The 72089-nt window shown below is 34.1% G+C and overlaps 3 protein-coding genes, 3 non-coding genes and 1 pseudogene across 6 annotated transcripts; 3 read left to right on the top strand and 4 right to left on the bottom strand.

The window, feature by feature from the left end:
- The first annotated feature begins 16813 nt into the window (after positions 1-16813).
- Positions 16814-17871, top strand: LOC120122044 (thioredoxin-like 1-2, chloroplastic). Its single transcript, XM_039141295.1, has 3 exons — positions 16814-16992; positions 17273-17437; positions 17524-17871. Exons 1-3 carry the CDS (start codon positions 16840-16842, stop codon positions 17779-17781), a joined length of 576 nt encoding a protein of 191 aa, XP_038997226.1. The 5' UTR covers positions 16814-16839; the 3' UTR covers positions 17782-17871.
- A 13782-nt stretch (positions 17872-31653) lies between these two features.
- On the bottom strand, positions 31654-31749 carry LOC120122287. Its single transcript, XR_005516064.1, has one exon. It is a non-coding gene; the product is annotated as a small nucleolar RNA R44/J54/Z268 family (small nucleolar RNA).
- A 97-nt stretch (positions 31750-31846) lies between these two features.
- LOC120122288 lies at positions 31847-31939 on the bottom strand. The gene has a single exon (XR_005516065.1). It is a non-coding gene; the product is annotated as a small nucleolar RNA R44/J54/Z268 family (small nucleolar RNA).
- A 148-nt stretch (positions 31940-32087) lies between these two features.
- On the bottom strand, positions 32088-32160 carry LOC120122294. Its single transcript, XR_005516069.1, has one exon. It is a non-coding gene; the product is annotated as a small nucleolar RNA Z267 (small nucleolar RNA).
- A 7078-nt stretch (positions 32161-39238) lies between these two features.
- LOC120121946 lies at positions 39239-43859 on the top strand (annotated as a pseudogene).
- Positions 43860-44100: 241 nt separating this feature from the next.
- Positions 44101-44667, bottom strand: LOC120122258 (probable calcium-binding protein CML47). Its single transcript, XM_039141433.1, has one exon. The coding sequence runs from the start codon at positions 44665-44667 to the stop codon at positions 44101-44103; it is 567 nt and encodes a 188-aa protein (XP_038997364.1).
- A 1958-nt stretch (positions 44668-46625) lies between these two features.
- On the top strand, positions 46626-49382 carry LOC120122211. The gene is made up of 3 exons (XM_039141408.1): positions 46626-47044; positions 48998-49036; positions 49116-49382. The coding sequence occupies exons 1-3, from the start codon at positions 46664-46666 to the stop codon at positions 49143-49145; spliced, it is 450 nt and encodes a 149-aa protein (XP_038997339.1). The 5' UTR covers positions 46626-46663; the 3' UTR covers positions 49146-49382.
- Positions 49383-72089: the final 22707 nt, after the last annotated feature.

Below are 72089 nucleotides of genomic sequence, written 5' to 3'. Positions count from 1 at the left end.
ATGAAGAAAATATATATATATATATATAAAAAAAAATAAAAAAGGTAAAGTGTTTTTTTTTAAAATAATAATAATAAGAGCAAATAAACTAAAAACATAATGAAAATAAATAAATAGTATAAATAAAATATAAAAATATAAAAATATAAAAATGTATGTATAATAAAATAAAGAAAAAATAACCTCAGTGACCAAAAGTGCCTTATAATATACGATTTTAACCAACATTTTTTGGATTTGCCAAAATGACCAACTAAATCGCAATGCGATCGATAATTCGCAACGCGATCTCCAGAATCACACATCAGTTCCCAGAATCGCAACGCGATTTTGAAGAATCGCAATGCGATAGTACAAATTCGCATTACGATTTTCCATAATCGCAACGCGAATATGAAAATCGCAACGCGAATATGAAAATCGCAACGCGAACATATAAATCGCAACGCGATTCTGACTATCGCAACGAGTATCCGTAAAATCGCAACGCGTATCCGTAAATCGCAACGACAATACGTAAAATCGCAACACGATTATGTAAATCGCAATGCGAATACGTAAATCGCAATGCGTATCTGTAAATCGCAACGACAATACGTAAATCGTAATGCGTATCCGTAAATCGCAACGACAATACGTAAAATCGTAACGCGTATCCGTAAATCGCAACGCGATTTTTAAAGTGCCATTATAATCGCTACGCGTATTTTATTTTCAAATTCCAAACACGAATATTAATTATCGAAACACTGAACCGTCCACAGTATATCCCGTAATCGCAACTCATAACCTAAAACCTAAAAAATCACAACTCAATCCCATCTCCATCTCTCACTCTCTACGGCGAAATCTGTCCCCATCTCCGAAGATTTCCGTCCCCATCTCCGGCGAAATCCCTCACAACCATTCACGGTCAGAAATCCCTCATAATCATTCAGAAATGGAAAATCAACCTCCGAGGGTTAGTTTTTTTAATTATTTTTATTTTGAAATTTTTGCATTATTTTAGGTTTTCATATTGAAATTGATGATAAGTTTACTGGTAATTTCAATAATTAGATTAACCATTTCACTTAGATTTCTTATTAAATTCATTTGATTGCTGCCAATATTGCTAAACTGTTTAGTCTTTAACCCTGTGAAGTTAGTATTTGTCTTTGTTTTGTCTTTTGGTTGAAGTAATGCAATCCATTAAAGTTTCAATTTGTAGAAGAAGAATAGTTTTTAAACTTAAAATCGCAACACAAAAATAACTATCGCAACGAGAGAAAAGAAAATCGCAACGAGATAATCGCAACGCGAAACCAAAATTGCATTGCGAATTTCATTTCGCGTTGCGATTTTAATTTCGTGTTGCGATTCTCTCATTGCGATTTTCATTTCGCGTTGCGATTTTCATTTCAACCAAAAGACAAAACAGTGTTGCAAATTTTAGTTTCAAGAATAAACTACTACTCTTTATGTTTATTGTTTTTTGTATATCTTCACAGTGTAGTTTTTGGTATATCTAACTTGGTATGTTTATTTTTTTTGTAGAAATTTTTTTCGGCTTCATTGACATTAAGGAATAAAGTTAGCCTAGCCACTACAATTGCTTCGAAGGTTTCACCTGCACAAAGAAAATTGTTTGAGGAAACCTGCTTCAGGCTATGGCTGAGAGTACAGCATCTGGGTGGAGATGCTAATTTGACCCATTTGTGGCTTCAGACCATGACTAGCGATCTACTCGACAGTATACAACGTGGTGAGGAAGAGATATGGTTTCATTTTCCACCGGCGTATACTTGTTTTGGGCGGAAGGAGTTCTGCTTAATCATTGGTCTACGATCCGGACACGATGATGTAGGCCGGTATACTCGTCATATCACCCGCCCATCATGGTTATCCCGGGTTTTTCCTGATAAGTCAAGAGAGAAGCCGAACTTACACGTCGAAGACCTGAAGAAATTGTTTAATAAGAAAGATGGTTTTACTCGGATGAATGACGTCGATGTTGTCGAGTATGCTTCTAGTACTTTGTATGTCGGCTTTTAGGCAGAGAGGCCAGACAACCTATTCTCCTCAGGAGCTATATTATTGGTAGAGGACCTAAATGCATGGAATCTATTTCCGTGGGGTTCGTATATATGGAAAGCTACCTGGACTAAGTTGTCGACTGCCTTTGATGACCGCAAAAGTTTGCGTGGTGATGGGTCGAAATACACTTTGTCAGGCTTGTTTGGGCCTTTAAGGTAAGAATTTATATAATGTTTTCAAAATTATAATTAATTATTTAACAATTACTAATGTTTGTTATTATATTGTTGTAGATTTGGATATTCGAGGCTTTCCCCAGCATGCAGACATGCATTAAAAACTTCAAATGATTTTCCTAGGGCTATTTCCTGGAAGAGGAAACGTCTATTGGATTGGGAAGACTTAATACAATGTGACAATAAATAATGTAAGTTAACACAAAATATCATATAAACAAGTTATTAATAGTAGACGTTTAACTTTGTTTGAGTTTTTATATTTTTAGGAGGCCAACACTTCATTACAGAGACTGACACCCACGGAGGCTGAGCTTGCCACTGATTGGTGGCAAGCTAGTCAGCATTTTTTTGATGGCACGAATGATGAGCAGCCTCCACTTCCTCCACTTGGAGAGCCATCACCTCACCCAGAGCCATCATCGATCGACCCGACTATACACCTCTACAACGAGAGCCATCACCTATCCCGTCACATCATCGAGCCTCTTCTCCACCATCACCTCATGATAGGCGACCGGCAAAGATGCCACGACTTCTATCTCCCTGTTCTCCACCTCCACCTCCACGGGATGAGTCAAGGGAGTTACGTGATGAGGTCAATGCCTTGCGTGAGGAGATCGGTACTCTACCCGATAACGATGGTGCATGGCGTGTGGAGGTGTCTACTTTACGTGGTAAGGTTGCCGCTCTACGTGAGATGGTAGTATTGTGCAGAATAGGGTTCATACTCTACGCAACAAGGTAAGTTTAAGATTTTCCATATTTAACTTGATGACAAATTTACTCATAATTTCACTTAGATTAACCATTTCACTTTGATTGCTTAGTAAATTTATTCGGTTGCTGCCAATACTGCTAAACTGTTTATTCTTTAACACTGTGAAGTTAGTATTTGTCTTTGTTTTCACTGTTTAAATATCATGTCTGTTTATTTACTGATTTTTGTATTAATTATTTAGCGGCCCGATAAGGTGGATGCTTTACGTCGGGTTTTTCTTGTACGACGGAGTTCACGCATCAGACGGCGTGCACGTGCTATTAAGTCTCCGTACACCCCAATAGTGCGAAGAAACCTCAAGAAGAAGCCCGACTCGCCTGTCATCCCTCAAGAGTCCACTCCTATCGTTGAAGAGGCCCCTATCATTCCTCGAGAGTCCCCTCCCACCGTTCAAGAGGCCACTGTCATCGTTGAAGAGGTCCCTCCCACCATTCAAGAGCCCGATTCACATGGCGTCATATGTAAGATTCTTGAGAAACCCTCTGACGTGCCGGACATGATGGATGAGAGTTGGCTCTCGTATGAGTTACCGGCCAGTACCATTCTGGTATCTGAAGTGGAGAGGAGACAACTACCGGACACAATTCTGGATAATACCCTTTGGGCTAAGACCGCAGTTGATTTTTATCTACATGAGCGGAGCCAGTGGTGTTTCACTGACATATGCAAGCTCAACGATGATATCTATTTATTGCTTGATCGGTCTTGGTGGGCCGTATTATTAGGGGTCGAAGACAATGGCTATTTCGATGGAGGGGTAAGTCTTATATTTTTCTTATATTTCAATTTGATTATTTTTTTTTTAAATTTATGTAAGTTACTAATATATGTCTTTTTTTGTAAAACAGCATATCGATGCGTGGGTGTCACGTCTTCTAATAATTAGGAAACTTAAGAAAAATAAAAGAAATACACGATATACAATTATGCCGACGTCTTTTAACGCCGTTCACTTGAAGAATCAACGAGAATCATTTGCGTTGGGCAATGGACAAGCTAAACTTATCCTGCATGGGGAGGTCGATAAGGTTAGTATTTATTTTAGATTGAGTTTAAAGGTATTCATAAATAAGTGCACAAATAAATGAATTATTACTTATGATTGCAGGTGTTTATCCCTGTTTTGGAAAGTAAACATTGGCTTCTCGTCGAGCTTCAGCTCCCATCCCTTAAGGTAATAGTATATGACAGCATGATAAATTACATATCATTGGCTAATTTAAGAGATATTATTAAGGGATGGAGCTCTCATTTGGCTAAATTCTTGGATACGATAAATTATTGGACTTGTTCTGGAAACAAGAAGCCAAAGAAGCTCAATATTACAGTTAGCAGAGACGAGACCGCACCACAACAAACGAAGGAAGCCAGAGGGGATTGTGGTCCTCTCGTATGCATGTGCTTGGAGCGTTTGACGACAGGAAGTACATATTTTCTACCTCTCACCGATAGAGATAGAGGTGCAGTAGGCTTGTGGTTTCGGCATTTTATGGCTAGAGCGATATAATGCGAGACGCTGCCTACCTGCATCCGCATTATGAAAGTGTCCATAAACAATTGGTAAGTTTATAGGCTTTTAGTTTGAAAATGTTTGGTTAAGTACCTAGAATTCAATAATTTGTTGTTTGTAGGTTTTAGATGTGTAGAAAGTGTTGTTTGAGCAAATGTTTGGTTTCTGCAGGTTAATCTGAGAAGTGAGCTGCGTGAAAATGATGTATGGCTGTAAAAGTTGATTCAATAGTAGATGAGGAAATAAGAATTATTGCTTAGTTTTTGATTGTTTAATTGATTTGTAAAAGTTGATTTGTTTAATTGATGTGAACATAATTCTTATTTGTGCTTGTTTAATTGATTGAAATGTAATGGTTGATTTTGTTGATTTCAATCTGCATTATGTTGAAGGCAAAAATGACTATCGCAATGCGAAATGAAAATCGCAACTAGAGAATCGCAATACGAAATGAAAATCGCAACGCGAAACTAAAATCTCAACGCGAAACTAAATTCGCGTTGCGATTTTCATTTCGCTTTGCGATTCCCTCGTTGCGATTTTCATTTCGTATTGCGATTCTCTCGTTGCGATTTTCATTTCGCATTGCGATAGTCATTTCCGCGTTGCAATTTTCACGTTGTGATTTTAGTTTCGCGTTGCGATAGACATTAAGATGATTGCGAACGTCATTTCCGTGTTGCGATAGTCAAATGAATGCCTAATAAGTGATAACAACTGAACAGATCATATCAATTTTCAAACTCAAGTTACTAATACATGCCTAACTGAAAATGTTAAAAGTTCACACATAAAATCCACATAATACAACGTTTGCATTTAAAAATCACCTAAGTTAACAGTCCCAAAATGTGAAGCCGGTTGTGATTGGGATTTTAAAGATGATTGCCTTTTGCTTGACACCATATGAGCTTTGGATTTTGATGAGGATCCATATTTTGGTAGAGGAAAAGATGATTGTGATGGCACTGGTGATCCACATGTCAACCTTGTATGACCACTTTCCTTGCACCGACTACACATCGATCTCTTCTTCTCTTCACCCTTAGACGGTATACGATCGTGACTTTTTGGTCGGCCAGGTAGCCTTCTGTCCATGGCTGGTGGCAAAACTGTTTGTAAGTCATCTGGTATGTCCTACTCAGAAGGATGTGGAATAGGGTAGACAATCTCGCCATAAGTCTGTCGATATACTTCTGTAGTGTAGCAATCCATAGCATATGCGCTTGAATCATCTTGGTTTAGATGAAGAGAAACTTTTATAACATGGCCACACGGATAACCAGATGTTTGCCATTTCATACAACTACACGTCTTTGCATTTAGATCGACAAGCCCATTTAAGTTATTATCCAGTACTTCAAACAAAGTGTTTGAACATGGTTCAACTCTCCATGACGTTGACTTCACAACACGTTTCGTTATCTTTATTTTTGTCCATGGTGTAACACGATGTTCTAATGTTCCTGTAAATTTAAATAAATAATACTTAGTAAAATATATGATAAGTTACGAATTTAAAGAAATAATACCTGCATGGTTTCTTTTCTTGTAGTACCACTGTTGAATAGAGGCTCGAAAAAACTCCATTAACATAGTAATGGGTAATTTCCGGGAATGACGACTTAGAGCGTTGATTGATTATGCACTATTAGACGTCATGAAACCATATCTTGCTCCAAGTTGATGTACTCTTGACCATCTTTCAAACCCAACATCTTCTAGTGTTTGAGCACACTGAGGCAAAACACGTCTTAAACAGTTTATATGCTTATTAAAATCCACTTCCATATAAGCTTTTACAGCCTTCCAGTATGTCCATTTGTGATTTTTTATACCAGTAGACATTGATTTTAGATTTCTATACAAATGAACACCACAAAGTCCATGAAAAGCATCTGGGAAACACCTTCTAACAGCATTGTCAATTGAGTTTGCCCTATCGGGTATGATTGTCAGATTTCTAATAGGACCTATGCAATCCCTAAGATGCCCCATAAACCATGTCCATGAATCAGAGGTTTCAGATTTGCCAACCCCGTAAGCTATTGACAGTATCCCATTGTTAGCATCCATGGCTACTGCTAATAAGTTTACTCCAAGGTATCGACCTTTTAAATGTGCTCCGTCAACTATAATAACTGGGCGCATGAAATTAATAAACGAACGAATCTACAAAATCATATACACAAGAAATATAATCATTTAAATGTGAAATGCATGTAACTAACAAAAATGAGTCAACAAAATTATATTTATTTACTAACCGCAGCACCAATGGCGATAAACAGCAACTCAAAGCGTCCATCTCTATCTGTTTTGATATAAGTTACCGACCCAGGATTTTTCAGCTTTAAATTGTGACAATAAGCCGGCAGTTGGGCAAACGATGCTTCTGGCGACCCCCTCAACAATTCCAAGGCATAACATTTGGCTCTCCAAGCTTGAGAATATGAGATACTAATCTTGAACCGAGCATTCATGTCAGTCATAATTTCATGTCCCCGATATACCCTACCATTCAAAAACATTAACTCAGCCAGAAAACCACCCAACACCTTTTGTTGCCTGTCTATGGTGAGGAAAAACTTGGGTTCTTGAACATGTATGTTTATCAATAAAAGTCCTAACTTGAAACATTTCGCAATCTTTTATCCTCTTTGCAATCATACGCCACATACAGTTTTTGTCAATCATACACCTTATTTCGAAACGATCTTTGCTTGATTTGTTAACTTTTAGTTGATAGCCATCTTCCACATATTTCGTATACAAAGCTATCTTCAAGTCTTCCTTTGTATCAAAACAATCATCTTTCTTGATACGAATAATTTTTGTGTAACAATCAACTGCTATCTTTACCAACTCTTCTTCCGGTATCTGAAGTAATTCTGGCATATTCCAGTTATACTACCGTGGCATTTTCTTCGGGGACTTTTCTTTGGGGATTTCTTCTTCTTCTTTTTCTTCTTCAGTGTTTTATGAATTATAGAATGGATGTTCAACATGTTCATTTACAGTCGTAACTTCCTCCTCATTATCATCAACAACATCTTCCTCGGCAACGGTTGTTTCATCATCAAAATTTGGGTATTGACCAATATCAAAATCATTACACGCAGGGTCTGTTTCTTCTTCTGAAAAATCATCAAAATCCGAGTATTGACCAAGATCAAAGTCCAGGTATTGACCAAGATCAAATTTCGAATACTGACTAGCACTCACAATTTTTTCTGTTGGCTCATCATCGTCTAACTGGTCAATACGAAAACCGTAATTTGGTGCTGAAAGTTGATTGGGATTTGGATTAGGGAAAGGTTGTGGGTTTTGAGATTGTGTTTGGTATTGGAAATGTGGTGAAACAATATTTTCTTGGTGATGAAATTGTGGTGGAACCATTAAATTTTGAGCACTATAAACTGGGGTTGAAAAACTTAGTTGATTACTACCCGCTACTGACCCAACTTCACTACTTCTAGGTTCAACAACATACAATGTAACATCATCACTTGAAACACTAATGTAAGCAATGAATCGTTCAACATCTTCATTGTCGGTTAACAAATAAACTTTACCATTTCTCTGATAAGATAGCCTAAATCCACTTAGGGGCTCTAAATTCAATTTATTTACAACACTTAACATTAGAGTTTCATAAGTTAACTTTTTTAATGATAGTTTTAGTTGAAGATTCATGGGTAAAGTCATATATTGTAAAACACCATGAACATTCTCCCATGACCCTCCAAAACACAAATCTATCCAAACATGATCAACATTAGATGATTTCATTATTGTAAATTAATTTACTAAACAAACGAGCTGCGAAACTAAAACCTGTTGTCGGATGGGGAAGGATGTCGTTGGATATAGGAATGGATGTCGCCGGAGAGAGTGATAGATGGAGATGAAATGAGTTGCGATTTAGGGATTTAGGTTATGAGTTTTGTTGCTGCTGCGTAGTTATATACCCAAAACATTTGTGTTGCGAAATTAAAACCTGTTGCGAATTCAGAAATCGAGTTGCGAATTTGAAATTCAGTATTGCGATAGTCAGAATCTCATTGCGATTTACGTAATCGCGTTGCGATTTAGCGTATTGTCATTGCGATTTACGGATACGCGTTGCGATTTTACGGATACTCGTTGCGATAGTCAGAATCGTGTTATGATTTATATGTTCGCGTTGCGATTTTCATATTCGCGTTGCGATTATGGAAAATCGCAATGCGAATTTGTACTATCGCATTGCGATTCTGGGAACTGATTTGCGATTCTGGAGATCGCGTTGCGAATTATCGATCGCATTGCGATTTAGTTGGTCATTTTGGCAAATCCAAAAAAAAATTGGTTAAAATCGTATATTATAAGGCATTTTTGGTCACTGAGGTTATTTTCTCTAAAATAAAATACTAAATAGTAACAATAATAATAAATAAATGAAAAATAAATATACATATAATATTAACTAAAAAATAGTAATCATGGAAATATAAAATAAAATGAAGTAAGAATATATATATATATATAACGTTAGGAAAATATAGTAAAAAAACATAGTAAATAAGTAAACATAGATAAAAAATAATAATATTATATATATATATATAATAATAGAAAAATAATATAATATAACACAAAGAAAAATGAAAAAAATTATAATAAATAAATAAATAAAATATAATTATATATATATACATATAAATAATAAGGGTTAAATTAAAATAAAAAATGAATTAGAGGTCAAAATTAAAAGTCAATCGAAGAAAAAAACGACAAAACACGTGGATCCACACGACCCGTTTATAAAAATCCGAATAGTTTTTCAAAAACACAAGCCTCAGGTACTAGATCTACAAAAATAGATCTCGAAAACGCCCCCATTCATCGGCCAAAAACACTTCTCTCAGTTTTCTTTCGAATCAAAACACAACAAGGGTAAGGAAAAATAACATGCGAAGGTATGAACTTTACTTTTTAAAATATAAATGCTTCGAAAAATGGCTACGAGTTGCTTGTAATTTTTTGCTTGGTATTTCGTATATCCTCTTCCGAATGTGTTACAATAGTGAGTTACAATGGCTATTTATAGTGCTTGTGGATCCTATCTTTAGGAGTTTAAATCATAGTAGAACTCTATCCCTATTTTTAGGAGTTTGAATCCTAGTAAAATTCTATCCTATTTTTAGAAGTTTGAATCCTAGTAGGACGAAAAGGTGTGTTGACACCATGCATATGTATTCATGAAAATATCCATATGTATTCATGAAAATATCCATCACTGCATATGCAATCCTTTTGGCATGGACCCAAAGCATGGGTTTTGGAAATCTTTTTATCCATTGTGGAGCATGGACAACTATATCTCCTTTCACTTATCCAAAAAAAAAAAACTATATCTCCTTTCACAAACAAAACCTTACCCTGTTCTGTCTCTCTTTTCTTCAATCATTTCCATTGAATATATAATATATATGTATGTCAGTTTCGATCTCATCCCCATATGAAGATTAGGAGTGCCTATCTAATGATTAAAACAAGATCAGCTTCAAAGTTCAAAATTATGCGTGCTCTAAGAGTTCGGGTTTTACATCATTTTTATTTTACTAAAGAGATTATAAATTTGTTGTGTGTTTATCTATATTAATAATATATATTTAATTAAGTTGACGTCATGAATTAAAAAAAATAACTCAGTTAAGAAAAACTAAAAACCTGATTTATTTGTTTTTTCAAATTTTATATTCCTCTCAAGTACAATTGTTATAATCACATCTTACTTACTTATGAGGTTTAATACCAAAATAAGTGTCTAAACTATATCACTTTTCTCAAATAGGTGTCTAAACTATTTTTTGACTCATTCAAGTGTCAAACGTTTCAAACGTTACTTATTTAGGAGCCCGGGCCGTCAACGATATTAATTTTCCTCGTTAAGTGACACGTGTCACAATCTGGTGATTTTGAATATCATGATATTTATTTTAAAAAAACTAATTTTTCTTATATTATAAAACAACCCCAAAATCCAAATCCTAACCTTAATCTGCCACCACTGCCCTTTCCTGGCACAACTAACGCCACCGACGTAGTCCCTACGATCCTTCTACTCATACGTTCTCTTAGTTTTCGTCGATTGGTCGTCGGAATCGTGTGGGATCGTGATTTTCATCGTAGGGTTCGCAAGGGTATGAAACGTTGATTCATCATCGATCGACCATCGATCCGTCACGATTTCATGGGGGATTGACCGCCGGGGGGGAGGGGAGGTCAGCTTCATCGACAGTAAAAGGTGGAGGCAGACGTGGGTTTAGGGGTTAAAATGAAGATTTTTAAAGTTTTGGGTTTATTTAAAAATTAGTGTTTTCTTTTTAAAATATATATAATTTTAATTTTAATTTTTTTAAATTATCAAGTTGTGCAGAGAAATTAATACCGTTGACGGCCCGAACACCTAAATGGTTAACGTTTGTAACTTTAGATATCGGGATTAGTCAAAAAATAGTTTAGACACATATTTGGAAAAAGATGTATAGTTTAGACACTTATTTTGATATTAAGTATATAAAATAATATTATTTGTGTGTTAAATAATTGTTATTATCTTAGAGGAAAAATACATAGTTAAAAGATCATGTAAGTCTTGGAGTATTTACTATGACTTACCTCTTAAATTCGTGTAATTGATTGATTCAAGGTTTGACAATGATAGAAATTTAATTGTCAGGGCCGGCTCTAAGAGGAGTAAGCTGAGTAACCGCTCAGGGAATCTAATTTTTTTTTATTTATAATTAGAGTCTCTAACTTTTTATATTTATAATTAGGGCTTCTAATTTTTATAACTTCATAAAATTTAAATTTTTGACCTTCTTTTTCATTTCTCTTATTAATTCATCCAAATTTGAATTAAATTTAACCATTTTTTTCTATTTATAATTAGGGCCCTAATTTTTATAAGTTAATAAAATGTTTAGTTTTTGACCCTCTTTTTTCGTTTCTCTTATTTATTCATTCAATTTTGAATTAAATTTAATCATGTTTTTTTCTTTTTCAAATCTTACTCTTCAATTTATCAAATATTCTTTAATTTTTAGTCTTCTTCATTCTCTCAATCTAACAATAAAATAATATACAATTCTTTTTATTTATTTATTATTCAAAATCAAGCTATGTGTCATACATGCATTCAATTTTTTATATTTAATCTCTTTTAGTTGTATTTAAGGTGTTTTCTTAATAAAATAATATATTTTCACAAAATTTAATTATTTTCTATGATTTATGTATGTAATATTGAATTATTTGTTTAAAGTAAATATTTTACGACCTACATAATCTTCGAAACGCTCTCCAGAATTCATTACATGATAAATAGACAAAATCTTAAACATTTCAGGATAGTGTTATCCTAAAAATAAGGTACTTAATTGTTAAAATTTTGATCGATAGTACAATAAAAAAATCCCTCAACAAAATATTTACTGATTTCAAGTATAACATGAACTTAATATAAAAGAAAATTAAAACAAATAAAATGCAAAATGTAATAGAAATACAAAGATATATTAAAAGGTGAAAGAAATTTTTTTCATAATAGGGTAAACTATCCATTTAGTATCTAAATTATCTGTTTTGGTAATTTTTGTACTTAAACTCAAAATTTTCAAAATTATACCTAATATTTAATTTTTGTTTCATTTTAATACTCACTGTTAAAAACTTAACGCGTTTAGTACATAAACTATCAATTTTGGTCCGTTTTAGTATCTAAACTTTCAATCTTTTCAAAAATTAATGTTAAATTTTGAAAATAGTACTAAAATGAAACAAAACAAAAGTTTAGATATGATTTTGAAGAAATTAAAAGTTTAGGTATTAAAATGGACCAAAACTTATAATTTAAGTACTGAACACTAATTTAGCCTATATTTTATCTGATCGAGTAAAGCATTCAATACCCTAAATACCCTCAAAATCTCAACTTATTTTAAACCTTAAATGTGAGCTAACCAGTGATTCATTAATTGAATTCAATCAATCTCGGATTTTTTTTTATAATTAAAAATAAATCTGACAAATTAATAGATGCAGTTAATATCCAACAAATTTGCTTCTTTATATACTTTAATGGAAGGATAATTATGTCATACGGTAAGAAAATTTTTCACACAAGTTTTAATTTATTATTATATACTTTTATTTATTTATTTAAATATTAATTTAAAATCCATGATTAATATCATTTATAGAAAAATAAAACAATAAATACCATTATAACAAATATCTCGTATAAATATAACATGTTTTCGGTGGCATAAACACAATATTTTAGAGGCTGTGATAAACTTGATTTCATCATTTAAAATTCACACAAAATTCTCCTCCCAAAAGTCTACACCTTCTCCGCCTCCGAGCTTCTTTTGAGACTTCCTGTGAGGCGGTGGCCGCCTCCTTCGCGAGGCGGTGGCCGCCTCCACCATTTCCGCTTTCGCTACTTCATGCTCTCCTGTGACCGCTTCTCTCAAGATCGCAAAAGTCTAACTCAGTGACGTTGAATCCTTCGTTCCCTAATTTGCTTATTGATTGTTGGGGTGTTCTATTTTACCTTGAGGAGATCGATTCTTTCTCTTCCAGTAGTGATTTCTTCCTGTTTCTAAGTGATTGCTGGTTAGTGCTTGGAATTTGGTTTGCCTATGATATCTGTTTCAAAGTTTCTACTCTGTTTCGGGAGTCAGTTTGTTGATAGTTTTTACTGCTTGCAAGCTGTTCGTGTAAATGTCATAGTGAGCCATCCTTTGCTATTTCGAATAATCAGTTTGTGCGAGTTGTTTATGGTCTTCCATTGGCAGCTGCTGTGTTGTTTGAGGATATTCTTCTATCTCTATTCGTTGGGTAGATTTGTGGCAGATTATGGGTAGATTCGGCGAGTTTCTGTGTGTGTATTTTTATGATGAGAAGTCGAGTTGGCTATAGGGTTGGGTTCGTATATGATGTTGGTTCTGTGAGTGGTGTTCTCTAAGTTTTTAACGTCTCCAATATTGCTTGAGTTTAGTGAGAGTCTGTTAGGGGTTGTGAAAGGGTCAAGACTCTGGTCTGGAGGTTATTTCGTGGTTTTAAGAGGAGCTGGAGCAGTTTTTTATTAGTTTTAGTGTTAGGTTATTAGTAGGATGATTTTATTGTTTTTCTGTATACTTGGTTCAAGTCTTTTCGGTTCCTAGCTGTTTCCGGGAATCTTCTTTTCCCGTCTTCTGTTTGGTTGGTGGTGGCTATCCAGTGTTTGTGCTTAGGTGGGTGGTTGTATCTTTTGTGTTGGTGTCTGCTGTGTATGAACGTGTTGTGTGCTAGGAGGAAGCGAAAGTTTGTGTGTAGCTAACAGAAGGGGAGTGTTGTTTGAGGTAGTTCTGCAGGGAGATCACTGCAGTTTCGAAAGGAGCTTGAAATGTTGTGGAGGCATTGTTTTGTGTGGGTGAGGCAGTGGGCGATGTTTTCTCTGCTTCGAAAGGCGGTAAATCAAAGATCAGGTGGTGGAGCTCTCGGGTTTGCATTGGTTAAGGAAATTAGGAGGTTGTCGGAGATGGTGCTCTGACATGTTGGTAATCGCGTGCTGGTCTTCTCGTGGAAATAAGAAGTTTGTCGGGTGTTGACAAGCTCCTATTCGAGCTTCAAGTCTAAGTCTAATTTTTATTTGATTATGGTCAGCTTGTGCTTAGGGAGTAGGTGATGGTCCTTGTTCCGAAGAGGTATGGGCAGCTGCGCATGGTTCTGATTGCCAGTAGAGTGGCTCTTTTCATTAGTTGGAGGTTGTTAGAAGGTCGCTAGTGGGGTCTGAGGTGGAATGTGTGTTGCTTTCGATGATTAGTGCATGTGGGAGAGCAGCAGATCAGTGATACACCGACAGTTCGTTATGGGGTATCTGTGCTTGGTTCTGTTGGCCAGAGAAGTGGAACCTTTAATGTTGTGGAGTTGGCTAGTGGGGTTCACGTGGGCTCAGAGTTGGGATTTTGTGATGCTATAGAAGATCTGGATTTGCAGAGAAGGTGGGGTGCCGCTAATGTCGATATGGGTGTTGTGTGTGTTTTGTTGTAGTTTGGGGAATGCATTGCTGGATGTAGTGTGTGTTTTGTTGTGGTTTGGGGTTTGTATTGCTGGATGTAGTGTTTCTCTTGTGTTCGATCCTTTGTATCTCTTGGTTCACTCTTTTTCCTCTATTTAGGGTTAGGAAGGTTTTTTAACGAGTGATTTGAGATGGTGTATTTTGCATTTGTTTATAATACAAAGTATCATCTTTTCAAAAAAAAATATAACATGTTTTCGATTTAAATTGATTTAGATTCCAGTAAAATAGTTATTTAATTGATGCTTTTAATTTTAATACAAGTATTTAAATTGTTTTCCAGACAACATATTTTTTATTGTTATTTAATTTTAGTTCGATGAATCCATGTCATGAACAACTACGATATAAACAGTCAGACATTATTATTATTATTATTATTTAGGGTTCTATCCAATAGAGTCATGCATGTGCTTGAGAGATGCTATGACTCGTTGAAGTTTTAGTAGCCTACAAAGATCATATAAAATATTTACAGAACTTATTAAAATATTAAAATAATTAAAGTTGTCTATTTTTCCTTCAAATATAAACAAGGGTAAATTATGTATTTGGTCACCCAACTATCATTTAGTTTTTTTGGTCATACTACTATTCTTTCTTCAAAATCATAAATAATATTAAGTTTTGGTTCTGTTTTGATCACCATCGTTAAGAAATTAATGGTCATATGGTGTGGCATTTTTCTTTTTCTTTTTTAATACTAATATGTCACTATCTTATGATGACACGTCAACATCACCGTTAATTTTTAACAATGGATGACCAAAAGAAAACCAAAATATAATATTAGATATGATTTTTAAAGTTAATAGTTTAATAATCAAAATAGAAACTAAGTAATATATAAATGACTAAAATAATTTACCCAATAAATAATATATATATAAAAATATAATCACAAAATTATTAGTTATAAATTATAATCAAATTTAACATAATTTATTTTCTCAGTAGTTCTAATTAAAGACCCCAAAATATTAAAGTTGCCTATTTTATTGTAATTTTTTCAAGTGGCTTTTTTTTGGAATATTTGAATGACCTTATCCAAAATTTGAACTGCACTCCTAACATCTTTCATTAATTTCTTGGGTAAAGAACAAATTTAGTAACTGAACTTTACACTCTCATATTTCATTTATCATATTTTAATTTTTTCAATAATATATTGGTTTTTTTTTTCACCCACTCATTCCCCTCACTAGCGACATTAGCATGTGACTTATTTATTTTACTTTTAATAGGGAAATTACAAATGTAACCATTGAACTTTACTTTCTATCTTAATTCACTCATTATACTTTTAGTTATTTTTAGTTTAATCATTTAATTTCATGCATCAAATTTTTTTATCACTCCTTTATTAACAACAAAAAAGTCACATCATAACGGCGTTAGTGAGAAAAATGACTGAGTGGCAAAAAAAACTTAATAAATCAAATTCAATGGAAAAAAATAAAATATAGTGAATGAAATAAGAAAGAAATTAAAACCAGTTATCAAATTTATAATTCACTCTAATTTTTTTAAACAAAATCATTTCATTATCCTCAAAAATTCAAAATTAATTGATAATCAGACAATAATGAAAGTTGGTGGTATCTCTCCAAAAATATTTTCTTTATACTTTTTTCCCAATCTAAAATTACAGATTGGATAACCTTAAATCCAAATCATCCTGACCCCACTTTCCTGTCTTTCATTAATAGTCCTCCTTGTTCTTATTTTTTAACTTTGAAGCTCTCTCTCTCTCTCTCTCTCTCTCTCTCTCTCTCTCTCTCTCTCTCTCTCTCTCTCTCCAACCATCCATCTTTCAGTTAAAAAAGAACACGTCTTTTGTTCAAAATCTTCACTTTTTATTGATTTGAAAATCTGGGTAATGGCCTGTTCATTGAAGTGTGGTTCATATTTTTCTGGGTTTACAAGTTCCAAGGCTTCAACATCAAAAAAGTCCCCTCCTTTAAGCTTTGATTTTTTGGGGAAGCCACTAGTTTTCCCAGATCAAAAGAAACGCTCAAGAAACTGCAGCACCAAAAGGGAAAACAAATTCTCTGTTCGAGTATGTCAAAATTCTTGCCCTTTTCATTTGGATTTCAAAGGTTTTTATTTTTCGTTTCATCATTAGAACTGAAGTTTAAGCAATTGATTTTTCCTGGCTGAAACAGCTTGTGTGAGTCGAAGTATGAGATGGTGGGAAAAGAATCTTAAACCCAACATGGTAAAGATCCACTCTGCTGAAGAACTTGTTTGTTCTTTACAAAATGCTGGTGATCGATTGGTCATTATTGTCTTCTATTCACCTGGTTGTGGTGGCTGCAAAGCCCTCCATCCTAAGGTATATTTCGCCATTACAATATGTATGTATGTATGATGTATGTATGTATGTATGTATGTATGTATGAGCCAAACGTGAAGCTTTGGAACTAAAAAGTGTTCTTTATTTCAAGTTACTTGTTTGTAAGATTTGTTGATGTGGGCTATTGTTGAAAGGTTATTTGTAGGACCGATTTGTTTATAAATGTGAGCTTCAATGAAACCGCGAAGAACATGAAATTTTGTTGCAATTTCTTCATTTTTGAGTCACTTTGGTTGATTGTTGCCTTATTTTGTAACAGATCTGTCAACTGGCCAAACAGAATCCGGACTCGATTTTCCTCGAAGTTAACTACGATGAACTGAAGAACATGTGCCACTGTCTCAATATCCATGTCTTGCCGTTTTTTAGGTTCTATAGAGGTTCTGAAGGCCGACTCTGCAGCTTTAGCTGCACTTTTGCTACCGTAAGTTTTCGGTCGACTGGGATAATTAATTTCTTCGATAATAATGTTAACATATAGATGATGTTCGATTCGGATTGGATATGCAGATCAAGAAATTGAAAAACACATTGGCGAAGCATGGATCGAATCGATGCAGCCTCGGACCTACGAAAGGTTTGGATGAGTCAGAGCTAATGAAGTTAGCCTCAGCAGGCGAATTATCATTAAGCAGTTTACGATTACCTTCCTTGAAGGAAGAAACAATGGAGGATTTGGTGATGATGAGAAGCATGGAACTCTCTGGTTTCTTTGACAAAGCCGATATCAATCGGGCACATGTCGAAAAAGAGGGAGCTCTGCTATAGGCTTCGAGTTCGACACTTGGTCCGAGTAATATTGTTATTGGAAGTGGACAGAGCCAGTTTTTGATGTAGGAAGTTGTTTTTGTAAATAATTGTCATTAGCTGGTTTTCATCATTAGCAGGCTCCTGGGTTTTTTTTTAGTTGAACTGCAAATGCAATTGACAAGCCCGGCCCAACACATGTGCCACATGGGCGACGGCCCGGGACAACATGTTGGGGGGCAGTTTGTTGGGGGCAGTTTTTTAGGGTTTAATTTATATGTTGCACAGTTTTACTCACCTAATTCTTAAACCAGTTGATTTGATTGCAACTGCGTTTTCATGGGTTATGTTTTTTTCCGTTGATGAATGATTATTTGATTAGAGCTAAGATTGAAACGATTTTAATTCACTTTTGCACTTTTTACTTTGTTTTTATTCAGATGTTTTTTTTTGTTTGACTTTTTTAAAGATCATTACTAGTTTAGTTTGAACTGGAATAGATCATTACTAGTTTAGTTGGAACTGAAACTGGAACAGATCACAGATCACAAAATAATGATTGGATTGTATATGAACTATGGATGGAAAGATGCTCTCTTTTTTTCTTTTCGTATTGAGGTGGTTTAAGAGAACAAAATTCTCTCTTTCACTTTTCCCCTGTTTGTAATCTTATAATATTCATTTGTTGGAGAACAAAGTTTAGTTTGGTTTAAGAGAACCAATGAAAATTGGTCAATCGTTTCACATTCATTTCTCAACATGCTTGTCATTTGCTGCCACTAATAAGGACCATGGTTCAACCATTGACCATTGATGTTTGTTACTGCTACAATAAGACTGGAGAACTTTGCAAAATTTGGAATACCAAGTTTATCTTGCAAGCAAATACATTGTTAAGTTTTAGATTTGTATGTGTATCAGTTTGGCTTGATTACAAAGTTCTAAGTCTTGCTTAAGTTTGATCCTATAGTTTTAGCTTTTATTGCATCACTGGGACAATGCTTTTTTATAGTCAAATAAATGTGGCTAAATATTTTCGTTCAAGATATTTTTTAGAGTGATTACTTCTGATTATTTTGATTTCATAATTAATTTTCCAGATCAGTTGATTGTGACAAAGAACAAGTGAGAAAGAAAAAGTCAACAACATAAACTTCAGTCACCGATCAGGTTGTATCTTTCCTTATATATCTTTTTTATTGTTTATTTGCTACTATATTTGTTTTATTGATTACTTTTAAATATGTGATTTTAATTAATGATATAATAAAAGAAAATGGATTGGAAAATTTTCTATGTGCTGGGGTTGTTGAGGCCGAGCTGTACCATTATTTATTGTGTTGTTTCTTGAAGACGAGAGAAGTATAACAAGTATTAGGGTTCCAATCATTGCCCACACATTGATTATTTTTGTTAGGCTTAATATAAAAATAAAAATGTGTAAATTTTATCTCGAAAAATGTTTTAGTGTCTAAAATTTTTTCGCTAAAAATAAGTGTCTAACGTTTTCTTCATTGTATTTTTAGGTGTTTACCGTTATATTTTTATTTTTTATAAATAAAAATATTTTAAAAAAAGAAAAAAAAACTTAATTTAATTATAAAAAACCTAAAGTTTAGTAAAATTATAAATAACCCCCAAAACCTTAAAATCTATAATTTCAAACTTATTTCCAGTCATCACCGTTTATCTTCGGCCACCATCTCCGATCGACGATGGCTTACACCGCCACTAGCAGCAACTTTAGCTCCACCTCTCAAGCAAACCCCAACCATCAGATCATCGTCGTCGCTCATCGGTCGTCGCTCATCGTTCGTCACAAATCGTAGAAAAATTGTTCGAAGACATAACATCGATATCTGCCACCGTTGAATGGTGATTGTCACCGTCGGTTCCATGAGCATTACCTATAACACCCTAATCCAATTCAACCCGAAAATCATTGAATTATGATGTCACACAAAACCGCATAAGTGGCTAACCATTTTTTGAAAACGTTTCATCAAATAATATCCATAAAATCTGAATACCATATAAATACAAACCTTAAGTATTTGAAATACGGGGGAGCTCTCGACTAAGTCTCTAAAATATATTAGAAATCAAAATACAAAGTTTACGACTCAAATACAAATAAAGGTCTATGACAGTACATGCCCACTAAAATACTCGAGACATACTCTAAAAGCGATCAAGTTTGGAAAGCTCTGACGTACTCCTCAATCCGACACCTAAGGACCTACGCACGGAAACACATTTTATACATTGAGCTCACAAGCTCAGTGCCATATAAATAACAATGATATAATACATGCATCCAACATATAAGCATGATACAGTATAGTCAAGAGCAAACAATAAGTATCATGGTGTAGTTCGGGGTCACTTAGCATCACGAAACTCACACCCCTCTTTACTTACAACAACACTTAAGGAATATCTAAGTCATATAGCATCAGTGTCTCATTAACACTTGGTTCAAATTCGAGTCACGAACCATTAGCACTTGCCCGGCTAGTCTACTCCTCTACATTACCCGGGACATGTCCGGGTCACATATCATCGACACAATATCCAACTAGCATTTTAAGTGCTTAAGCACTATATTGGATATATCCAGATAATCCTTACCCATTCAACTAGTGTCATTAAGTAACTTGGGTGTCCTCGTCTTTTCCCGAGCATCAAACAAAGGTATAAGTCTTATGGAATCTTACCTCATTAAGACTTTACGTTATCACACAATTATTCGGGTTTCACTTGTATTCTTATAGAATATTATACCCTTTTAAAGAGCCCCTCGAATTCTCTCTCTCGAATCCCCCACCAAAATTGTCTAAGGTTACACATGGGTATCGATACTCCCTCGGGTATCGATACTACCCCATTGGTATTAGTACTCCCTTGAGTATCGGTACCAAAATAGCATACTAGAATCGATTTGAAACCCTGAGTATCGATACTAATCCCTATGGTATCGATACCCTCTCATAATTATTCAAATTTTCAGCATGCCACGAAGAATAATATTGGTACTTTCCTTACAGTATCGATACCCTTAACCCAAAACATGTGTTTTCACTCATGAAAACACTCCTAAGGTACCCCAAACATCTTCATTTAGTGTTTAAGGTTTATTTAGTATGCAAGGAATATGAAAGGTCGTCACTTTAAGCTTTAACAACAACAAATCCCGTTTTTCATGCTCCCACCCAAGTGCATACAAAGGCTCAACCACACAACATGCATCGAAACTCTATATTTTGAGCTACAAGCAGTAGAGAAAAGTTAAAAGTGTGTTACCTTTCACCTAAGAGCTACAAAAATGACCTCAAGCTCAACCAAGAGTCTCATTTCCTTTGCCTTGGCCCTTAGAGCTTTCACCCACTTCCCTCACTAGAACAAGCAAATATAAGGGAGTTATTAACTCTCTGAAAAGCTTAAAACGTTAGAAGTAATGTTTCTAAGGTTTAGAAATGGTCTAGAGTTCTTCCTAAGCTCTAGAACATAAACATTCCTTAAACCCAACCTTGGCCACCATGTCCAAACCTCAAGGTTAAGATCTCATTTTAAAGCTCTAGATAAGGTGATTACCAAACTTATCTTCTTAATTTTGGACTAAGAGTGTAACCTAACAAAGTTTCCACCTTCAAATTTCTTGTTGGCAAAGAAGAGAAGAAGAAGACAAGGGAAAAATGGTGAAGAAAAGAGAATGGAAGATTTCTTCCTATTTGGTGCTTATTTATTTGTCGTGACCTCACTAATTAATTAAGAGGATTCAACCTTTTGAATAAGCTAGGGGAAAACAACACTCCTAGTCTTTCTCCTTTGGTTTACACTTTAAAAATGCCCCTTTTAAGCCTTGTTGGGCTCAAGCCCAAACCAAAATAACTAGGCGTTGACCCAAAATTAACCTATTTAAATCTATTCGGGCTTCACCTGAAACTACTAACCCTAGAATTAGGGCGTTACATCTTCATCCATATTCGATCTAAACCCAATATCCCTCCGATCATAAATCGTTGTCATTTGTTGTAGGGAAGCATTCGAAAGTTTCGACAGAAAACCAAAGCACTGTCCTACTATTTTGCTTGATTTCGACCATCGTTGGCGACCATACGTTCTGTAACACCCCAATTTAGGAGTAAATTATAAGTTTTTGAAACTATTAATCAGTTTTAGAAAATTGTTGGAATTAGAGGACCAAACTCATAATTTACCCATTTTTCTTTAAGTAAGAATTATAAACCCCTCCCCCATTTATTTTCCCAGAATACTTCCCCATTTTCTCTCCCCGTCAACTCCTTTGAGCTCCAATTTCTCCACCGTCCGGCCACCATTCGTCGATCCAAAACCACCATCGTGTTCGTTGTCAATCGATGAATAAAACCCTCAAACTTGTCATCGTGAATCATTGTCGTTCGCCGTAAAATTCAACTCAAAGTTTTGAAGTTTTTAAACTCCACCGCCATGAAAATCGTCGATTCGTCATCGATCGTTGCTCCGTTTTTGACACCTCCCGCACCATCGTGTTCCTTGCATCATTTCGAGTCCACCGATTTATTTCTTGTCTCCTCCATTGCCGACGCATTAGTGAGTGAGGAAGCTAAAGTTTTTAACGTTTTAAAATCGAGCTCTCCGCCGTTCAAAATTGTAAACCGAGCTTGGTAAGTATCTCAAAATCCCTTAAAATAATTTTAGAAACTTTTGTGGGCTTTTTCTGACCCTCTACGTCCCTGCACACGCCCCTATGCCCCACCCCTGAGAGTTAATGCTTGGTGGACTGTTTGAATTAGGCCTGTCCAACCTGCTTAACCCGACTGAGTCAATCCGCACTGAGTTAACTCGACTGAGTCAACTCACTAGGTCAACTCGTTGACTTTGACCGAGTCAACTTGTTGATCGTTGACTTTGACCGAGTTAACCCATTGATTGTTGACTTTGACCAAAAATTCAAAATTTTTGAAAAGTCGTATTTTATGTTTTTCGACGTCATGAGTCTGATTCTGAAGTCTGTTTCGCCAAATTTGAACCCGATAAGCTATTTTTCACTAATTTACCAACCAATTCGATCTGTTTTTCTGAATTAAGCTATGTTTCTGATGAAATTTCTGTTGTTATGTATTTGAGAAATTATTGGACGTTGATTTCAAGATTGAGGGCATTCAAATGGAGTTTAAATGGTCGATCAATATGACATGAAAATCAAGGTAATACATTATTACCTTTTCATGCTTTATTGAACATGTTGGTATTGGTAAATGCATGAATGGAAATGTTTGGTCTCATCTGTGTAGTTAATTAATTTCTACACTCGATCCGAATTCGGTAAAAATTCGGTAACTGAATATGGCTCAGATGATTAATATAAGAAACTAGAAGACCGTTAGAATTAAAGTACAAGTTATGTGATTAAGTGATAAAGCAATCAGCCTCTGGATATGTAAATTATAATTTATATCATTAAAGGTTAAATGCCTAAGGTACTTGGATGAGAAATTAAGAGAATACTTCAGTTAGGTAAAATTACAAAAAATACCCTTATGTTTTAAAAAGACAATAATTAACCTTGGAAGTTGGATAAGAACTTTGTAAAGACATATTTGACTTGATGAAACTACTGATGTGCATAGAAAATGCTAGTTTTGTTTAGAAAAATTGGATAACCTATTTCTAAACCCAAGATGGCTGGTACAAGATACTAGAAGTTTGAGTTAAATAATAAGATCGGACGAAAAGAAATGATTGTAATACATTGGATTTATAAAATGACCAAAATACCCCTACAATGGAAATGACCCAAGAATATCACCAAGCCCAGGAATGAATGGATATCCTCAAGCTTTGAAATGATTGAAATAACATCGAGCACCAAAATAACCAAAATACCCTTATGGACTAGACTAAGTAATGTCTTGGATTAATTCAGGAATCTAAATAAACATGGGTGTTGTATTACCCTTAAAAGTTATGGAACTCAACTTGAGTGAGTTGGCCAACGCTAATGCTATGTCAGTACTTGAATAGCATAGATACCACTTGAATCCTTGTTTGTCTCCTCAAGTTTGAATCGATGATAATTATGGAAGTACTCAACTCAACTCTAGAACGCATTCAGTACTAAGAAATGTATATTCGTTAGACAAATCTGCACGTATACCAAAATAAACTGAACGGAAGTATAATATGTATCTAAAATTTAGAAACGTCGAATTACTTTAGAAAACTCTGAAGTAAATGGGATAAACTTGATTGCTAAATGAACTAAGTAACCTTAATGATTGAGGATTAAATAATTGATTTGGATGAGTCTGGGAAAGCTAATGAACTTAAATGATGTACTGTCTTTATTGGTTATGAACCATAAATCAAGTACGTCGGCATTTCCTGATATAGTTGAAACATGGAAATGAAATAAATACCATTAGAATATATGTTTGCCTCCTTAAGATCCATTTAGAGATGACTCAGAAGATGATTTATGTAATACCCCAAAAATTTAGACAATGACTAAAATGAAAATTTTGAAAGTTTGATGGTCAAAGTAGAAAATTGGGAAAACGTTTAGAGAATTAAGTGATAAGTTCCTAAAAAGAATTTTATTCCATAAATAGATGGTTTACTCTTGAGAGTGAGGTTTTATAGAAATCATATTTTTGGATTTGGAATTTTAGTAAAGAAAAATTAGAAAAGGTTAAGTCGATAAGGAATTGGTAATTCAGATCGAATTGGAGTTTTACAAAAATTTGAAGGATGTTATAAAATGGTTGGAAATATTATTTTAATATTTTGGATCAGAGAAATTTGGTTTGGAAATGTGCAATTTTTCAGATTTAATTGAAACAGTGGAATTTAGTGACTAAAACGTAATTTTTGAAAATACAAGGGGAATTTCAGAAATAAAAGTTAAATTAATACATATTTGACTTTGTAATATGATATGGATCAGGTGGTTTGGTTTTATGGTGAATAGGAAGATCCATTAAGGGCAAAAAATGGAATTTCTTATTGAATGGAATAAAAAATGCCATTATAATATATATTGCCATGTGATAGATTTATTTATCATTAAATATCAATCATGGATGATCATTTCCAGCTTCTTCTTCCTTCAAGGGCCGGCACTTTCAAGCAAGAAAGGTAAACATTTTTAGTTTGAATTTTGAAGCTATTTCTTGAGAATTAGACTCAGTGTAGTTAGGAAAAATATTCTACGTTCAATTCTCTACATTTTGACATGAATATTACTAGGGTTCATGTTCGAGTTCATCTTGAGTTGATGAAGGGGATGTTGATTCTTGTGTTTTATGGGTTTTGAAGAGTTAAGTGATCTTAAGGAATTGGTTATAAGAATTGATGAAGAAACTAGGGATGAGGTTAAAGAAAATAGTTTATATTTTGAATTTTTCAGTGGGTTTGGAAATTTACCAGAAATTATATAAAAATAATTTGGAGGTTATTTTTATATATTATGTTCATATATTGATATAGTTCTGTTTAAAATAAACGGGGATCAATTTCAAGGTGTATACAAAGATATATGAATTTGTTTTAAATAAGGAAATGTCAGAAAAATCAGACAGCAGATTCTGCAAAACAGATTCTGTTGGTCAGCTTTGAAAATTCACCATAAATTTTACACAATGAATTAGAAGGATTTCTTTATATGGATAGATTCATATTCGAGTCTAGTTTTCAAAGAAAGAAACGAAATTGAATTCCAGTGTGTATATCAATACAGAATATTGATTCTTTAAAGGTAGTGCGAGTTGTCTGAATATGGAAAATTGATGGGTTGTTGTGTAAGTGTTGTATAATTGATATACTATGCTGGAAAATGTTGTTTTGGAAGTTTGAAAAGATTTGTGATTTAAATACAACAATTTCATAGTTGGGGTACTTAAATGTAATTATGCTTTTGTCAAAGCATTTGAATGGTAATAATTTCAATGCTGGAATTATTGGTATTAAGAATTTAAGTGGTAAAATGGTGAATGACCATTTTGTGTAAATTGGAAAAGTTGGTTCCAATGTTAAAAGGAATTATTAAGTATTGAGTATTTTGATAGATAATGAGTTTAAGTATGATTATGGAATTTATTTTGGAAATGTATTTATGTTAGTACAATACTAACATATATATGTATATGAATCTATATTTTGTACAGATCGTGATTTACTCGGTGTTCAAAACGATTCAAGTATAAAAGAAAAGAGTTATTGTGGACAATAGTGAGGCTCATATTTTGGAAAATTATAAAGTGTCAAGGTGAGTGCAATACATGCATGACATTATACATGAATGTTTTATACATCATCAGGAAGACTTGCGATAAGTCGACCTTGTTTATGTTGACATTATATTTATGTCATTTATCATATATTTGATCTATTCTAAATATGTCAAAGGTTGAAAATATAATGCATTGATTATGGAAATTGTGATATTTTACCATGAATATTATTTCGGGTATGAACTTCCCAATGTTAAATTATGATAATATACTTTGCCATGTATGGATCAAATAAAATAGATTGTATGCCCAAGTTAGTTATTGAGGGACAGGGTTTATTTGGCATGCCATAGAGTCCAGCAACAGGTTGTATATTCGGGAATACACTAAAGGATACCTAGTGTATATGGTGGGCATAACCTTATGTGTCATATTCGGGACTGTACTTAAGGATACCTAGTACAAATGGTGGACACGACCTTATGTGTCATACTCGGGATTGCATTACGGTGCATATATTTGACTCGTGTACCAGGGTCCTCAGGGTTGTATATTGGGCTATTGTCTATGGTATATGGTTATGGAATAATGGCAAGTGTATTGGTAAAATAAGCTTACGAGCTTATGGTATTAAATGGTAAGTATATTGGTAAAAATAAGCTTACGAACTTATGGTATTAAATGGTAAGTATATTGGTAAAAATAAGCTTACGAGCTTATGGTATTAAATGGTAAGTATATTGGTAAAAATATGCTTACAAGCTTATTGAATTAAATGGTAAGTACATTGGTAAAATAAGCTTACGAGCTTATGGGATAAATGGAAATTATATTGATAAGAAACTTTATGTTATTTTATCATGGAAAAAATATTGAATATGTTGGTAACATGATTTTATGGCATTTTGAAATTTACATTGAAAATCATGCATGAATTGTATTGCAATGTTTATTGTTTAGTTGCCTCACTAAGTTTATACTTAGCATGTGATGATTTTCACGCGTAGGTAAAAAGCCAGTAGTGGAATAAAGAGTTCAAAGGGACATTAAGCATCGAAGAGTATATTTCAATATCAGTAAGGCATCCTATGATGGAATTTTAATTAGATAGTGGCATGTAATTAATAATGTTCAATTTATTTTGTTTAACAAATTTGGAAACAAAATGGTAACCTTATATTGAGGAAAGGTTAAGTTTTTATGAGTTTTATGTAATTTTCGGAAATTACTGTAGCAGTTATTGTAGCAGTGCATCGATACACATTTTTGATTCGAAAATTGGTGCATCGATACACTATTCACGTTACTGTAGCAGTGCATCGGTACACTGTTCACTGTTCAAGGGTATTGTTCACTGTTATTGTTCATTATTCACTATTTATAAAAAAAATCTTTTGTTTTAAATTTGTTATAATGAAACACAATTTATATGATATGATATTTTTATAATATCATTTACCATTTAAAGAAAATAAATTTTAAATCATTATTGAAATTGGAAATGGTTTTAGAAATTCGGGTGACATCTATAATTTGTATAGGTATAATTATACGGGTTATGAGTGTTACATTTATTTTCATCAGAGCTACAGGTTTAGCCGATTCTAGGACTAAATCGAGTTTGTTTTGAGTTAAAAAGTGTATACATGCCACTAGGATGTCAAAAGTTATTGATAGTTGTATATATACTGTGATGGTGCTTATTGAGAGTAAAGTTACTCTTTAATAATGTATGATGATTCTGACTATGTTCAGATGTTGGAATTAAAGACAAAGGTAAGAAATTTGAAAATGTTGAAAGAAAAATCGAGATTGAAATCGACCAAAATGGGACCCGATATGACTTATGTAAAATACCTTAGAAGAGTGGATGTTATAAAGGATTTTTCTCCAATTTGTGGAAGAAATGCTCAGTTTTTAATGAAGATTCTGAATTACAAGAATCGATTAAAAAGTTTGAACGACTTTCAAGAAAATTCGAATCGGATGAGGATCCAGAGTAGATTTCTGAATCTAGTGATGATTCTAAGGTTTCTCCAGGTAAGCTTAAATAAGTGAGAAATATTCAAGCTAAGCATTAAATTGTTTAAATCATTGTTGATTGAGTAAGAGGAAATAAATAAGCGGTAATGAGTTATCCACTAAAAGTTTACAGAAAATTGAGTTATTAGTGAATCAAATGATTATGAGTTAGATCGAGAATAGATATCAAATCCATAAAACTGAATAGAGTTACCTTACGAAGGTAAATTTGCGAAAATGGATTGTCTAACATTCCATGTGCAATGAAAATATTGTTTAGATTGAGATGGATTCTCAAGAACTTGAAAAGTGTCAAGTTCGTAATGATAAAAAAGAAGAAGTAAAATTGTTTACTAGTGTGATTTTAGCATTAATTGATATGAAGTTATTGCTACAAATTTATCAAGTTTTCTTATTGAACGATGGGAACATTGAGACTTTCATTTGAGATTGAAAATGTTTCAACTGTTCGAAAATATTATCTTTGGATCTGGAAAAGTTACACAAATTTCCTTAAGAATGAAATAAGAAATTCCAAAGTAGAAATATTCAATTCTACTTGATATCGAGTGATATTATAGCGGAAGACCCATAAGTCACGGTCGTAATACAAGTGTTAGAAGGACAAATAATAATTGTCCGATAAAGATTCAGGAGCTTATGTTAATGGTGAATCTTATGGGATTATCATTAACGAGTTTTAGATCATTTTGATCATGGGTTGGTTGTCTCTGCATTAAGGATGGGTTAATGGTCGCAAGAAGCGATTAATTTAGAAAAATGCGGAGAAATTAAAAATTATAATGATTGACGAAAAGTGAAATCAACAATAAGTGATATCAGCAATGGTTGCGATTAAGAGGATGTAAAAAGGATGCATATTTTTTAGCTAAAGTGATAGATACTTAAGTATCTGAAGTAAGATCATATGATATTTCCATAACTTGGAAATTTCCATATGTCTTTTTAGATTTATTATTTGGGTTACCTCCAGATTGAGAGGTGGAATTCAATATTAACGGTTAACAAGGCATTAATCTTGTATCTAAGGGTGATTGAGTTAAGAGAATAAAGAACCAATTGCAAGAGCTGCTAAATTGAGGATACATTAGACCGGGTATTTTACCTTGGGGTAAACCGGTGTTATTTATAAAAAAATGGATATATGCGATTATGCATAGATTATCGATAGTTAATCAGAGTAACTATCAAGAACAAGTATCATCTTCTGAGGATTGATGACTTGTTTGATTTTCTTAAGGAAGATGTTTCAAGGATAGTTTTCATGGGATAAATAGAAATTATATTGATAATAAACTTTATGTTATTTTATCATGGAAAAAATATTGAATATGCTGGTAACATGATTTTATGGCATTTTGAAATTGACATTGAAAATCATGCATGAATTGTATTGCACTGTTTATTGTTTTAATTGCCTCACTAAGTTTATACTTAGCGTGTGATAATTTTCACGTGTAGGTAAAAAGCCAGTAGTGGAATAAAGAGTTCAAAGGACATCAAGCATCGAGGAGTATATTTCAATATCAGTAAGACATCCTATGATGGAATTTGAATTAGATAGTGGCATGTAATTAATAATGTTCAATTTATTTTGTTGAACAAATTTGGAAATAAAATGGTAACCTTATAGTGAGGAAATGTTAAGTTTTTATGAGTTTTATGTAATTTTCGGAAATTACTGTAGCAGTTATTGTAGCAGTGCATTGATACACATTTTTTATTCGAAAGTTGGTGCATCGATACACTGTTCACATTACTGTAGTAGTGCATCGGTACATTATTCACTGATCAATGGTACTGTTCACTGTTATTGTTCACTATTCACTATTCATAAAAAAATCTTTTTTTTAGATTTGTTATAATGAAACACAATTTATATGATAAGATATTTTTATAATATCATTTACCATTTTAAGAAAATAAATTTTAAATCATTATTGAAATTGGAAATGATTTTATAAATTCGGGTCACATTTATAATTTGTATAGGTATAATTATACGTGTTATGGGTGTTACAATTTATGGACAAGAATTGTTGGTATTAAAGAGTGAATACCTGGAAGGGCAACGAATTGACCAGTCGACAAGCATTAGTTCTGGGAGCTATTTATCTCGAGTTGTTCGATAATCGATCAATCGACATAGATTGAATATGTTCTGAATCTTCGTTTCTTCCTTATCAGCTCAAATCACATTCTAAATAACTGATGATTCTGCCAGTTAATGAACTATCCCAATAGTGATTCTAATTTCCGGAATACTATCAGTATACTAAAGATTCGTGTTTCTCTTCCCTGTAAGATTATCCAGTATCTCTGAATAAATGTTTTATCTGATTTCTGACCTGAATTCTGTTCTAATACCTTACATGAATTCTGTTCTGATATCTGAATTGAATTATGTTTTGATTTTTAATATATCCGTTTATTGACGGAAAATGTTTTATTTGGGGTATTATTAGAGGAAGTATACTTACAGGCTCCTCGGCTTTGTGCTTAGGGCCTTACTGGACTTGACGGTGGGTGTATGGTTTTGGGGAACCTACACATTTGGACGTGTTTGGTTGGAGGGATTTCTATGGTTTTTAAAATGTTTTATTTGAGGGTATTATTGGAGGAAGTATACTTGCAGGCTTCTCGGCTTTCAGCTCAGGGCCTTGCTGGACGTGACGGTGGGTGTATGGTTCTGGGGAACCTACAGATTTGGACGTGTTCGGTTGGGGAAATTTCTATGGTTTTTAAATTATTTTATTTGGGGGCATTGTTGGAGGAAGCATACATGAAGGCTCCTCGGCTTTGTGCTCAGGGCCTTACTGGACTTGACGGTGGATGTATGGTTCTGGGGAACTTACACATTTGGACTTGTCGGTTGGAGGGATTATTATGTTTTTTAAATATGTTTTAAAAAGATATGTATCTTTTCACTGGTTTTGCGGTAACACATTAGATAACCTATTATAATCTCTTGAACCTAGTCATCCGAAATATTTCTCTCTAAACTGAAAGCTTACTATTTGTTACTACCTGAGATATCAGTAGGACCTCAGCTTAGCCTAAAAATTTGTAGATGTCTAAACCAATAAGGAAATATATGTCTATCTGTATCTGCATGTTCTTCAGCATCATCTGGTAGTATTGTATTACTGAGCTTCCCAAAACTCATTGTATTACTTACCTTTTCAGGTTATAAGAATCGTATCAGTGCATCTATCGACATCAATATGAGAGTTCTTCCGGCGTTGCTTGCAGAGTATGATACATGTGATTAAGGGTCATGTAGGTTGTATTTTGTTTTATATACGAGTTTGAAAATTTGTTTTATTTCTGAATATTGGTAAAGTTTACTTTTGTATTTATAAATGATTCTATGAGTTTACATGTTTTAATAAAAAAATTAAATTTTTCACTATTTTTACGGTAGATCGCTTCGGTGACCCTAATATGACCCCTAGATTAGATCTTGTTAAAAGCATCGGTCTAAGGGGTTACACATTCCACTGCATATCCTATTGAGTTCCTTGAGTCATTTCAATCAAAACCCGTCGTAAGTCGCTTGGGTAAGCATTATTATAGTTTAAGTGTGTCCTATTGTAGTAACAATTATTGAATATATTATGCATCAGAGAGATTCCCATTTAAGACTTGAGTCATCAGTCACCCAAACAGGGGTGTTCAGATATCCCTGTCTATCTTTATCATCACTTGCACAAATCTACGTTGCAATAAACCAATTTGTAACACAATTTAACCACCCAATTATTACAATCTTCAGAAAAGAAAAACTTGAAATTGTATTGTTATAAATCAATGCATCAGAGAGATTCCCATTTAAGACAGTCATCAATCACCCAAACGAGGGTGTGCAGATGTCCCTGTCTATCTTTATCATCACTTGCATCCACCATTCAATAGTATTATAAAATAAAAAACCCATTTTTGTAATAAGTTTGAACAAGCTTTAAAACCTCAGTTTCATGCTAATTACAAGTAAAACATTCGGGCAAATAAAAAAAATGTAATGCGAAGAAATTGGGGAGGAAGCATTCTCTTGTGCCTCAGATTTGGTTTATTTCAAAGAGAGAATCTCTCGAAGTATATTTAACACCATCGTAGGCAGAAGAAAGGAAAAAACATGAATAAATCCAAATGGAAGTTAGGGTTTCATATGATTTACGGGAAGAGAAAGCCCCGGCGTATGAAGTCGATCAGCGGATTTAGGGTTCATGGTGGGTGTAATATTTATGGTTATATGGGGGGTGTAATATTTATGGTTATATGGGGGGTGTAATATTTATGGTTATATGGGGGGTGTCTATATACATGTGAGAGGAGGGAGCGTTTCGTTTTAGGGTTTTAGGGTAAGGAGTGATACATAATGAACCAGCCCATATATTTTGAACATAGGTTTCAGCCCATTGACTCGGAAATGTTTCATTTTTCTTCTTCTTATAAGCCACTGGAAATTAAAAATTGTTCATGGATCAAATTATTTGCTTTAGAGAAAGTTTAAATAAGAATGTTACAGTTAAAATGAGTTTTTTTTTTAAATTATCTGGTAAAAAGGCAGTATGTCTATTTATTATCATATGCCCTACTTAGAGTATAAAATTTAAAACCTAAGGGTGCGTTTGGTTCACGGAATGTAAGATTATCAGTGGGAATAAAAGATTACCAAGGAATAGGATTACCGGGAATGTTGTATTTTGTGTTTGGTTGGTTTAGCAGGAATGTAAGATTACCGTGTTTGGTTAAAGGAATAAAAGATTATTGGAATGTATATTTGACCAAATTGTCCTTATTATATATTTGTATAATATTACAAATTGTAAAATATTTATATATTTTCTTTAAAAAATTAAATTCATAATATTTATATAAATTTTTTTACAAAATTAAAAATATAAAAAAAGTTTAATGAAAGGGTAAATTTTTTTTAATCCCTGAACTTCATATAAAATTTTAATTATAGAATTTTTTTTGTAAATCTAAAATAATTTAAGGATAAATTTGTAATTTAACCTTCGTAGAATTTTTATTATTTAATGATAGAAGAAGGACATTTTTGAAAAAAATAAAATTTTAAGGGTATTTTAGTCCAAAACGCCGGTAATATTACAATACCTAAGAGAAGGGATATAATGACATTCCCGATAATATACCTTTAGATCTTTAAATTTTAGGGTTGTAGAATTTAGTATCTTATGATTTGAGATTTGAATAAACAAACTGCATAAAATAAATGTTGTACGACACATATATCAAATAATAATTCTTAAAAAACTATAATACAATTATATATAGGGATAGACATGGGTCGGGTTTCGGCCAACCCGGCCCGACCCAAAAATTTTATATCTTTCACCCAATCCGACCCAAAAAATTTATACCCTCCACTTGACCCGATATTTTGAGATAAAATCCGAACCCGATCCGAGCCTACCCGAAATAATAATAAAATATTATTTTTATTCAATAGAAAGAGTTATTTAATTGAAAAAATAATACATATAGGGGTATTATTCTAATTATTCCTAAATATATAAAGTAAATTATATATTTTTTGGGTCGGATCGGGTCGGCTATTTTTCACTCTAAACCCGAATCCGACCTGACCTGTACATCACCTGTAAAAAACATGACCCGACCCAAACCCAATTAAAAAAACCCGACTAGATCATCAGAACCCGCCATGTTCGGGTCACATGCCCATTCCTAATTATATACCAATCCGATCCAAACTTAAATATATTTAACCCAAAGAGAGACACAAAGTCAAAGGGACAGACTTTAACCCAAGTAAATTAAAATTTAGGGTAAACTACATGGGTGACCATTCAATTATGGTCAAAAATCATTTTGACCACCGATGTTTCAATTTGATCAAACAAACCATCCAACTATTTAAATGCTTCAATCAAGCCACTTGTCATTAACAGTTAACAGAACAGGTGACATGGCAGTTAAAAATATTTTGTCTAATTACATGATTGGTCCATGTTACTTATATATATTTCAATTCGGTCCTCATTTTCATAAATTAAAATAATAACGTGTTGTTATTCGATTGGATGACCAAATTTATTTTAACTGCTAACGGAAGGTGGCTTGATTAAAGCATTTAAATAGTTGGATGGTATGTTTGATCAAATTGAAACATCGTTGGTTAAAATAATTTTTGACCATAATTGAGTGGTCACCCTTGTAGTTTACCCTAAAATTTATAGATATACTGCTAAAATTCACTTTTAATAGAATAATAACATTGACTAATATTTATTCAACAATCTCTATAGCATGTGATGAAAAGTTCTAAGTTGACACTTCTACTTTATTTTAGGTTGTGGGCTCGATACCTATTAGTAGTAAAATTATCTTTCCCCCATCCCCTAAGTAGGAATTGTTCAAAAATGGCAAAAAGGCATCAGAGTCCCCTACACTTTAAAAAAACCAATGAGGCATGCGTATTATTTTTCTTTCAACGTGGCCCTACAACTTAGAAAACGAACTCAATGTGGTTCCTTGACCAACGTTTTTCGTCGTTGATTGTTACGATGCTGACGTGACAGTTCACGATGCTGACGTGACAGTCCAATGTGACTGATGATGTGGCTGATGAGTTAAATTGTTTTTTTTTGTTCTAGGGTCAAATTGATTTTTTTTTTTGAAAAGTTAAAGGGCTTATTTATTTTTTTTGAAATAAAAGTTATTTTAAATTTTAAATATAAAATTATTTGAATATTTAAATATTTAAAAAATTAACTACTAAAACAAAAATTAAATTACTAAAAATTAAAATATTCATATTGAAAATACTAAAACTATTATAAAAAATTAATTTTTTAAATATATATCATAGATTATAAAATATAACTTATAAATTATTAAAAATTAAAAAAAAATATTTTTAAAAAATACATTATACATAATATATAGGCATATCATCAACATTTATATAAAGTATTTTTACTAGATTAATCGATATTTCAAAAATTTAAATTAGTTGAGACATACAAAATTTTGGATTAGTCGAAATTTACTATGTTTTATAATTATCTTTTATGTCAAAATTTATTATATAATTATCTTTTAAATTAGTCGAGTCTTACAAAAAGATAATTATAAAATATAATAAGTTTAGACTAATTCAAAAATTATAAGTCTCAACTAATTTAAATTTTGTAATTCTCGATTAATTTATAAGAATACTTTGTATAAGTGTTGATGATATGTTTATAGGGTAAAATACACGCTTACTCATTGAATTTTAGACATTGAACTTTTTTGGTCACTCGACCGTTTACTTAGTAACGAGGTGCTCATGTGGCTTATTTTAATAATAAAACACGACACATGTTTACTCACTGAACTTTATTCTCTCTCCTATTTCACTCACTGTACTTTTAATTTTTTTTAATTTTAATTTAACGGTGTTAGAAATTTAACAGTTGAGTGACCAAAAAAGTTCAATGTCTAAAGCTCAGTGAGCAAATTGAAAAAATTGAAAGTGCAGCGAAAAGAGTAAAGTTCTGTGAGTAAGCGTGTAATTTACCCATGTCTATATTTTACAAGTATATATATATATATATATGTTATGTATAATATTTTTTTAATATACATATACATACATATATATATATATATATTAACAATTTATAAATAATTAGTTTATAAAATATTGTATATATATATATATATATATATATATATAATTTTTTATAATAGTTTTAATATTTGTAATATGTATATTCATTTTTTTAATAATTTAAGTTTTTAGTATTTTTATATTTAATTTTTTTAATATTTGAATAGTTTTATATTTATAATTTAAAATAAATTTTATTTTAAAAAAAATCAAATAATCTCTTGAACTTAAAAAAATAATTTGACCCCCGAACAAAATCAAAAAAATCAATTTAGCTTATCTGCCATGTTATTCACCACGTCATCAGCCACTGTAGACTGCCATATCAATATTGTAGAATGACACATCAACACTGTGAACTACCATCATATCAGCATCGTAGCGATAAATGATGAAAAACGTTGGTCAAAAGACCACATTAAATTTATTTTCTGAGTTAGAATGTCATATTAAGAGAAAAATAATACTAGAGTCACATTATTTTTTTAAATACACGAGCCTATGATTTTTTTGCCTAAAATTTGACTCATATTTCATTAAATTAAGAGTAATTAAACCTTTCATATTTTGTTAGTTCTTAAAACAGGTAAAAAATTAAATAATTCCTTTTTATATAAGTTAGCTAATTTTATTAGAAAGATAAAATATTCAAAATTACAATGAATGTCTACGATCATAAACGTAAAGTAATCATATAACTAAGATATTTTCTTATAACCATAAACACATAAACTAGCTACTTAAGATCACGCAATGATCATACAAGGAAAAGTTTAAAAACCTAACCAAAGAACTTGAACAAAATATAGATACAAACAGATCTGAATGCATTAGCAAATGAGCCACAAAATAGGATAAAACTATTAAAAGACCACCGAAAAATCGTAAATCAGAATCGAGCAAAGTGAACAAAATAGTCACGAACACAAATGGCTTATCCAAATTCAATTCGAGGGTCTAAAGCAGGGAAAATTAACATGATAAAAAATAAGTGTCATCTTAATCAGTCGTGACGATGTCAAATTCAACCATGAGAAAAAAAATATAAACTAAAATAACAACCAAACGACCGAAAACGTAACATAAAAACAAAAAAAATGACATCTTAATCAATTAAACTATTTTATTCTTTTACATAATTATCATGATATCTTGTCAAGATATTCATCAATATACATTTGATTATTAGTAATGTTGTTTATATTTTATTTTATTATGGATTCATTGAATAATCCTAGTAAAAAATGTTGTGGTTTTTTAAATTAGATTTAATTAGGCTTAATATAAAAATAAGTACCTAAAATCTATCTCAAAAAATAATTTAGTGTCTAGTATTTTCTTAGTTATAATTTTAGGTGCTCATCCTTATTTTTTATTTTTAATAATATAAAAATATTTTTTTAATGAAAAAAGAAAAAAAATTAAAAAACTTATTTTATTTATAAAACCCCCAAACTTTTAATGAAATTATAAAAAAAACTTTGAAAAACTAAAATCTCTCATTTCAACCCCATTACCAACCATCGCCGGTCATCTCTGACCACCATCGTCATCGTCGAACGGTCACCCACCTGTTGCCGCCCACCCATCAATCAACTGGCGCCCTTATTGTCACCCAAATCTCTAAAGTCCCCAATATCCAAATGCCTTTAAAATCATAATCTCCAAGATTAACGTCGGAGGAGCAACGATGAAGATGGGTTTTGAGCGAAATTGGACGGTGTTTCGAATGGTAGTGGCGGTGTCACTTATGGATGTCGGGATCAACGAAAAACAACGATGATGGCTTAAAATCAGACGAACATTTGAATGCTTCTCCGTAAACGATGACATCTTACGACGAAAGATCAACAGGTGTTTGATCGGGAGTCGACACCAGTGCTAGTGAAGGTGGCAGTGACGATGACGAATGGCCGATCGACAACCATGGAAGGGAGAAAGGGAAAGAGAGAAGGGGAAAGAAAAAGAGGGGGTTGAGCATGCGGGGATTTGATTTTTTTTTGTAAATTGTTTTTTTTAATTTTAAAAATAAATTTTTAAAATTATCAGAACTCGACACGTGTCACTTAACGAGCAAATTTAATTACGTTATAGTCTTAACACCTAAATGTGTTCCGATGAAAACATTATGCATCCAATTTTATCAAAAAATTCTTTATGAATTAAAACGTTTTTCGAGATAAAATTCATACACTTATTTTTTCATTAAGCCATAATTATATTTATAAAATATATATTATTAATGACTAAAAAATATTCTAGATAACATATTATCTTAATAATTACCTATACTATTTTAAAAACTATTTTATTTTATTATAATAGGTAATACTTTTCGTTACAACATGAAATTGAGAAAATTGTTATAAATAATATCTACACATATATTTTTTTACCTTAATGTATACATATATTTGAGTTTGTAAGGTCAAGTTTAAATCTTACTACCGTCATTTTTGTTGAATAATCTGTAAATTTCTATGTAAATCTTAATTGAGTTTTAGATATATCCGAACCAGTACTAGAGAGCCACCAATGACTTAAACTTTAATGTACTAAAAATACATATATTTAAAATATAGTGTTTTTTTATATATTTGGATTAAACATTCCTTCACCTAGAAGTGCACAAAAAATCCGAATATCCGATTTTGCGTAAAAAATATCCGAAACCAGATTTGGAAAAAATCGGTTTTTTTTAAACCGGATCAGATATTTTAAAACCGGATAGGATAACCGATTTGGGAAAAAAATGGACGACCAGTTTTTTTACCGGATTAAAAAACAGCTTGAAAAAAATCAGATAAAAAACTGGTTTTTTATTCGAAAAATCCGGTATGGGGTTTAAAAACTAGCTGTTAATATAATCGGTTTGGGAAAAAATTGGACGACCAATTTTTTTACCGGATTAAAAACCGTTTTTTTTTTAAATTGATTTTTTTCAAACCGAAACCGGTTACACCATCCGGCCCTCCAAACCAATTAGGATCCAAATCGATTTTTTTTAAATCCGATTTTTTAGCTAGGTGAAAAAACTAGATCGATTTTTATTCGATCCGAATCGAATTTAAATCTTTTTAGTTTAAAAGTAATTTTATAATTTTTTTTTCAAAAGTTTCGTGCACCAACTCACATTCATCATATATCTAATTTTAATTTTAATAGTTGAGTTTCTTAGTGTAAATTTTTTATATACATAAAAATTTGAATTTGAGAGCTATTTAATTGATGTTAAGTTGCTTACCACTTCAAGTAACTTGTTATAATTTTAAATATTTTATTAAAAACATTTGTAAACAATTTATTTTATATAACTTATTTATTCTAAATTTAAAATTTTTAATATTTAATTCCTTAAACTTTAAATTTTAAAAAACTTTAAAATTAAAAATATATAATTATATTTTTCGATTAAAAATATATATAATTATATAAATTAAAGTTTCTATGGTACTATATAAAATAACTTTCCTTCAATAATTTTCTTAAATGTTTGTTGAATAAAAAACACATGATCCGGTCCAATCTATGCAATCTTCTGGTTTAGATTTTCATGAACATTTGGTGGAACATTTCACCCTCTATTTGGCTGGCTCTATCCACCGTCTCTAAGCTCTCCCCTTCTTCGTGAAGTTACGAAATTTCAGTGTTTTGAACCACCGAAATCATAGCCTGACCCCTCCTCCTCTCTAAATTGAAGTTCTGGTTTCATTTCTCTTTCGTTTTCATTCATTTCTTTCTTTTATTTTTTTTCAGCCTCACTGTTTGATTTATTTATTTTTAATCTCAATGAATTCACCAAAACAATTGTTGTTCTCCTATTACTTAATGCTTTTCTCTCCCGGCTATACTCCATTTCTGTTAATTGGGTTTTTTTAGGGGACAAAGATAAAATTTTTGTTTTCTCTCCATTGGGAGTTAACAGATTTTCTCTCTTTTTTAATTTTCTTAATTTGTAATTTTATTGGTATTTCCCTTCCGGGTTTCTGAAATATTAATCACATTCAACTTAAAAACTTTTTTTCCTACAATAAGATATGCTCTGTTTCTGTGGAAAAGGGAACGTGATGATAGGTGTCAACAAATCCTTTTTCTTTTTTATGTTTAACATTTTTCTATTAAATTTTCTTCCAATTTTTCAATTTTGGGTATCTGCGTTTGAAATTCTATTGAAGATCACATGGTTGTCTGATGTTGATGCCCGGGACGTGAGCTCCACTTGTACAGCTTTGTTTTGCTTAATTAGAGTGGGTAAATGTGGAGATTTTTGTGACTTAGAATGAAAATATGGTTTAAGAAAGTGATCCATGATTTTTCTTTCGAATTTGCAGGATGGGAAGGGTTAAACTAAAAATTAAAAGGTTAGAGAGCTATAGCAACAGGCAAGTTACTTATTCGAAACGAAGAACTGGAATCTTGAAGAAAGCCAAGGAATTATCGATATTATGCGACAGTCATATCATCCTTCTCATGTTTTCTCTGACCGGGAAGCCTACGTTATTCAATGGAGAGCGCAGGTATTGGAAGGATTGAATCATCGTTTGGCTTAAGTTTATGTTTTACTAGAGATTAATGAATCATTGCTTCTTTAGTTCTTTGGAACATTTAAACTCCTATTTGTTTGCAAATGATAGCCACATTTGACCTTCCTATATATTTTTGTGTTCATTTGAGAGAGAAATCAATATTACATCGATACAATGTATAACAATAGCAGAAGTAGTAGAGAATATATACTGATAATTTGTGTATGTTTTATATGAACTACAGATAAAGATACAGATTTGTGTGCAAGTTCTCATTGCAGCATTCTTATTCTTAGACAATTTTGATGATTAGCTGGATTAATTAGTAATCATGGTGGACTAGGATTTTAATAATTTATACTTTTTGCCACTTTTGATCTCTGGATTTGTGCTGTATTTTGATTTTTTATCATTTAAAAGCATAAATATATTTCTTAGAATATATTTTACTGTTATTCTTTGTTTTCCTAATAACAATTTTTCATGCACGTTACAAGCAATATCCGAAGTAGCCATAGGTATATCATTGTCTAAATAATTATATATATATGCATTTAGTTATGGTTATATAACGGAAGATGACATGCTTGTAGAAGAAAATTATGTAACGTAATCAGCCCATTTTTTGTGCTTGTTTGCTCTTTTTTCAGCTCCATCGAAGAGGTTATTGCAAAGTTTGCACAATTAACTCCACAAGAAAGGGCAAAAAGGTGTGCATTATGAATTTTGACCTGTATAGTAATCTGTGGTATTCAAATGGCATTTTAGCTACCTGGTTTTTCTCGGTCCATGACAGGAAACTGGAGAGCCTTGAAGTAAGACTCCTTGCTACACACATTCTTCAATATATTCTGCTTCAAGTGAAGAGTATAGCCTTATTACTCTTCTATCATTCTAATTTTTTGTTCTTGTTATTTTGAATATAGGCACTGAAGAAAACCTTCAAGAAATTGGACCATGATTTAAACATACAAGACTTTCTAGGTGCAACGTATGTATTGTTTTTTCATTTTCTTCCAGGTAATATGTTTATTTTTAAGTAAGAGATTAGGGGGAGTTTAATCTCTCTCTCTCTTTTTTTTTTAACTTTGCAGCAGTCAATCTGTTGAGGTATGAAGTTTGCTTGCAACCTTTGTCCCATTTGATCTTAGGTTTTCTTCTAATTCTTATTTTTGTTAGGCTTCATGGATATTGCTATTTTCAGGAAATGACTAATGAAGTGTCAATGTTGCAAGCTCGGCTTAACGAAGTACATAAGAGACTGAGGTGCACCTTTGGAGCTTTTGGTTGTTAAAGTATTGCTTTTTCTTTTTGTTCTTGCTTATAAAATATTTGCATGTGATAAGAAGAAGACTCGCCATTTATCGTATTATAGTAAATTATATTCTTAAACTCTAATCTACTGCAATATATGCTAGCTTTGTCTATTAGAACATCCTCTAATTGATCTTTAGACCCTAATTAACTACTTTTTCTGAGTTTAGTGTTTTAGTTTAATGTTTTCCTGAGGATAGAAAATACATTATGCATTTTGAGGCCATTATGGAAGTTTCGGCATTTGCTACATTAGCATTTTACGTGGCAAGTTTATGGCCAATTTGATTGGAATTAAGATATGGTGGGTTTAAGGGTGGAAGGAACTTGATTCATAGGTTTAATGTTGCTATATATTATCATATTGAGATATTATAATTTAAGGGATTGGCTTGTTGATAAATGCTAGATCATCCAGAATAATATAAGCTTACATTTTTAAAAAAATTATAACGTAACTGTATGAAAAGGAAAAGTACCACTGGTGGTCAACTTATTAAGTTGTTAGTTTCTGATGTAACTCAAACTCTGTTAATAGCTCGCCTCTAACCTTTGGACGCTAGCAATTTAAGTTGTTGTTTTGCGTTCTCTCTCTTTATTTTGGTTGTGTTCATGATTATTTGTTTTATGGATTAATTTTTGGAGTAATTTTAGGAATTCTTATCGTATCATGTGATGGTTTCAGCTACTGGAGTAATCCAGATAAAATTGACAACATAGAACATCTTAGGCAGATGGAAGATTCACTTAGAGAATCCATTGAGCGTATACGGATACACAAGGTATGTTGTTTTCTTTCGTAGTCAAGACAAAAAGAGAAATGCATACAGACATGCATATATATATATATATATATATATATATATTTGTTATGTATATGTTCCACATATAGAGCATAATCAAGTATCAACACATTGTATGTATTTGCTTGGTTCAAGTGATAATGTTGTTTAACTTTGTTGTTCCGACTCTCCGTTTTTCTTTAAGTATCCATGTATAGAACTCGTGTCCGGCACATACATATGGAGATATGACCTCCAAGGATCCTCCAAATACATGGAAACACTTAGAAAATCTGACCCTAGCTGCATTTGAAACATACTCATATCCAACAATCACACAAGTTTGAGTCACATAGGTTTAACTACAATAAAGTTTAGCCTTCCCAGATCCTGATGAAAACTGCTTGATTATTTTGCCTCTTTGTATTGATAAAGTTACCAATTTAATAGAATCCAGTCTGGGCCATAATTATGTACAAATTACTTACACATGCTACTATCTTGGCAGGAAAACTATGGAAAGCACCATCTTCTACCACTAGAATCTACTACCAGGTAGCAAAATATTTACTCTCTTCCATGTCTCTTTCGTTTGGGGGTAATATCTTGTAACTTGTTTGGCTTACAGTTTCAGAATGCGATGCCTTTGCTGTGATGATGGGCGGGGTGCAAGAAGGCGAACCTGTTACACGGCTTCCAAACAATGACAATCAGCAAATGTTATTGCAAAATGATCCCAACTTTCTCCCTAATCTGTAAGACCTTTATGGATATTTTCCTTCAAATTCAATTCCTATTAGTCTGCTTTGACATTCAATTTGAATAAAAAATTTCTCTCAAAGCCAACCAGCTGACTTAATCTCAAAATGAATTTTTTGTGTTCCTTTAATCCAGAGATACGGGGTGCCCTGCAGATGGCTCCCTTGCCAGTTATTCTGGTTTCTTTGCCTCTGGTAAACAAACCGATGTCGGCAGCTCAGTACAAGTTAATGATAATACAGTACAGGAAAGTAATGGCCTGAATTAGGGAGTGACGCGTACTTAAATTCCCAACTCAGTAAGAAATTCTTGTACCTGCAATATAGTTCTGTAAACTTGCAAGAGGATGAGAAGTTGAAGCCTGAGATGACAAGGAACTTACAAGGAAATCCAGGAGTTTACCAAGTTATTACCGACTTCGAAGCCCCGAGACCAATGTCTAACAGTGGTCATCAATCTTGGATATCTTCTTCTGGCCCTTGTGGCATTGCCATTTTTTATGGGAATTCTTACCATCGGGTGTGGAAACATCATTTCTCTTGCTCTACTTACATCCTACTAAGTCAGTGGATTCGTTATATTTGTATAGTCGAACTTGTTTTATTTACTTTGATATAGTTTAAAGTCGTTGATTTGGATCGTTGTTTATCGCAGCAAACAAAACCTACTTTCATGAATCAAACGCCTCCATCGGGACATTGCCATAATTTGTAGATGAAGTGACTCACAGATATGCACCCGAATCCGAACATTTCCTGTTTATGACCTTTTCTTCTGATAGAACTGATGCAACAATAGAGGTTTTATGATGGAATCTGATAAACTCCTCTCATTGTAAAATTTAAAATTAGAATCTCTGATTACGTTTAAAAAAAATTCATATTTTAAAAATTATATAAAAAAAGTAAATAAAAATCAAATATACAATGGAAAATTATTTTTCTTATAACAAACAAGTCTTAAGTTGTAGGTAATTTTAAGTTGAAGTAATACATACACACACGAGGAGGGTAAGGAAAAAGGAAAAGAAAGGAAGCTTAATTTGGAGAGCAGAAACTTGTCTCCAACGCTTTTAAAAATTCATTGAAATCAATTTGACCATCCAAATCATCATCAAACCCTTTAATCATCCTTTCGCAGTCATCTTCCGAAGCCTCCTTGATGAATCCTAACGAAGACAATGCATTCCTCAACTCCTTTGCATCGATGAATCCATCCTTGTTTTCATCTAACACATCGAAAGCTTCTTTCGCTTCCATCAAACTCTGTTCTTCTTCCTCGAACAGCCACTCTATTTGAGCCATTCCCTCGTTCTCGATCACCGTTTTCAATTCCGAAAACGACAGGTTTATATGATCTTCGCCGGCTGCATTAGCATTACAAGTTCTCTCGCAGTTTCTGCAGATTTTCTTTGTTGTTGCAGAGGGAGAGGCGCGGATACAAGAAATGATTACTGGGATAAATTTGAATATACTGATGATGAAACGAATGCTCGAATAGAAATCATGCAGTATGATTGCGAAGTTGAGAAAGATAAGAGACACAACGAGTCCCCATAGCGGAACCATCCCGTTCGATGACGACGACGATGGTGATTTCTGCATTTTGTTCTATGAAGTTGAAGAAGGTGGCAACAAGAAATCGATGTGCAATGTATTAAAATTTACAGAGAAATGGATGGAGTTGGAGTGTGGATGCTACACCACTTTGATATATATATATATATATATATATATATATATATATTTGAAGAGTCCACGAGGAAAAGCCCAGGAAAAACAATGCGTTCATATGCATTCACGTCCACTATATTAATATTTTAAATAAAATTATGACACGACACAACATAAAAATATGTTATGAACACTTTAATTATACTTTCCTTAAGGCCAAAGGGTGGAATTTTGCAACTTCTTACCACTTTCTTGGTTTTTGAGAATAAATGTATATGGAACATGTAGTTGTTCTTACAAGTTCATGGAAATTTCTATGAAGAATCACTTCACTACTTTTCTTCACCTTGCAAATAAGTCCATGTAAATGTATAAAAAAGCTATATTTTTACCAACGGAGTTAGTTCAAGTACTAAACAGCTTGTTATCGCTCAAGTAAGTTTTGAGTTCGAGTCCTTGTGTTTTGTCCGAATTAATAAAGGTGAAGCCTTAAAAACCGGGAATTATACAAAAAAAAACTATATTTTTGACCGCTCGATTTAAAGCTAACGATTAACTTGAAATCCAAGTTTATTAGAAGAAAAAGGTGAAAATTAGTTGAAAAAAATTGATATTTTGTCTAAACTTTTTTATATATAAATAGAACCCACTAGTATTATTAAAAAAAATTCCAAAATTACAATGATAGTTTACAACCATAAGTGTAAACTAAACACATAACTAAGACCAGTGATGAATGCATGATTTTATATTAGGAGGGACGAACATGAACTTATAAAATTTCAGGGGCTAAAACATATTTTCAATAGAAAATCATAGAACAAAACTAAAATATATGGTAATTTTAAATTTTCAGGAGGACAACTGCCCCCACCTGCCCCTCGGTCCATCACTGGTTAAGACATTTCCTATATCATTGACATGAAAATAATCACTTATGATCATATAAGGACCATACAAGGAAAAAGTTAAAAAAACATAAAAAAAACTTGAACAAATTAAAGATGTGAATAGATTTGATTACATCAGAAAACGAACCACAACAGAGGATCAAACTATATGAAGACCACCGACAATCACAAATCAGAGCTAAACGTCATGAGAAAATTATCTTTGAACACAAATCACATATCCAAATTCATCTGAGAGTCCAAAGCAAGGTAGACCACCAGGATAACAAATAAGTATCATTTTGATCGGTTGAGGCGATATTAAATTCAACCCTGAGAAAATTAAATGATGAAATCGACCAAACAACCCATAAAAATATCAAAATGTGTCAAAAGATGGACGAAAATGTGCCACGAAAGTATAAAAAAACGTGTCATAAAGACATAGTTATTAAAAACTAAAATAAAATAAAATATGTGATATAGATTAAGCATTTGTTAAAGTGACACACCATTAATGTAACAAAAATTAATGATTCAATAACTAAATTAGAACAATTTAATAGAACAAGTGATTGAAACATAACTTCTCTTTAATTTCTATCAAAATAACACAAAACTCAAATAGAAGTGGCATTCCTCATAATTTACCATATACCATGTGTTGAACATACTTTGGTATTTTGATATACCAAAAAATAATTAATATTTTTAAATAAATTTTAAGTTTATATATCATGTGTTAGTATTAAATTTGTTCCAAACTGACCCAAACTCAAGTCTCAAATCGACACGTCCTAATAACACATTAACCCTAGACCCAAACCAAAATTGACTTCAAAGTCTAGGAATCATATTGAAAAATTTTAAAGTTAAGTTATAAAAATAGATACAGAATCAAAATTGAGTGATGAAATTAATAGTTTAACCTTATCCGGATTGCAAGAAGTTAAGTGAGGTTCCTCCCAAATCGAAGCCATAACACCAACCAAATCCACAGCGACAAAAATAAAAAATAAAAAATAAAAAATAAAAAAATGATAATAGATGGCAAAGATTCCAAGACCAAGATACAATCAAAGTCCCGCCCATATTCCCCGCATCGTTCGCGTTCATCAAAAGTTGCGCCACCGTCGGCCTCTTTGGTCGACGGTGAACTGGCGGTGACGGAGCGAGAAGGGAGCTCTGCAATCACCAGTCTTTTTGAAGATCTCCAAATTTCACCGGATTCAAGCCCTAATCCCAGGAGCTTTCCTTACAGCGTCAAACAACAATGCTGGGAAAAAGCCGAGAAGGTCAAGGGACGAGACCCAGCTCGCTGGCGGCGTGACGCTGTTGGCAACATTGTTTTCAGGAAGCTCGTTGGTTGTTCTGGTTGCTTGTGCCATGACTATGACCATATCATCCCTTACTCCAAGGTATGCCTTTTTTTTCTTTCCCATTGAATTGAAACATTCTTCTGTACCTATGAACATGAATTTGAAGATTGGGATTTCAATTTAATTTTTTATAGAGTTTTTGAATTAAAATGAATTAATTATGTACAAATTAATTGAGATTCCATATTATCATATATATATATATATCAAAAAGCTTGAATTGTCAACTTTACAAGTATGTTTATGAATTTCACACTATTAATGAATAGGTGCCCGATTTAATGAATATGAGAATTCGTCATTACATTTCTCTGTGTTTCATCACAAAAATCTCTTTTTTTTTAAACCCTGATTAGTCTTTCGAAATTTAAGTTTCCAAAAGCTACCTTAATTTTTTTGTTTTATCCTGTTTATTGGAGCTGTTTCCTGAAGTGGGTTTGGGTGTTCTAGGTTTGTTCCGGCTTCATTTTGTACCTCCTGATTTTATATTTTGTGCGTATTTTTGTTATTATAATTCTCTATTCGAAATCATGGAGAAATAGCTTTGAAATATAGGTGGTCATTAGCTTGTACGATGCTAAGTTTTTGTGTTGTTTAGACCAATGGTACTCGGACTCAGGTTGTGTTAGATATATAGATATATGTGACTGACATGGGCGTCTTATTTTATTTTGAAGTTTTTTCATGTATTAGAAGGTTCTTTGAGAGTGATATCTTCGTACTTATATCCCGATAATATTTGTAAGATGTGTGTCGGGTACTTCAAGAAAAATAATTCGAGCAACATACTTTATACTATTTTGAAGGCACATCTTTCATTTCCTCTAAAATTATGGATAATTGTGTGAAAGTGCTCCTGCATGGTGTTATTTCTGGTATGATTTTAGGTCATGCACCTTAGAATTTATTCAAGAAAAAATTATTCTTGCTCCTTTATAGTTAAAAGCAAATATTAGCAAAAAAGAGTAAAAACAAGATTGAAGATTAAAGTTGATTTGTTGCTCCATTTCTTGTGCGAAAATATACCTCTGCTATTTAGTTGTTAGACTACAATGGCATTTGGGAATTTGATCACTAAGTTGCAAATAATTACATTGATATATTCTGTAGACTACGACGTTCAGACTTTGAATCTGCAGGGACCAAAATTGATCAGATCCCTTAGTGAAAGATATAATTCTAGTTCAGTACTGGTCATGACTTTTCCATTTCATAATGGAAATGTTTTGTGGAACTATAGAGAAGTTTCGTTTTAGATGAATAATTTATTCTTAATTACTCTAAATAAAGCTAAGCTTGAAGTGCTAACTCTACTTATGGGAGGCAAAGAAATTCAATCTCTGTTGGGCGAGAATAATTTGGTAGAAGAATCTGGCTGTCATGACGTGTAGCAGTACTAATAGAACTCAAAAAGTAACAATAAGCGAAGATCAAAAGTTGGTCATAAGGTGGTTGAAGCCATAGTAGTTGATGGGTCTGGTGGCAGCATGTGAAAGGTTCCCTGTTAAGCTGGACTGGTTCGTTTAATTGATGTTCACATTCTATATTTTTCACATACGATATTATATAAGTTTCTAAGGAGGGCCTTCTGAGCCCTGGGAGCATGAGGCTAATCTCACGTTGTAGGGTCATATGCTCAAAAGGTTTAATATTTGAAGAAGGTCAAAGCATCATGTATTCACAAGACACCTTCTAGCTTACTATAGACAAAGTTGTGATTTTTATTCTACTTTCTTGTTCCTTATATATAGTTTCCTTTGTATCATGACCTAATTTCTATTATTTTCTCAGATGTCCAATTAATGTGTACTTAACAAAAAGTTGATTTCTTTCCAACGATACTCTCTTTGTTATTTAAGCTCCAAAGACTGTCCTTGAACTTTTCAGCTTTTTTGAATATTGTGTAGTATTGTAATATGCATGAAATCATGTATCTTTGTTCTGGAACTATAGAGCCTGGCTCTTGATTAATATTCTTTTCATGAATTTCAGGGAGGAAAAAGCATGCTAGAAAACTGTCAAGTTTTACAGGTATGAGATTTTCCCTCTTATGGCATATTCAACTTTCATTTTTCTTTCTGTTTTTCTAAATTTCCTAATGTCTTTTCAGGGGAAAAAACTAATTGGCTTCTGTTTTTAAAATTTCACGCATCCTACCAATATATATATATTTTGCAATGCAGTAAGGTATGTCGGGCCAAGACCGATAGTGATATCAGTCTACTAAAAGTTGTTGATTTTTTCATGCATTTAGACAGCTAACAGGGTTGGCAGCTACTTGCCTTTAATACACTTTGTTGACATGAATCTGAGCTACACATTTTCCTCTCATTGAACTGATTGCAAAGGTCTATTGAGTCGCAACTAGTCCACCTTGATTTGCCTTACCGCAGTGAAGCCATTATAAATCCTCCATAAGAAAAAGGATAGAAATGAAAAGAACCAAGCATCAAGCTTTGGTAATGGAACTTTTTAACTAAACATATTGAAGGATCCTAATCATTTTGACGTATTTTGAAATGAATCTACATAATATGTTTTTGAATTTAATCTTTCCTTTAGATACTACCTTAATTAAGTTTGCATGGTATGAGTAGCCATAGCACGGTTGAAATTGCCATTCTCTGGTATGGCTTGATACCAGTCGGTGGTGAAACCAAAAGTTTAAGTTAAAAGAATGTTGATTGTAATATTTTTATAGTATTTGATTAACTAAGAATTTTATTAAGGTTTCAATGGCCTTAATTATGGCACACACGTCTTTCTTAACAAGCAATAAACCAAGCAATCATACATCCACTTGTCATTCAGAATGTATATATTTTTTCAACAATCTTCATTGCTTCTAATCTCATAATTGGTATTCCAACTGGTAAAAGTGAGTTAAATATCAGATTATATTATCTCATACACTAACTAAACAAGCGGAGTTCTAATGTTGATTTTGAGTCATTCAAATAGACATACATGCTTGTGGAGGATGGAACCGCTAACTTTATGCGTGTGGGGCTTCTATTCTTAACAACAACCATTGATGTTTATTCATCGTTTGACTTCAAAAAGATACACATGCAGGATTTTGTAATACCCATAATTAGTTTCGTCGAGCCTTAGCGATCGAATATCTTTAATTGGCATAAACTGCGTTAGAATTGACTTTAAATGCTGATTTATGTTCTGATACCAATTGTTAGTGTAGTTATATTGAGTAGTCTTGGGTCTATTTTTATTGGGTAAACCACATCAAATATATATCTTTCATAAGAATCTCATTAAATTACATCAAATTTATTTTTATTGAATAAGAAATCTGCTCGAATAAAAGTACTGTGTGAAAAACCAATCTCAAAAGATTTTGGCTTTCAAACGAGCAAGTATTTGTGATGAAACTCTAGAATGTTGGTAACCGTGTAAGAGGAAGGGAAAAAATTGAGATTCCAAAGTAAAAGCTGACCACTCGTAGGAGGATCGCATTGGGATAGAAAAGGGTTATATATATATATATATGTCATCTCTCTCACTCACTTAAAATAAAAAATGCGACTCCCTCTTTCTCATTAAATCTGTCAAACTTTATAAAATTTAATAATTAAGCTTTTTAATTTTTACTCATTATCATTTAAAATTTATTATTGATATATTTTAAAAACTTTAAATCAAATAATTTTTAAATATATATTTTATAAGATTTAATTATTTAAAATGTTTAAAATAATTGTGGTCAAAGTTTAAAATTTTAACCTTTTTAAAGTTAATAATAGATACATTTAGTGGGATGGAGGGAGTATAAACATTTGTAGGAGGATCTTATTGAGATTCCATATGTTGTTAAAATGTTTATTTGTTGATATTATTATTATTATTATATAAATAAAATATTTTATAATTTTATAAAAAATTAAGATATTATTTTTTAACCTATTATGTAATCACGTGATAAAAGGGAGTGTTATTCTTCTTTGAAGTCTCGAGTTTAAACGATTATGTTTGCAAGGTATTTGTGAATTATCAAAAGACTAAAAAGATTTTGAACAAGTATCATTTTATAGGCTTAAATGCACATCGACCCCTAAAATATATCATTTATACCGAGTTGTCCCCTAAAGTATTTTCGGTATGTTTTGCCTCATGAAGTTTAAAATGTTACCCATTTACCTGAAAACGTTAACTTTGTTAGAAAAAAATTTGGCGACCAATCAAAACATGTAACACACCATTTAATTTAAATTTGTTTTATGTGAATAAATGAAAATCAATTAAAAATAAAATTATATAATATGTCAAAATACATTCTCCCTTCTCCGCCACCGCCCACCCTCTCTTTCCCAGCACCGGCACCCCTCTTTTCCCTTCCTCCACTCCGTACCCTTTTCTCTCCCCAGCTTTCTTTATCTTCTCCATCACTTCTTCCGATTCCATTAATGTCCAAAAAAATTATATCTTTATTAATCTTCATGACCTAAGAAGTAATAAAAAAATATAGGGGGTGAGTAAAAGAAAAAAAAACTTGATTGATATCTCTGTTGGCACGATCATTCCTCTAGAAATAAGCTATTTAAGGTGAAGTCATAAGACCACCAATCCTACGAAATTATTATTTTTCAACTTTGCTCCATGAAAACAACTCCAAGCTGCCATCGTGTAATTTATGTTGCTAAAACACAAGTTTTATCCTTTTTCTGGGACTCCAGCTCATAAAATTTAACAATTCTCAGCATAAGTTCTACTTCAAACCCTATAATTTTTATGTTTATAATCAAAATGTAGCATAAATTTTATAATATGTTAGGCATAGTTGAGCTGCTCAAGTAGTTGTAACTGAAGTGATTCTTAGTACTGTTAGTAGTTAAGGTTGGTAATGCTGTTAGGTAGTTTCTTGATTCTGTTAGCTTTGTTAGTAGCAGTTAGTGTAATCCATCAAGCTGTATATAACAGCATACAAGGTTATGTAAATAAAAAGGGGTTTTTCATATATTGATTGCAATTCATGAAGTTTCATAATATTCCAACAAGGTATCAATCGCCGGAGATCCTGGTGACCTTTTCTTTAGTCTTGCGATGTGATAATGTCACTTAGTGAAGTGGTTTCCTTTTCCCCCAGTAGAGTCAAGATGTTTACAAATAAAAAGATCAACGTGGTGCTCGATGAAGTCAACTTCTTGCTATGGAAACAGCAAGTTTTACTTACCGTTCGCAGTCATCGACTTGAATGGTTGCTCACTGGTGCGTTGAAGTCTCCACCAGAGATGGTGGCTGATGAAAGTGGTGCGATGATCCCAAATGAAGCATACGAGGACTTTGTGGCCTAAGACAGTGCGTTGGCTTCTTGGCTGTTGTCAACAATTAGCAACCATTTACTGTCCCAGTTTGTTGGAGCAGAGACTGCTTCTACAGTGTGGAGTACTGTTCTACAGTTTTTTGCTACAAGATCATCAACAGCAGTGATGAATCTGCACTGTAAACTGCAATCTCTCAAGAAGGGTGATGAGACTATGCGGGTGTATTTGTCACGAGTTAAAGAAACGTGTGATGCTTTGGCGTCTTGTGGAAGTGATGTTTCTGTCGTTGGTCAGGTGGCAAGTATTCTAAAAGGTCTGCCCAGGGAGTATCAACCCTTCATGGCAGTGATCACCACCAGTGGAGAAGCTTTGTCTTTGGAAAAAGTATGTACAATTCTTATTGATGCTGAAACACAGTTAGCAGGATTCGCTGCTCAAGAAGAGGTGGTGTAAGCAAGTGCGAATATTGCTCGTGGTTTTGAGTCTACAAAGGATGACTCTAATACATATTCTCATTATCATCGATCGCATCAACCTGCATATTCTGGTGGGAGATCTAATGGCAGGACTGGTCGTGGACGTGGCAGGTCTCAAGTTTAATGTCAGCTGTGTGGGAAGCCAGGCCATCTTGTTGACCGATGTTGGCATCGGTATGATGAGAACTTTCAGATTGTGTCATCTAATGCAAATCAGTCTCAGCTTACAACTAACTCAGCCATGGCTAATATTGTATCTTATGACAATGCTGCTTGTGAATGATGTTCAAATAAGTCTCGATCTCAGTCGATGACAGAGGGTACTTCTCGAGATCATATGGATTCTACATCTAGTCAATATGATTGGGTAGTGGATTCGGGTGCCACTCATCACGTGACACCAAATGCAGGTAATATTACTAATCGGGTAGAGTGTGGTGGCCAAGGTAAGCTAATGGTTGGTGATGGTCTCTCTTTACATGTTAATATGACTGGTGATGCTACATTAGAAACGTCAACCAGATCATTGTTGTTAAATGGTTTGCTTCATGTACCTCAAATAACATAAAATCTTCTCTCGGTGTCTAAGTTATCTAGGGACAATGGGGTGTTCTTTGAATTCCATGCCCAAGGATGCTGTGTTCGTGATGTTGTTACTAAGAACATTTTGCTGCGTGGCCGTGTTCAGGATGGGTTATACGTTTTCTCAAGAGATCGAGTTGCAAGTGTTTGTCAAAATGTTGCTGCACACACTGCTGTTGCTACAAATAGCTTAGAACTTTGGCACCGTCGGTTAGGACATGCAACATATAATATTATTGCTCGTGTTTGTAAATCACTGGATGTACTGGTTTCTAAATATATGAATAATATGTGTGAAGCGTGCTGCATTGGCAAAAGCCATAAATTACCGTTTCTTGACTCTACTACTGTTTATACTGCACCATTTCAACTTGTTTTTACTGATATTTGGGGACCAGCACATGTAGTGTCCAATGGTTTTCGTTATTACTTGTCATTTGTAGATGCGTATTCAAGGCATTCTTGGGTGTATTTTCTAAAGGATAGGTCACAAGTTATGGTTGTCTTCAAACAATTTCAAAAGATGGTGTTGACTCAATTTGGTGTGCCTATCAAAGCTGTCTAAAGTGACTGGGGTGGTGAGTATAGGAGCCTTTCGTCTGTTTTAGCTAAGGAAGGGGTTCTTCATCGTGTAACATGTCCTCATACCTCTGAACAGAATGGAGTAGTAGAGAGGAAACATAGACATATTGTGGAATTGGCCTTGGTACTTCTGGCTCAAGCTGGAATGCCACTGCATTTCTGGTACTATGCTGTTGTCACCGCTGTGTACATCATCAATCGGTTGCCAACAAAAGTACTGGATTGTGTATATCCACTTGAGAAGTTGTTAGGAAAGAAGCCTGAGTATGAGTTGATGAGAGTGTTTGGGTGCAGATGCTATCCTCACTTGAGGATGTTTCAGAAACACAAGCTGAATTTCAGGTCACAGTCATGCACATTTTTAGGATACAGTCCACAACACAAAGGGTATATGTGTTTAGCTGCTGATGGAAGAATTTACATATCCAGGCATGTAATTTTTGATGAGGCTATATTTCCATTCGTGAGTGCTCTTGTCTCTTCTACAACACCTTCTGTTGCGAGTTTGAAATCGAGCTCACTTAAACTTGTTGCTGATGTTGGAAAATTAAGAGCCGGTGATGCTGCGGTTCGTGTTGAATCGAAAACTACCTTTTCGAGTGATGTTTTAGCACATGAAGATGCGATTGGGTTAGCTGCGGATGAAGTTTCGAACTTAAATAGTGAGGGTGGTCAGCATGATGAAGCTGACATTGGTGATGTTGAGCAAGGTGGTGATGAGCTAAGTACGCATAATGAGTCTGATGCAGTTGCAGGTACAACTGTTGAGACTGTCACAAATTATCATCCCATGCTCACGAGAAGCAAATGCGGTGTTTTCAAGCCGAAAACATTTTCTGTTGTTGGTAACTCAATGGAGCCAGTAAATGTTCATGAGGCTCTTCAATCACCACATTGGAGGAATGCTGTGCATGCAGAACTTGAAGCGTTGAAGGCGAATGACACGCGGTCTCTGGTTTCACTGCCTGAAGGGAGATCTGTGGTAGGTTGCAAGTGGCTGTTCAAGGTGAAAAAAAATCCAGATGGGTCAATTAGTCGATACAAAGCTCGACTTGTAGCAAGGGGATATTCCCAGGTGCCAGGCTATGATTTTAATGAAACTTTTAGCCCTGTTGTCAAGTTTGCTACACTTAATATAATACTGTCGTTGGCTGTAACAAGGGGCTGGTAGCTACGACAGGTTGATGTAAACAATGCTTTCCTACATGGGGATCTGCATGAAGAGGTTTTCATGCAACAGCCACCCAGATTTAAGCGAAAGGCAGCTGATGGCACTATGTTGGTATGTAAGCTTCAAAAGGCCTTGTATGGCCTGAAACAAGCCCCGCGTAGCTGGCATACAAAGTTGAAGGAATGTTTGCTGCAAATTGGTTTTAAAGAATCCAAGGCAGATACATCATTATTTATACGATATGTTTAAGGGATGCGTGTGTATATGTTAGTTTATGTTGATGACATAGTGCTAACAGGTGACTCAAGTGCTCAAATTGAAGAAGTTGTTAGGTTGTTGAGTGATAAGTTTGCTCTAAAAGACCTTGGTGAACTCAATTTTGTTTTTGGCATTGAGGTTAAATGATGTGGTGAGACTTTGATTCTTAGTCAACGTAAATTTATATTAGAATTGTTGATGAAAACTAAGATGCATGATGCGAGTGTTGTAGCTACACCCATGTTAGTTACATCGAAGCTTGCAGAGGATGCTGGTGAGTTGTTGTGTGATGCATATGAATATCGCAGTGTGGTAGGTGCATTATTGTATGCTTGCCATACGCGCCCGAATATTTCGTTTAGAGTAAATAGGGTGGCACAATATATGTATGAGCCTAGACATGAACACTTTGTGGTTGTTAAGCGAATTTTAAGGTACTTGGTCAGTACGCTTAATCATGGACTCGTTATAACACCAGCAGTTGCAGGGCTTCATGTTGTAGCCTTTGCGGATGTAAATTGGGGTGGTAATACCGAAGATAGAAAGTCCATCATAGGCAATTGTATCTTTGTTGGCGATAATTTAGTTATGTGGAGTTCCAAGAAGCAAAAATATGTGTCTCGATCCACCATGGAGGCTGAGTATATGAGTGTTGCTTATGCTACTGCTGAGACAACATGGGTGAGTGCACTGCTTGCAGACATGGGGGTTCAACAGCTGAAGGCTCCTGTGGTGTGGTGTGACAATAACAATGTTGTTGCTATAACAACAAATCCAGTTTATCATGCCAAGACAAAGCATGTGGAACTTGATGTTCACTTTGTAAGAGAAAAGGTTGCAGCTAAGCATGTACTGGTAAACTACGTGCCTGCTAGTCATCAAGTAGTCGATGGTCTCACCAAGCCTTTGCCAACAACACAGTTTGAGGTGTTTCGCGCAAAGCTTAATGTTCAGTCGTTTCTTGGGGGAGAGGAAAAAAGTAGGGGGAATGTTAGGCATAGCTGAGCTGCTCAAGTAGTTGTAACTGAAGTGATTCTTAGTACTGTTAGTAGTTAAGGTTGGTAATGCTGTTAGGCAGTTTCTTGATTCTGTTAGCTTTGTTAGTAGCAGTTAGTGTAGTCCATCAAGCTGTATATAACAACATACAAGGTTATGTAAACAAAAAGGGGTTTTTCATATATTGATTACAATTCATGAAGTTTCATAATATTCCAATATAATCCTTCCATTTTTTTTAATTCCATCCCGACAATGGCAATGCAATCTCACCTATGATATTAGAAATAATACCAAAATTTCATCATGTCAGAACCGTCTTTCGATTGGTCCGGAATTGGGCTTCGACTTAAAAAATAGAATAGGAGTCGCCACCGATCATTTATTTTTAAAATAAATGGGTTGATCGAATACCTTATTTCTTACCTGATACGTGTAGATGTGTCGGATTCGGGAGTCGGTTACAGTCAAGAAAGGGTTAGCACCCTTGAACTGGCCTTTCGGTACTACGTAATTTCCAGTTGTCTTTAATTAAGAAAGTTGTAGATTTAAATTAAAGGGTAAAATATCGATCCACAATTACTTACCTCTGATAAATTTGAATGAAGACCCTTAAGAAGAAAACGTTAGATTTGAAGTGATAAAGATAAATAAGATAAAAACAACTACAAAACCAAAAATAAGAAGAGACAATAAAAATAAACTAATGATAAATAGGATAAATAAAGGAAAAGAAATAAAAGGAAAAAATAAAAAACCATATACTAAATAAATAATATATATATATATATATCTGTGTGTGTGTGCACGTGAATAGTAATAAAAGAAAAAAACAAAAATAAAAACAAAGAAATGAAAAGTATATAAAAACAAAGAAGTAAAAATAAAATATGTATTAAATAAATAAAAGACAAAGGAAAAAAATAAACACCATAAAATAAAAAAAAGTAAATGAAATAAATAAAAAGAATATACATATACAACAACAACAACAACAAAACCCTATTCCCATATGCAATGGGGTAAGGGAGAGGTAGGGTAGTAGGCTGTCCACCAACGCCAGGTTGAGAGCAGCTTCCGTGGAAGACCTCCGGCCAATCAAAAAATTAATAATAAAGATAAAATGTAATGCATGCTTAAATAAATAAATAAAATACGTAGTTGAACAATCTTCATATGTAGTCCTCATATGCACGTCTGTAATGGGAAGTAATCTCTGCAAATAAACCCCTGCATAAAAATATTTGCATATAGACAGAAACGTAAGATCCGACCAAAAATATAAAGATGAAACATGATGAGCAGTATACACAGAATTCAACGATAGCAGGCTTCGAGAAGGGATAAAGTCAAATGGGTTAGAACCTAAACTAAGGGAACACTACTCCGCTACCTTAGTTCTAGGCCTTCATAAAATCCAATGCTAGAAACGTATAAAAAGTACAATTAATGAAATTACTACAAAGGCATATATATGTATATACGTTAAAAAACATACTAAAAATAATAGAAATAATAATAGCTCCATATATATATATAATAAAATCAAAATGACATATATAAGATATATATATATATAAGGGAATAAAAAATAAAAATATAATAATAGGGAAAATATAATATATAATAATAGTAGGGATTAAATTAGAACATAAGTAAAAATAAAGGATAAATTTGCAAAGAAAATTGAGGATTATATTCGATTTAGGACGAAAATGCACTTTTAAAACTCACGGGGACCAGAATGGGATTTAACCCATTTTCATTTAAAAACACGCGGATCCCTTAGGGGATCCGCACGGGTCGGGTCAGTATATAAGCCAATGTTTTGGTTTTAATTCTCATTTCTCTTCCTCTCGCACGAGAGAGGCCCCTTACTCCTCGTTTTTTCTCTGGTTGTTCTTGATATTCAAGAACAAGGGTCGTGGATTTCAATAAACCCACAATCCGGCCACCGTGTGCCGCCTCACCGCTGCCGTTGATTGGTGCCAGCTGCCGGTCATCGGCGGAAAAATAAAAAAAAATTGGTCACTCGAAAGCCCTTCATCTTCTCGTTTTGAAAATCAAAATTGTTTCTTCAGAAAATTAGCCTCGAGGGGTAGATCTAAGATCAAAGTTTCGAAAACAAAACCCCTTTGTGGTCCTCGGCCGTTCGGTTTAAAACCAAAAAAAGAAAAAAACAACAACAACATGCAAGCAACGTAAACTGAATCAAAGGTAAAATAATCAATACCTTTTCCTTTATTTCTTTCTTTCGAAGAGTACAAGTGCTTCTAGCTGTCGATTTTTCTTTGTATTTTTTTGTGCGTAATCCTCTGTGTGTTACAAATGTTTTGATTACACTTATTTATAGTAGACATAACTCCTATTTTTAGGAGTTTTATCCTAAGTAAAATACTAATACTATTACTGTGTTTGTTGATGTTGATGCGGGTGTCGTTCACCGGACGTTTCAGGGCCGTTGGAAGTGAGAGACGTGCGACCGTGGGTTTGTACGTGTTGGTTGCGGGCATTGCGGCGCTGGACGAGGGTCTGCTAGGGTTTGGCTTGGAAGTTGATTTGAACTTGGGTTTGGGTCTTAGTTGGGCCATACGTGAATTTGTTGGGCTCTTTGGTCTTGGGCCTGTGAAATAACATGTAAATGTGAATATATATGTATACAATTATATTATATAATATTATATAAATAACGGTGGACGAAATTAAATGTCTTCAGTTGCCCCTCTTTGCTCATTTTTATGTAACGAAAATGGAGCAAAGATTAAAAGACGAATTTCGTCCATATCAAATGCCCTCTGTCGTAGAGTTGAAACCCGATATCAGGAATGATTTATCAATTTGGACTGGAAGATGAAATGACTCCCTCGTTGTGAGGTCGAGTTGAACTGGAAACTTCTGAGCACGATATCATTCATCGTGAAGTTGAAATCGAACTCAAAGCTTTTGGCAAGTGACTTCTGGATCGTCTTTTGGCTCAAGATACTTCGTCCTGAAGATGAAACTTGTCGTGAAGATGAAACTTGTCCTGAAGACTTCGGTTTTGCTGTGTTACAGATGACTCATTCGTCGTGAAGTTGAGTCAATCTGTTGGGGTACAATACCCTTCGTTGTGGAGTTAGAATCATATATGACCCATTCGTCGTGAAGTTGAGCCGAGGAATTGGATATCCTTCGTCGTGAAGTTGAAATCCAATGTAAGCTGCTTGTTTCAAGGCCAATATCCTTCACCGTGAAGTTGAAATTGACTCTGAAACTGGAAAGTTTATTGGCAGACACTCCTTCTTCGAGTTGAATATCCTTCACTGTGAAGTTGAAATCCAATCTAGAGATGGATGTTGCTTGTGTGCATGATTCCCTTCGTCGTGAAGTTGAAACCGCGGGTGGCCCTTTCGTCGTGAAGTTAAGCCTGGAATTGGATATCCTTCGTCGTGAAGTTGAAATCCAAGTAAGTTGTATTGTTTTGAGTCCAATATCCTCCGCCGTGAAGTTGAAATTGGCTCTAAAACTGGGAAATTGTTTGTTGACAGCCAGCCGCCCCTTCGCTGTGAAGTTGATCTTGTGTTGTCTCGAGTCTAATATCCTTCGTTGTGATGTTGAAATTGACTCTGAATGAAACTGAAAAGTTGTTTGTTGACAGTCAGTCGCCCCTTCTCTGTGAAGTTGAGCTTGTGTTGTCTCGAGTCTAATATCATTCGTTGTGAAGTTAAAATTGACTCTGAATGAAACTGAAAAGCTGTTTGTTGACAGTCAGTCGCCCCCTTCGCTGTGAAGTTGAGCTTGTGTTATCTTGAGTTCAATATCCTTCGCTGTTAAGTTGAAATTGACTCTGAATGAAACTGAAAAGTTGTTTGTTGACAGTTAGTCGCCCTTTCGTTGTGAAGTTGTGCTTGTGTTGTCTTGAGTCCAATATTATTCGCTGTGAAGTTGAAATTTACTCTAGCTAAAACCTACAAAGTTATGCATATATGTGATGTTATGGATGCAATGCTCTTAGGTATGCCTAAAATGCATATGCAACATATGTTATATTGGGCTCTGGAGAGAAATATCGATCTCAGGTCGCCTGTCTAGAGTCTCGATTATGGGATCTTGAAGTTTTAATTCCCGATCTTGAATTTTCAAATGTGTAACTATGATATTCTTTGTTCCTTGATTTGGGAAATGCTTCTCGACCATCTCAAGTATGTGCATGAGCCTTGATCGGTTTTCGGGTACCTGTACTTTTCAATGAATCTTTGTACAATAATATGCGATTATCTTTTACAGAAGTAAACAAATCATTAGGTTTAAATTCAATCTAAGATGCTCAAAGGGAATTGATTTAGAGAAAAGATTGATTTTATTCATGAGAGAAAAAGAACAAATAGTACATGACAAACATTTTGGGCAATGAATACATGATGAAGTGTGAATGAATGTCTTAGATCTCGAAAATATGGGCGCTTCTGAGCTGAAAAAGCCGTTAGGTGACTTTGAATGCAATATTTGTCAAGAAATCTTCGAAAACGCAAAAACTTTCTAGAGAGTACAACTCTTCTCTGACTTGTTGAGTTTGTAGAAGATTCAGATGTCGGGATGCCGGGATGTTTCCACTGTTAATATCCAAATCGCCCTCTTCGGGTTTTCATCTTGGACCTATCCTTGGTTGCAAGACACCCTTTGCGGATTTTCATCTTGAACCCACCTTATTTTTCTCTTCTCTTTTTCTTTTGTTATTTTTTCTCTTTTTTCTATTTTTTTCAATTTAGGGCGTCCTTTTGGGTTTTCACCCTAAACGTTTTTTCCGACTTAGGACGCCATCTCGGGTTTTCATCCAAAGCGAAGTATTTATTGACTGCATCCGAATTGATGAGATGTGGCAGTTCAGGTCCGTCCATTTCAGCCAGAACAAGGGCATCTCCAGAAAATGTATTTTTCACGACATAAGGTCATTCCCAATTTGGCGTCCATTTTCCTCGGAAGTCTTTCTGGACTGGCCAAATTCTCTTTAGCACCAGATCTCCTTCGCGGAATATTCTCGGGTGCACCTTTTTTATCATGTGCTCGGATCATTCGTTTCTGATAGATTTGACCATGGTGAATGGCTTTCAGTCTCTTTTCATCTATTAGGTTCAACTGATCATATCAGGATTGCACCCACTCTACATCATCCAGTTTGACTTCTGCTAGGACCCGGAGTAACATAATCTCTACTTCAATGGGTAGCATTGCTTCCATTCCATAAGCTAGTGAAAATGGAGTTGCCCTAGTCGAGGTTCATACCGAGGTTCGGTAAGCGAACAAAACAAAAAGCAATTTTTCATGTCAGTCTTTATAGGTCTCGGTTGTTTTCTCCACTATCTTCTTAATGTTTTTATTTGTTGCTTCTACTGCGTCGTTCATATTTGGTCTGTAAGCAGTAGAGTTGTAATGCTTTATGTTGAATTGATCACAAGCAACATTCATCATTTTGTTATTCAAGTTTGTGGCGTTATCGGTGATGATCCTTTCAGGTAGACCATACCGATATATGATCTATTTCTTCAGAAACTTGCAAATAGTGGATTGAGTGATACTGGCATATGATGCAGCCTCTACCCATTTGGTGAAATAATCAATTGCTACGAGAATGAAACGGTGACCATTCGAAGCATTCGGATGGATTTGCCCGATAACATCCATGCCCTACACAGAGAAGGGCCATGGTGACGTCATTACATAAAGTGGATGAGGTGGAACATTGATTTTATCTCCGTAAATTTGACATTTATGACATCTTCTAGCATAGTTGATATAGCCCCTTTCTAGTGTGGACCAAAAATATATGTATCTTATTATTTATCTTGACATCGTATGTTCATTCGCATTTTCTCCACAAACTCTGTCATGTACTTCTTCCACTATCATTTTTGCCTTTTCAGCATCGACACACCTTAACAGAACTTGATTATGGCTTTTCTTGTACAAGACCTCTCCGTCAAGGACGTATCCAGCTGTCATCCTTTTAATGGTTCTTTTATCGGTTTCGGTGGCCTCCTCTGGATAACTTCGATGTTTGATATATTACAGAATGTCGTAGTACTAAGGCTTAGTGTCTTTCACTTCTTCAATTTGGTAGCAATGAGCTGGGTACTCATACGACTGCATGTCAATTGGCATCATCTCAGATTCCCCGTCAGCCTTAAATGCAGCTGCCAAGGTAACTAAAGCGTCAGCCATTTGATTTTATTCTCTAGGCACGTAATGGAAGGTGACTTCATCGAATTCTTCGAGTAGATCCAGTATTAGCTTCCGGTATTCCATCAGCTTTGTATCCTTGGTTTCCCATTCTCCGCGGAACTGATAGATCACTAATACTGAATCTCCGTATATCCACAAGGTCTTTATGATTTGCCCTAGTGCAGCTCGAATTCCCAAGACACGGGCTACATACTCTGCCATGTTATTGGTGCAATCGAAGTTCAGTCTACTGGTAAATATGTAGTATTTCCCTTCTGAAGAGATCGGGATTGCTTCGATGCCATGTTCTAATGCATTTGATACCCCATCGAAATACATTCTCAAGGAACTGTCTGTTGAAGTACTTGTTTTTTCTAAAGATATAGCCATCAAGTCTTCGTCTGGGAAATCAAAGTCCAATGGATCATAATTATCATTGGTTCTACTTGACAAGAACTCCGATATGACACTTCCTTTGATTACTTTATGGATCACGTACTCGATGTCAAATTCAGGCAAGAGCATTTGCCATCGCGCTAATCTTCCAGACAGAGCAGGTACACCCATCATGTACTTTAAAGGATCTAACTTGGAGATCATCCAAGTGGTATGATACAACATATATTGTCGGAGTCTTTTTGTAGCCCAGACTAGAGCATAGTAAACCTTCTCGATAGGAAGATATCTGACCTCGCAATCGGTGAACTTCTTGCTCAGATAGTAGATGGCTCTTTCCTTTCTTCCAGATTCGTCATGTTGACCCAGGACACCCCCCATTGAGTTCTCGAATATGGATAGATACAAGAACAGAGGTTTGCATGTGATAGGGGACATCAGGACAAGAGTTCGAGACAAATACTCCTTTACTTTTTCGAATGCAATCTGACAGTTTTCATCTCAAGCTCTAGAGTTATTCTTTCGGAGAAGACGGAAGATTGGATTACACTTTTTGGTTAACTGAGATATGAACTGTGCTATGTAATTCAATCTACCCAGAAAACCTCGAATCTCCTTCTGTGTTCATGGAGGAGGCAGATTTTGGATAACCTTAACTTTATCAGGATCAACCTCGATGTCTTTTCTGCTGACCACGAAGCCTAATAGCTTTCCAGATGTTATCCCGAAGGTACACTTGCTAGGGTTCAATCGTAGCTGGAACTTCCTCAATCTCTAGAAGAGGTTTCTCAAATTCTCTAAATTTTCATTCTCGGTTTGTGCCTTGACAATCATGTCGTCGATATAAACCTCAATTTCTTTGTGCATCATGTCGTGGAACAGGGTCACCATAGCTCTCTGATATGTTGTCCCAGCATTCTTCAGTCCGAAGGGCATCACCTTGTAACAGAAAGTTCCCCATATTGTGATGAACGTGGTCTTCTCCATGACTTCAGGATGCATCTTGATCTGGTTATATCCCGAAAATCCATCAATGAATGAAAAGAAAACGTTCCCGGCTGTATTGTCTACCAACGTGTCAATGTGAGGTAGAGGAAAGTTGTCTTTAGGGCTCGCCTTGTTAAGGTCCTGGTAATCGATGCACATATGAACCTTCCCGTCTTTCTTCGGAATTGGCATTATGTTGGCCACCCACTCCGGATACTTGGCCACTTGAAGGAAACCGGCATCGAATTGCTTATTGACTTCTTCTTTAATTTTAAGGAGCATCTCAGGTCGCATCCTTCTCAGTTTATGTTGCACGGGTTTGCACTCTAGTTTAATTGGCAGTTTATGAACTACCATATATGTGTCTAGTCCCGACATGTCTTGATACGACCAGGCGAACACATCTATGTACTCCTGAAGTAAGACTATCAGGTTTTGTCTTGCTTCAATCGAGAGAGTTGTGTCGATTTTAACCTCATTTCTATCCTCGTCAGTGCCCAGATTCAAGATTTCAATATTCTACTCATGTGGCAGTATTTGTTTTTCTTATCTTTCTACCATTATCAACAATTCGGTGGGTAAGTCGCACTCCTCTTCAGTGTCGCATTCATCAAATTTCCCAAGATAAATGATCGATTCAAAATCCACCTTCGGATCAGGATCATCAGTGCCTGCATTATCGTTATCTGAGGTCCATAATGAACAAAGAAGATATGTGTGTGTGTGAGGAAATACCCCACACGAAACAGTCAAAGAATTAAATTTGAAAGAGAATAGGATAGAGTACTGGAATGAAGAAAATAGACAATGAAAAAAAGAAATGAAATAAAAAAACTTGTTTGCCATGAAAAGGGAAAGAATGCATCTTTTATTGAACTTAAACAAAATATTTATTCACCCTTACAAAATATCATCGATTGCCCAAGGTATAGGAAAATAGGGATAGTTCGAATATTATTCTCAAAGATTCTTGTAAACCACAGGTAATTCTTCCACCGACCAGCTGCTAGACATGAACTCAGGTGGCAGAGGGCATATCTAGATCTATCTTTGTTGTCAACATCTACTGTGGTTACGGCATTGATGCTCAGATCTTCCAGAGCCACTTATAAATTGGATGAGGTAATTTTAAACACATAACCACCTGACTTGAATGTATGGTAAAGCGACGGGAATGTCATGGGCTCATATTGAAGTTCACTTCCAGTCAACCTGGCTAATATTCTCTCCCGGTTCTTCTGGACTTCCTTCATTTTTTCATGGTAACTAGGCTGAAAACCGAGCCCAAACTGGTCTAATTTTGAAATATGAAGGAATGGACTAATCCTTCATTGCAGTTGCTTCCCAAACCCCTTTCCGATCTTGGCACCTCGACCTAGTGTTTGTTTGATCTCCATCTTTGTGCACTTGGAGAGTCAGGGTCTAAGAATCTTCTTTTCTTCTTCCACAAATGTGGCATTCACAAACTCCAAGGAGCAGAATAAACATTCTACCGCTTCCTCGTCTATTTCGATGTATGGGGCCTCCATGGTCACACTTGCCACAATATCTTCCTCAACATTGATAATTACTAAGGCCACCACATCAATAGCAAATTTGACCTTTTGATGCAGCGTGGATAGTACTGTATCAGCTTGATGAATCTATGGTATTCCCAAAAGACAGTTATAGGAAGGCATGATATCAATCACTAGAAACTCAACATCGTAGGTGGCTGGTCCGATGTTTAGCGACACCTCGATCTTGCCAATTACCTCTCTTTTGGTCCCATCGAATGCTCGGACCACATTCTGGCAGGTTCTCATATGTGAGGTATCTATTGGCAGCCTTTTCAGTGTAACCAAAGGCATCATATTCAGGGCTGAGCCGTTATCGATCAATATACTTGGTAAGGCATGACCCTTACAATAGGTAGTGATGTGTAATGCCTTAGTTCGGCCTTTTCCTTCGGATGGAATCTCATCATCTGAAAATGAGATGAGATTATCAGCTTGAATATTATTCACTAGTCGATTCATCTTGTTAATTGGTATGTTTTACGGCACGAACGTTTGATTTAGGACTTTCAATAGTACTTCTCGGTATGCCTCCGAGTCTCTAGCAGCCACAATATCTATCCGGAATACTTTATTCCATGAGTCGATTACCTCTTTGATCATGTTCTTGTAGTTATCACCATGGTACACAAACTCTGATGCAGATAATCCGTATATAGCTGGGACGAACTGACGTGCCCAATATTGTCTAAGTGCCAAAAGCGAAGAGTATCCAACTCCACCCCATAGTCCAAGTAGAGTAATAATATCATAATCCCAACATCGAAAAAGAACGTCACCGAGGAACAACTAGGGGGCTCTCCAGGTAATATCACAGTCTTAAAGATGAGTGAAGACCTTCATCCACTTTTCCTTTGTAGCGCCTTCATGCCATTTCATAGTGATGAACTCTCCCAACGGTGAATATGTGGTGCTAAATCGGCGGTATACAACCTCGTTAGTCTTCTAGAAGTGGCTGTGAATCTAGACTTGAAGGAGCTGAACACACTCAATGAACCTTCATCCACTAGTTTTTCTGCAATGATTAAGAGACCGAAAGGTCTCGACTAAGATGGTCGGTGCTGGGTTAACTCACCTTGGAAGTTCTTCAAATAGTTCCACCACGGCTGCATCGATGCACTCTAGGGTTTTCAAAAAGATAATCAAACCGTACATACCCAGTACAAAAAGGTCTATAGTCTTCCATTCATCAGGGTGGTTCTTCATCAGTTGCTTTATGTGGATCCACTCAATTCCTTCCCCGCTACCTTTGTGTTGGAGTCGATTAGTCACCCATTTTTCATCAACCCCAACAATCTTGGCCAGTTTGTTCTTGAAAGACTGACTCTTGATGTGTTTGATATATACCCTCTCTAGTTTGTTGCTTTCGCAGTGCAGTAGTGTAGTATACTCTTCGATAGTAGGCACCATGTCCTCCCGATTAAAGGTAAAACAACTATATCCCGGGTTCCAGAATTGAATCAATGCTCGGAGCAAGGGCTTATCAGTCTTGACATGAAGTAAGAGGGCAATATCACCATATCGTTGGCTGAACTTCTGCTTTCTGTCATTCTTCCAACTGTCTCAAATGTTCTGCAGCTCTTGGACATCGTTTTGTTTCAGGCTGACAGAGGCGTAGCTAACCAGCTCTGACACATGGTTCCCCTGAAGACTATCTCTCTTCTCTTTCTGAGTCTTCTTGGACCATAGTCGTGCCTCGACGTTTTCAATCTCTTGTATTACAACACTTTTATCCATTAATTTAGATTATTTTGTGTGTAACAAATGCTTTTTAGGGATCAATAGCCTCTTGTTATAATGCAAATGCTAAAAAACAAACACAAAGGCAAAAAAGTTAGTAAAATAAAAATAAATAAATAAATAAAAATGACAAAAGGGAAAAAAACACAAAAAAAACATGGTTAGGATAAAAATATCCTAGGTTTTAGAATGTGTTTTCGAGGTAGGCTCTAATTCTCCATAATCTCCCGGTTTAGGTTCTAAAAATGGTACCCGAGTTCTTCTTGCCGGTGCCCCATTGGGCTTGCCAGACCCTTAGTCTTAAACCCATCACTAGCTTGTGTGGACTAAGTTAAACTCGAGAGGACACATTCCCTTATGCTCGCTTGGTGAATAAATTCACACGAATACATAAGGTATACGAATCCCGAAGGCTACTTGCTAGGTCCGCACGGTGAATAAATTCACATGAAGGCGTTGCTTTTACCCCCACTTAAAATAAGGTTTGGAGCTCGGGTATAGAGCCTTAGAGGAAAAACGAGTTTAGAAGGCTGAAATCATTAAAAAATGGTTAGTACAACTATTTACTTGAAATATAATCAAAAGTAAGCAATAAGGATCGAAATGTTACCTTAAAATTTAAACCTACCCTTTTCTTTAAAAAGACAACTGGAAATTACCTTAGTCTGACTCACTAACCAGTCTCCCCAGCGGAGTCGCCAACCTGTCGGAACCGTCTTTCGGTTGGGCCCAAATTGGACTTCGACTTAGAAAAATGGATTAGGAGTCGCCATCAATCATTTATTTTTAAAACAAATGGGTTGATCGGATACCTTATTTCTTACCTGATCTGCGTCTTACCAAAGATGTGTCGGATTCGGGAGTCGGTTACAGTCAAGGAAGGGTTAGCACCCTTGAACTGCCCTTTTGGTACTATGTAATTTCCAGTTGTCTTTAATTAAGAAAGTTGTAGATTTAAATTAAAGGGTAAAATATCGATCCACAATTACTTACCTCTGATAAATTTGAATGAAGACCCTTAAGAAGAAAACGTTAGATTTGGAGTGATGAAAATAAATAAGATAAAAACAACTACAAAACCAAAAATAAGAAGAGACAATAAAAATAAGAGAAAATAACTTCAGTGACAAAAAATGCCTTATAATATATGATTTTAACAAACTTTTTTTAGATTTACGAAAATAACCAACAAATTCGCAACGCGAACTCCAATTTCACAACACAGTTTCCAAATTTGCAACTCAGTTTCGAAAATCGCAACGCGAATTTCTTTTTCGCAACGCGATTTTCCAAATTCGCAACGCTAATTACCGATATAGGTAAACAGTATTATCGCAACGCGATTTTCAAATTCGCAATGCTAATTACCGACATAGGTAAACACTAATATCACAACACGATTTTCAAATTCGCAACGTTATTTTCACAAATTGAATTTGCCAATTTCGCAACTCAATTATCGATATAGGTAAACACTGTAAAAAAATCCGAATTCGGCAATTTGAAAACTGAGTTACGAATTTGGTAAATGAATTGAACAAAAACGAACTAGGGTATGTTCATGTTCGTTCATTTGTTCGTTCGTTCATTTAACTTTAACCAAACAAATGAACTATCGAAATGATTTTTTCTTTAAGAGGCGAGATTTTACATTTCGCAACACGAATTTGTCAAATTCGCAACTCAGTTTTCAAATTGGTGAATTAGGAATTTTGTCCGGATTTTTTCTACCGTGTTTACCTATATCGGTAATTAAGTTGCGAAATTGGCAAACTCGATTTATGAAATTCGCGTTGCGAAAACGAAATTCGTGTTGCGATAGTTGTGTTTACCAATGTCGGTAATTAGCGTTGCTAATTTGAAAATCGCGTTGCGATAATAGTGTTACCTATATCAGTAATTAGCGTTGCAGATTTGAAAATCACGTTGCGAATTTGGAAAATCGTATTGCGAATTTGAAAATCGCGTTGCGATAGTACTGTTTACCTAAATCGGTAATTAGCATTGCGAATTTGGAAAATCGCGTTGCGAATTTGGAAACTGAGTTGCGATTGTTTTTGGTTATTTTCGCAAATCCAAAAAAAGTTGGTTAAAATCGTATATTATAAGGCATTTTCGGTCACTGGAGTTATTTTTTCTAAAAATAAACTAATGATAAATAGTATAAATAAAGGAAAAGAAATAAAGGGAAAAAATAAAAAAAAGCATATACTAAATAAATAATATATATATATATATATATGCGTGAATAGTAATAAAAGAAAAAAACAAACATAAAAACAAAGAAATAAAAATAAAACATGTATTAAATAAATAAATGACAAAGGAAAAAAATAAACACCATAAAATAAAAATAAATAAAGTAAATGAAATAAATAAAAAGAATATACATATAATAATAATAAAAGAAAAAAATAAAAATAAAAACATATATATGTATATACGTTAAAAATAATAGAAATAATAATAGCTACAAATATATATATATATATATATATATAAAATAAAATCAAAATGACGTATATAAGATATATATATATATATAAGGGAATAAAATATAAAAATATAATAATAGGGAAAATATAATATATAATAATAGTAGGGATAAAATTAGAACATAAGTAAAAATAAGGGATAAATTTGCAAAGAAAATTGAGGATTATATTCGATATAGGACGAAAATGCACTTTTAAACTCACGGGAACCAGAATGGGATTTAACCCATTTTCATTTAAAAACACGCAGATCCCCTAGGGGATCCGTACGGGTCGGGTCAGTATATAAGTCAATGTTTTGGCTTTATTTCTCTTCCTCTCGCACGAGAGAGCCCCCTTACCCCTCGTTTTTTCTTTGGTTGTTCTTGATATTCAAGAACAAGGGTCGTGGGTTTTAATAAACCCAGAATCCGACCACCGTGTGCCGCCTCGTCGTCGGCGGCTGCCGGTCATCGGCGGCAAAATAAAAAAAAATTTGGTCACTCGAAAGCCCTTCATCTCTTTGTTTTGAAAATCAAAATTGTTTATTCAGAAAAATAGCCTCGAGGGGTAGATCTAAGATCAAAGTTTCGAAAATAAAACCCCTTTGTGGTCCTCGACTGTTCGGTTTAAAACCAAAAAAGAAAAAAAAAACAACAACATGCAAGCAACACAAACCAAATCAAAGGTAAAATAATCACTTCCTTTTCCTTTATTTCTTTCTTTAAAAGAGTACAAGTGCTTATAGCTGTCGATTTTGCTTTGTATTTTTTTTGTGCGTAATCCTCTGTGTTACAAATGTTTTGATTACACTTATTTATAGTATACATAACTCCTATTTTTAGGAGTTTTATCCTAAGTAAAAATACTAATACTACTATTACGTTTGTTGATGTTGATATGGGTGCCGTTCGTTGGATGTTTCGGGGCCGTTGGAAGTGAGAGACGTGCGGCCGTGGGTTTGTACGTGTTGGTTGCGGGCATTACGGCGTTGGACGAGGGTCTGCTAGAGTTTGGCTTGGAAGCTGATTTGCACGTGAGTTTGGGTCTTGGCTGGGCCACACGTGAATTTGCTGGGCTCTTTGGTCTTGGGCCTGTGAAATAACATGTACATGTGTATATATATATGTATATAATTATATTATATAATATTATATAAATAATGGTGGATGAAATTAAATGTCTTCACATCCTCTGACATATTCTGAGACTCTCGAACATTTAGCAAATAATTCGAGATCTTAGAAGTTGAAACGATACATTTTGAGAATTTTAGGTTTTTTTCTCTAATTCATTTGAAAATTGCATTTTTATTTTAAAAATTCCACATTTTAATATGGAGCTAAATGAACAAGACAGTTTGTTATAGAGCGTGAAGTTGAAACATGGCATGGTTTGTAATGGGGCTTTTGACATGATATCATTGTCTTCGGGATTAGACTTGTCTAGTTTTTTGAAGGGGAGAATAAGGTGAATAGAAAGGAGAAGAAGTATACAACATTAACAGAGTTGGAACGAGTGATTAGGGGTGTTCAAAAGTTCGGTTAACCGATAAAAAGTTTGGTTCAATTAATTTTCATTTATTCACATAAAACAAATTAAAATTAAACGGTGATGTGGTATGTTTTGATTGGTCACCGATTTTTTTTAACGGGGTTGACTTTGTTAGGTAAATGGAGTAATGTTTTAAACTTCAAGGGGACAAAATATCTCGAAAATATATTTTAGGGAGCAACTCAATACAAATGATATACTTTAGGGAGCAATGGTACATTTAAGCCTATATTATAATCATTCCAAATATTAAAGAAAGATATTAATTTTATATTAAATAAATATAATTATTTATATATCAAATTTACAAATGCGAATAATTGTTGGATTAATAATAGTATTATTAAGATTGAATTAAATTAAATTTTCGTGAATAAAATTACATAAAATAAAAAAAATTCACTCTTCTTCAAAATTAACTCAATAGTTTTGAGATTTCTCTCTCTAAATTATATTAATTTTAAATAAGACATTAGTCTTGTTTACTCGTAATTAAAAGTTGATATCATCTCTAATACAATTAACAGTTAAACGTAATCATAGGGTAGATCGCGTCCAAATTCCAAAAATCATTTATCTCAATTGTTAGAGATGAAAAAACCAACTCTCTACACTTTGTTAATGGTGATGGTGGATGAACAAGAGTCCAACAAAACCCCTGTGATAGTGAACCCTAGTAAATAAATCCAAATCAATGGCACGGCAGAACATTGGGACTGAGAAGCCGTCACAGCCACCGCCGATGACAGAGGCCTTCTCTTCTTGTAATTAGCCTTGAAACAGGCTTGCCTGAGTCTCTTTGTGTCAGATCCCATATTCATGTCCGGCATCTCTT

This window comes from Hibiscus syriacus, unplaced genomic scaffold (assembly GCF_006381635.1).
Source record: "Hibiscus syriacus cultivar Baekdansim isolate YM2019G1 unplaced genomic scaffold, ASM638163v2 tig00110384_pilon, whole genome shotgun sequence".
Classification (NCBI taxonomy): Eukaryota; Viridiplantae; Streptophyta; class Magnoliopsida; order Malvales; family Malvaceae; genus Hibiscus; species Hibiscus syriacus.
This window is presented reverse-complemented; position numbering and strand designations above follow the sequence as displayed.

What these genes read in the sequence shown, in the direction of transcription:
- LOC120122044 (XM_039141295.1), top strand. Translation starts at nt 16,840, where the DNA reads ATGAGATGGTGGGAAAAGAATCTTAAACCCAACATGGTAAAGATCCAC. An exon ending in GCAAAGCCCTCCATCCTAAG is followed by an intron (nt 16,993 to 17,272) that starts GTATATTTCGCC and finishes ATTTTGTAACAG; the next exon opens with ATCTGTCAACTGGCCAAACA. An exon ending in TTAGCTGCACTTTTGCTACC is followed by an intron (nt 17,438 to 17,523) that starts GTAAGTTTTCGG and finishes TTGGATATGCAG; the next exon opens with ATCAAGAAATTGAAAAACAC.
- LOC120122258 (XM_039141433.1), bottom strand. Translation starts at nt 44,667, where the DNA reads ATGCAGAAATCACCATCGTCGTCGTCATCGAACGGGATGGTTCCGCTA.
- LOC120122211 (XM_039141408.1), top strand. Translation starts at nt 46,664, where the DNA reads ATGATAATAGATGGCAAAGATTCCAAGACCAAGATACAATCAAAGTCC. An exon ending in ATATCATCCCTTACTCCAAG is followed by an intron (nt 47,045 to 48,997) that starts GTATGCCTTTTT and finishes CATGAATTTCAG; the next exon opens with GGAGGAAAAAGCATGCTAGA. An exon ending in AAAACTGTCAAGTTTTACAG is followed by an intron (nt 49,037 to 49,115) that starts GTATGAGATTTT and finishes ATGTCTTTTCAG; the next exon opens with GGGAAAAAACTAATTGGCTT.